Genomic DNA, 70,352 nt, shown 5'->3' with positions numbered 1-70,352 from the left:
GGAGGAGGGAAGGAAAGAAAAGGGGAGGGAGGAAGGAAGGAAGGAAGGAGTTGGTTGGTTGGTTGGTTGATCACTTGTTTGGTTGGTTGGTTGGTTGGTTGGTTGATCACTTGTTTGGTTGGTTGGTTGGTTGGTTGGTTATTTGATTGGTTGGTTGATCACTTGTTTGGTTGGTTGGTTGGTTGGTTGGTTGGTTATTTGTTGGTTGGTTGGTTGGTTATTTGGTTGGTTGGTTGGTTGATCACTTGTTTGGTTGGTTGGTTGGTTGATCACTTGTTTGGTTGGTTGGTTGGTTGGTTGGTTGGTTGGTTGATCACTTGTTTGGTTGGTTGGTTGGTTGGTTGATCACTTGTTTGGTTGGTTGGTTGGTTGGTTGGTTGGTTGGTTGATCACTTGTTTGGTTGGTTGGTTGGTTGGTTGGTTGGTTGATCACTTGTTTGGTTGGTTGGTTGGTTGGTTATTTGGTTGGTTGGTTGATCACTTGTTTGGTTGGTTGGTTGGTTGGTTGGTTATTTGTTGGTTGGTTGGTTGGTTATTTGGTTGGTTGGTTGGTTGATCACTTGTTTGGTTGGTTGGTTGGTTGATCACTTGTTTGGTTGGTTGGTTGGTTGGTTGGTTGGTTGGTTGATCACTTGTTTGGTTGGTTGGTTGGTTGGTTGATCACTTGTTTGGTTGGTTGGTTGGTTGGTTGGTTGGTTGGTTGATCACTTGTTTGGTTGGTTGGTTGGTTGGTTGGTTGGTTGATCACTTGTTTGGTTGGTTGGTTGGTTGGTTATTTGGTTGGTTGGTTGATCACTTGTTTGGTTGGTTGGTTGGTTGGTTGGTTATTTGTTGGTTGGTTGGTTGGTTATTTGGTTGGTTGGTTGGTGGTTGGTGCATCAGTCAGTAACTTAGCGAATGATGAGCTTGCAGCCTGGTCCACCTGGCACCTGGATGAAGATGAGTCCCTACCTGGGGTCCCACCTCCAACATCCCCCTTCAGCCTCATCCTCCCCCAGGCCAGGTTGAACACAGTACTTTCCCGCTCGAAACCTTCACCGACCTCCAGCGTCCACAGAACAGAATCAAAGGGCCTCCTTTGACAGTCAGAGCTTCCTGCAGTCGAACCCCTTGCCCACCATCCCCCCATCACAGCCCAGCTCCAGCCATCCCGGAGGATCTCCCTCTGCTGGGCCTTTGCTCACCCAGCCCCTCAACCCGAGCGTGCGTCCTTCCCTTCCTGAGTCCTGCTCACAGGACGAAATGCATCCGTCACGAGTCACGTTTCCAGGAGGAGGTCAGGGTAATGGGGACACGGCCATCTTGCCACTTTTCCTGGAAAAAAAGCAGCATATTGAGCTGAACACGCAGTTTGGTCTAAATTTTTTGTTCCTTTTTCAAGTCTGTACATGCAAGGAAGATGGAAGAAGCGACGACCGTGTGTTAAAAAGGGGTGATTCTCCTAGAGGTTGACAGACTGGCTTCACTCAGCAATTCATTCCTTCATAACCAGACATTCATTCATTCACAAATTCTGACTGCCTCCTGGGTGAGCCTTCTGGCAGCAGTAAGGTCCATGGCTCGCACCCCGGGGGCAGCTCTGGGACCAGACCCGCTTGGAGCCACAGAGCCGGACGATGGGAGCCTGGTCCTGGTTCCTCCCGTCTCTCTAGGGCCAGGGCCAAGCCACCCTTTCACCCACCCAGGGGCAGAGGCTACGAGCCCACCGGGGGTCGAGTTCTGTAGCCATGATTCTGTGCCCGTCTCTCTGAGCCTCAGTTTCCCCATCCGTGAAAGGGTAACAGTGGCTCCTCTCTCCCAGGGTGGCTGTGAGGGGTAGAGAAGGCGGAGCCCGCAGCTCTCCGGGCAGAAGGGATGGGAGGGTGGACCCACTCTGCGCAAAGAGGAAAATCTACGAATTGAAAACATCCACCTGTTTCCTTCAAAAATGACCTCCCGTCCTGCAGATGGTGGACGCCGTACGAGTGTCCTGGGGCTGCTGTAAGAAATGGCCAAGCACTCAGTGGCTTCAAACAGTAGAAATTTATTCTCTGACAGTCTGGAGGCCAGAAGTCTGAGCTCAAGGTGTCGCAGGGCCGCGCTCCCTCCAGAGGCTCCAGGAGAGGGTCCTTCCTGCCTCCTCCAGCTTCTGGGGGCTTCGGGCGTCCTTAGGCTTGTGGCCGCATCACCCCAGCCTCTGGTCCGTCTTCACAGGGCTGCCGTTCTGTGTGTCGCTGGTGTCTTCTCCTCTCCTGTCTTTTACAAGGACCCACCCTGATCCAGGAGGATCTCATCCCCGAGATCCTGACTTTAATTACATCTGCAAAGACCCTGCTTCCAAATAAGGTCACAGCCTAAGCTATGAATTTTGGGGAGACCCAATTTAACCCAGTACACACACCAAGGCAGGATGGGAAGGAGCCCGCTCTGTGTGTCATGGAGCCAGGGAGGGACCCCCGCTTTCCCCTGCTGGCCCACCGGGGCCGATGCCTCCAGCTCCACAGCTCCCTGTAGCATGCAGAATGCACCATGCCCGTCACTGCCTTTTACCCCAGACGTTTCTCTAAGGAGTCAGACAGACACAGAGTGAGGACGCACGCGAGAGAGCCAGAGCGGTACCCGCTGGAAACCACAGGAGGGGGCAAGTGCCGGATACCCACCCATCATCAAGTCGGGGCATGGTCTGCTGCCACGCATCAAGGATGGGAAACCAAGGCAGGTGTCACAGTGTCGGGGAGCCTTGGGGACAATCCTTAGGGAAGAGCAGGGTCCCTCCAGGTGGCCTGGCGGGTGAGGGTCACCCCGGTGCAGAGCCATCTGGGCAATGTGCCCAGGGCTGGGGTGGTGGATGCAGAGCATCCATCAGGGAGAGGATGGGAGACGGTGACCAGGCTGCTGGCAGAGGATTTGGAATGGGTCCTGGAAAAAAGCTCCGAGCCTTATGCACCATGCCTCGCCAGCCACGATTTGGGCAGCGGATGGGGACAGTGCAGGGAGACAGGTCAGGAGGCCGCGCCCGCGTGCGCCGGTCCAGGTTGCTCTGGCCCTCTCCCGTGTCCAGAGGGCAGGCGAGGCGGGACGATCCCCTTGGGGGACCAGTGTCATCTGCAGCCGGCGTGGGGGCCCTCGAGCCTCTGGGCAGAAGGTGGGCACATGGATCATCTCCAGGAGACAGGCCCTGGCTCAGAGACACGGACCCCAGTCACACGCGGAGCACAGCCACGACAAATATTTCACCGGGAGCCTTCCTCGGGGGGGCAGAAATGCCCAAAGGTCCCTTTGTCTTAAAACATTAATGTCCAATTTTAAATTGGGTCGGGGGACAGAGGAGGGGAAGAGAGGAAGGCGGGGGTGGGAGCCATCACTGGGCATCATTCATAAGCCACACACTGGGCCCTTCATCGGGCCCAAAACTCACCCTCGTGTCTACGCAAAGATTTATTGAAGCCCCAGCGTGGGCTCATTTATTTTCTTCCAAACCGATTTGAAAAGACCGTTTGCATCTGCCCTGGAGGGAAAAAAACCAAAATGTGCTTGTTTGGCAAACTTTGTTTGAAAAATCTGCTTGTCCCCAAAGAAGTGGATGCGTGCTTGGTCGGGGCCAGGGGCTGTGTGCTGGGGAGGGGACGGCTGTGGCTCGGTCCTTCCCTCTCATCTGCTGGCCAGAGAACACGAACGCAGACATCCTTTCTCGCACATGGGGACCCACAAAGGCTGGCACACTGGGGCCCTTTGCTCCAAGATCAAGCTCTTCTTGGGGCTTTATCCAGCTCCATCAGGGGCGTCTGTGCTCAGACAGCTGCAAAAGGCAAAGAAAAGTGTAAAGCTCACAGTGGGGAAATGGACAATAAGAATTTCAAACATCAGCTAACTCTGAGGAAGAGGGGAAAGTTCTGTTTGCCCTCTCCAGAAAACAGAGATGTCATCCATGAATAAACTCTGACCCTCTTCAGATCCGTAATATACAAAGAGTTTTTATAAATCAATAAGAAAGGAAAGGGCGATAATAGCAAAATGGGCCAAAGCTACAATTGGGTAACTCCTAAAAGGAAATTGTTATGGTCAGTAAACACAAGTAACAAAATGTTTAATTTTACCAATAATCAAAGAAATGCAACTTAAAGCGTAGTCAACTAAAATATTCTTTGGCACCCACCACACTGGCAAAGATGCAACAGAATGGTCATAGCAGGTTCGTGAGATTTGGAGGGCTGAGGGACAGCTGCCAGAAGCCCCTTTGTCACTTTTGGTGACGTGTGTCCCCAGCCCAGACTAAGGCCCAGCTCTGACCCAGAAATGCCACTTTTAGGAATTACTCAGAGGCTTGGCTCGGAGCGGCCCGGCCACCAGCCTTATCGAAACCCCCAGCAGGAGGAGAATGGCTCCTCCCCGTGGTCTCCGGGCACGCGCAGCCCTGTCCCACGAGGCCGTGCACTCCAGGAAGTGGGGACATGTGCCTCCCCAGGATGGAGCGTGCGCTCCTGGTCCGGCGGCTGCAGACGCACGTGTTAGAAAGAGTAGGTGGAAACCACAGGGAGCCAACTTGAGCTTAAGGTCAGGAAGCAAGTCCAACAGCCAGGCCCTGCCCCCCGAGTCGGGAGCCGCCTCACGGCGGGTAGACCAGCAGAACGAAGGGGGCCTGGGTTTCCTTCAAACGCCACGACTGCTCCTGCGCACAGCCTCTCCTGGACAAACTCGTTCCCCGGGGACCGTGGCAGCTCCGTCCAGCCAAGCCCGAGTGGTCCCACCCCTGGAACAAGGAACGCAGAGCATCGGTGCTGGAAAGTCCCACGGGAATGCCCTGCTTGACAGATGGGGAAACTGAGGCCAGCAGCTCTCCCAAGGTCACCCCAGCTGGAGCCAGAGCTGAGGCCTGAGAGCCCCAGACCCTCACCGTGCCTTCCAAATCAGGTCACCAGAGCCTCACACCCCGCCGTTAAGAGGCAAGTGTCAGGGCGTACATGAATGCAGACACACCAGCGGGCCGTCCCCTGCAGGCAACGAAGGAAGGCCCTCGCCCCCTGACCCCAGCCTTGGAGAAGGTCAAGGAGGGTCCAGGCCCAGGTCAGGGGGTGGAAGTCAGACCCAAAGGCCAGGCTGCTGGTACCAGCTCCAAGTGTTAGTGCTGGTGTATACAGAAGGCACTCAATACTTGCCTGTCCAATGAAGAAGCATAGTGGGTGCACCCGCCCTTCTTCCCAACTAAGGGACAACAGTCCACTCACCTCTGAACCCCCACCCAGTGCCTAGCACAGGGTCTGTATACAGGAGGCGCCAATGCTACCCCTGACCACTGAAGGCAACTGCGCCCAGCCAGAGCCTCTGAGCCCACAGGACCTCCAGGGACTCAGGAAGAGGCCCAGTTCTCGGCATGTGCAGGGGAGGTCGGCTCCCTCCCGCGGCTCCGCCAGGGGTTCCAGCTCTGTGAACCCAGGCTCCTGTCTGTGGAAGAGCGTGATTATTTTTTTTTAATGGCTCTGTCATCAACAGATGAACAGATAAGGAAAATGTGGTCTCCCCGTTCAACAGAATATTATTCAGCCTTAAAAAGGAAGGAAATCCTGGGGCCACCCCGGTGGCAGAGCAGTTAAGTTCACATGCTCTGGTTTGGTGGCCCAGGGTTCGTGGGTTCAGATCCAGGATGGGGACCAATCATCGAGCCATGGCATTCCACATACAAACTAGAGGGAGAGTGGCATGGGTGTTAGCTCAGGGCCAATCTTCCTCACCAAAAAAGGAAAAAAAAAAAAAGGAAGGAAATCCTGACATGTGCTACACCATGGATGGACCTTGAGGACATCATGCTAAGTGAAAGAAGCCAGACACAGAAGGACAAACACTGCGTGATTCCACTTATAGGAGGCTCCTAGAGGAGTCAAATTCGTAGAGACAGAAGGTAGAATGGTGATGCCAGGGCCTGGGGTGAGTTATTGCTTATGGGGAACAGAGCTCTTGTTGGGGATGATGAAAAAGTTCCAGACATAGTGACGATGGTTACATGACATTACGAACGTATTTAAGGGCACTCAGTTGTACACTTACGAATGGTCGAAGTGATAACTATTCAGTCATGTTATATTTTACCACAATTTTAAAAAAACGAGTGGCCAGCCTGGTGGCGTGGTGGTTAAATTCATGCATTCCGCTTCCGTGGCTCAGGATTCACAGGTTCGGGTCCCGGATGCAGACCTCCACACAGCCTGCCAAGCCATGCTGTGGCAGCGAACCATATACAAAAAATAGAGGAAGATTGGAACCAATGTTAGCTCAGGGACAATCTTCCTCACCAAAAAAAAAAAAAAAAAAAAAGGAGAAAAAATATGAGCTCTGACCTCAAACAGGCCTCCAGCAGGTCTGAGCTGTGTGGCTGTGGGCAAGTTACTCCACCTCTCTGTTTCCTGTGTGTGGCATGAACATCGCTGCAGGGCCTTGCTCACAGGGCTCCCGCGGGTGCTGCCTGAGCAGGTGCGCGTTGTGTCCACACGTGCCGCCTCGTCTGATGACCTTGTTGGACCTTGACTGCAGCCAGGAAGCATGGGGTGAACCATCCCCTAGATTGGGGCTCCCGGGGCCAAGGCTCTGTCCTGACCGCGCCTCTGTCACTCCGTGCCTCTGAGCCTCAGTTTCCCTGTCTGTCAAATGGGAGGCTTAGCGTCTGTGGGCCCCCCAACCCAGGGGAGGCAGGAGGTGCAGCCAGCTGCCTGCGAGAAGAAGCTCCCAGCCCCTGGCTTGCAGTTGGCGCTTCATAAATGTCTGCTGCATGACCAGTACCTGCCCCTGGGCTCAGAACCGCCAGGAGGTTCAGATGGAAGCCCGAAAGCGGGTCCCTCCTCTCGACCGGGATGGCAGGCCGAGAAGGGACACAAAGACAACGTTCCCGGTGGCCCCTTGCCACAAGACGGGCCACGAGGACCGGCGCTCTCTGGTCCCTGCTGTTCCAGATGCTCCCGCGGCCGGTGCTCCCCGTGCCTCCTCCTCCTCTGTTCCCCCTCCGCGCAGAGAAAGGACTCTTTCAAAGAGCGTGACCCAAAAAAAGAAAAGAAAGAGAGGGAGAGAAAGAGGGAGAGAGTTAAAGAAACCAGAATGAGCTGGACGGCCCTCCCACCAACATGTGTTTCCCTGTGTTATTAAAACACGTTGTCTTTACAACTCAGAAAATTAAAAAAACGCCAGCAGACCCGGGCCGTCCGCATCAGTATTCATGACATCTGTCTTTTCCTATAAAACGCCCTGAATGAAGCCCGCCGCCCAGCAGAAAATGACTCTCTCGCCCCTGCCCGCGCTCGCCTCCCTTCAAAGCAGATTGTGGGACAGATGACTGCATTGTCTGGGCGCATTTCCATCTGAAAACTCCCTCCGTGTTGGCCACTGGGCGCCCCTATTAAGGCCCGGGCACCACAGGGCCACGTGGGGTGGCAGAGCCGCCCGCTCCCTGGGGCCTTTCCATCGGAAGAGGAAAAAGAAGCAGCAGACAAAGGTACAGGACATAAATTAAGCCCCGGCTTTTTAAGTTCAAACTGAATTTTCTTTATTTTTCCACAGCTGTCAGAGGAACAGGGTAGAAATCCAGTAATGCATGTTTAATGTATTAAAAAAAGGAGGGAAAAAAACCCCACAGACCGTCCACTCCGAATGTTCCGTCCGCCGACTTGCATTGGGGACATTATTTCGGGCCAGTGAACTCTGAGCAAGTCAAGTGTGGGGACATGGACCGGGGCCAGCGACCCCCCACCGGTGGCTGTCATATCTACTGAAAGCCCACTTGTCATCGGCGGGCGGGGGTGGGAGGGGATGAACGTCTCGCAGAGCCGGGAACCGCCGCCAAATCGGCCCGCTCCTCCGAGGCTGGCGGGCTGGCGCTGGCCCGGCGGGGACAGACTGCAAGGCGTGTGGACCCGCCGCCCAGACCCAGACCCGCGGCGGTCTGCCACCCCATTCCAGACTCTTCCTCGGGCCCGTGGGTGGCCAGCGCTCCGGCACCCGGCCCATTGAAGCCACGGTGCAGGCCCGGCTTACAAGAGCCGCAGGTTGCCGGGTGTCGGTCACATCAAGGCTGCTGGTTAGCAACGGGGAAACTGAGTCAGGAGGGCCAGAGGCTTCCAGCCGGCCAGGGTCCTTGTCACCGTGCCTCATGACAGCCAAGCTTGAGGAAGTGGCTTCCCTCCCTGATGACGGGGACGTCCCCAGCCAGCGGGTCCTCACCAAACACAGCCCGTTGGGCTCCAAATTCAAACACCCTCCCCACCCCTCCGTCATGCAGGAGAGAAAGCCATAGGGAAAAACCAGTGCCACTTTAATCACCTGTGCTCACCTCCCCTCCTTAACACCGTGGATTCAATGACCCATCCTGCCTCCAACATCACTGTGCAGAAAAGGAGCTCTCTCCTGCCACGTTCAAGACAGTTTTCCTGACGCAGACTGGCCCAGCGTCCCCAGCACCATAGTCAAATGATTTTCCTGAGGAGAAGAGCCGACACCTGGTGTGTGCCAGCACAGCGTGCAAAGCTTTTCCAGCACGAACTCACTCACAGAAAGTTTTCTTATTACCCACATCTTTCAGATGGGGAAAGTGCGGCTTGGGGGAGCTAAGTGACTGACTCATGGAGCTGGGACGGGACTCTGAGACCTGAGTCCCGTGAGTGTCTGTGCCATCGGAAGGCAGTCAGTCCACCCGCCGTCAGCCAGCAAGTGCCTTAGGGTCCAGCTCCCCCAGGGCCCTCAGGCAGCTGCGGGCTCAGGCAGCAGGTCTGCAGCCGCTGATGCAGGCAGCAAGGGAGGGGGCTGACCACCGAGGCTGCCCGGAAACTGAGGATTGGCAGCCAGAGTCGGGGGCTCCATGGGCCCAGCAAGAGAGCCGTGCCCCGCTCCCAAACACCCCACAACCTCAGGTTGTCGACCTGCCGAAATGCCCCCAGGGCAGTCAGATTAAACGGTGCCCCCCACAATGCCCACGACTCTGCAGAGGGGCCCCCCAGTGCCCCTGCCACGCACAAAGCCGGCAGAACAGAGCTCCTATTCCAAGCCCGGGCAGCCGTGGGTCCCGCCTCCCCCAACTCGGCGGGTGCTCCCCTCCCCAGCACCAGCCTCCCACCCCAGACCCATTCAGGCCCACCAGCCACCCAGCCGGCCCAGGCCTCAGAGACCCTGAGCCCAGTCTGTCCCTGATGAATGTGCCGCCGTGAGCAAGTCCCACTTCTGGACCTCACTTTCCCCATCTGCAAAATGGCTAAATGTCCACTGTGCCGCCCACCCCATAGGGTCATCACGATTCGAAATGAGCAACGTAGAAGTCTCTAGAAAGCTGTCAAGTGTTATGCAAGTGCAAGGTAGTGCTGGCTCCCACGCCGACCTGGAGCACCAGAGAGCAGAGGCCTGGGCGCCCCCGGGCCAGGCATCCACACCCATGCTCCCGGCACAGCTTGGCCCCGACCCCCGAGTGACCCCGACAAGCCATTTCTCTCTGGGCCTCCATGTCTGTGCAGAGGAGTCACTTCTAACGATTCTTCCAGCTCTAAGATTCTATTTTCCTGTGTCCAAACCCACGGGAAGCCCAAAGCGGCCGCTTGCTGCCAACTGGGGTCAGTGCCCACAGGATTTGGGGTCACAGCGGGTTCCACCCCAGTTTGTTCTATGAGGGAGCCCTGTCGTGGCTCATACCCTCGTGTTGGTCACCCTCAAAATGCCCATTGGTCTTAGCCTGGGGCTTGGGGCAGCAACCCAAAATGGGGAGAGGGTGTCTCAAGCCAAGCGTCAGAGGTGTGTGAGGGCGTGCACACTCGGAGCCGTCCGAGGGAGCTGTCCACCGTCACAGCTCCTGGTCACAGGTGCTGACTCCAGGGCCTGCCTGACGTGGTCCACCCTAACCATTATGCAACCCCACCGCATGCGGTTGCATGGCCAGGAGTTTGGTCAAGAGGTTTCAGTTCCTCATCTGGAACGCCGGATAATGGTGTCTGTTCCCAGCAGGTCCTTGGAAAGATCATCTGAATAAAGGTCGGCAAAAATCCCCAGCATCCATCGCGATGGGGATACAGAATGACCAGCATGAGGAGCTCTTCCCCCTCCCCCCTCCCCCCTCCGCTCTGGTCGACACCACTTGTTTTCCATCTCCGTGATTTTGTCATCCAGAATGTTACGTAAACGGAATCCCACAGTACGTGGCCTTTTGAGATGGGTTCACTCACTCAGCCTGTGCCTTTGAGATCTGACACGGGCTGAATTGTGTCCCTGAGGTTATATGTTGGAGTACCAACCCCTAGTACCTGGGAATATGACTGAGTTTGGAGGCAGGCCCTTTAAGCAGGTGATGGAGTTAAAATGAGGCCGTTGGGTGGGCCCTGGTCCAGTCTGAATAGCATCCTTATAAGAGAAGGAAATTGGACACACACAGAGACAGCAAGGATGCACTAGCACAGGGCAGGGACCGTGTGGGGACCTGATGAGAGGGCGGCCATCTGAGAGCTAAAGACAGAGGTCTCAGCACACTTTGACGCCTTGATCTTGGACTTCCAGGCTGCAGAGCTGGGAGAAGCTGAATTTCTGCTGTTGGAGCCACCCTGCCTGGGGTACATCGTTACGGCAGCCGGAGCGAAGTCATGTAAGATGGACCCAAGTATAGATCGCGCATTGCTTTTTATTGCCGAGTCGTATTTTCATGGTACGCGTGTATCGCACTTTGTTTAACCATCACCTCTAGAGGGACTTTGGTTGTTTCCAGTCTGGGCTGTTATAAATAAAGCTGCTGTGAATAATCGTGGAAAAAATTCCCCCGCACAGACTAAGTGAGCACACACGCACACACGCCCTGGCTGTGGCTCCTCGCTCGGATGGAGGACCCGATGATGGGCTCGTCCGTGGCTGTCAGCTTAGGCTGTGGTTTTTCTCCCAAGATAAGTCTTAGAGCAGAGAAAGAACACTCCAGACTTGCCCTCATCCCCCCCAAGCTGACGGTCCTCCGGAAAATTCCACGTGCGCCCCCAACTCCAGAAAGAATGTCACGTGGAAGTCGGGCACTTCCTCCGGCAGGTCTGCTCGTAAAATCTGACGCTCAAAATCCTGGTGCCTTTTGAGGCCGGTCAACGTTAATTGCTTTTCTGAATGACATTTTTAGAGGCCAAGGGCAGGGCAGGGCCGGGCTGTCAGGGCTGAGTGGGGCCAGCAAGATCCACTCCTTGGGTCTTCCCTGGAGAAGAAGAGGGCCTCCAGCTCCACGCCTCTCCTGCCGCCGAGCGGGGACACCCCCGAGGAAGGCTCCAGGGCCCCGAGACAATAGGAGCACCTGCCAGGCCAGGCTCTCTCCGGGGAGCCCCCGGCCCGTGCCGGAGGCCGGGCGCCTGGCATGAGGCCCCCATTGTCTGCCTCCCGCCCTCTCCGGGGCCCCTCCACGGAGTGACAGGGCAGCCCCAGAGGTCACCTCCGGGGCGCTCACAGGGGGCTCCTGGGCATCTGTCTCAGGCCCTGGGCAGCAGGAGAGGGGCTGGCCCAGGCCTATTGTTTGGAGCCTCGCAGCCCACCCAACAGGAGAGGGGCCCATTGTCCCAGGGCAATCTGCCACACTCCTGCCTCCCCATGTTCTCCCAGAAAAGGGGAGACTGCACGGAACGCGGACAGGAGACCTCGGGCAGACGTAACGACCAGCAGCCTTGTTTCTCCGGGTACACAGCTCTCCTTGGTCCCTCCCACTCTGCGTCCAGTTTTAAAATTTGAAAACTAAAATCCAGGCGTTCTGAGCCCTTCACAGTCCCTGCTGACAGTGTTCCAGCTTCCGAGCGGGCATTTACTAACCTGAGGACATCTGAACAGAGACATGGCCAAGAGTCACCTACTTATTCCCACATGACATAACGTGACATATCGCTCCCCTGCCTTCCTGCCTCAACAGATCACCCCTCTGGAAGCGGCTCCTTGTGACTCCTCTTGTCAGCTCAAAAGGCCCCATGATGGGAACAGCAAAGGCTCTTTTCTTGTAAGTCTTAAAAATCCCATTGCAACCAAAAAAAAAAAAAAAAACCTTCGTTTTTCACAAATGTTGCTCACAAGGAGATTAGCTAATCAAGCACATAATTCAGCCTCGATAATCCTCAAAGGATATCAGCCTAAACGGTCCTGGGCAAGGCTTGAGGCTGTGACCACAGATCTACGCTGGGGTTTCAGAATCATCCGAAAAGTCTGCCAGCAAGAAAAGCCGAGGTGGGTTATTTCTACTCGCATCTCAGGTGAGCTTCCCTGGCCCGTGTCATCACACGCAAGAGGAGCAAAGCTTCGAGACAAAGGCCAGCTGTGCCTAGATGCTTGCATTCCTCCAAATCTGGCTTGTTTGTGTCTTAATTAAACACAGCAAGTGGAGGCACGAAAGTTAGTTGATCGACTGCAGGATTTTGTTGGGGGGTTGCCAAGTGAGGGGAAATCTCCACTCCCTGGATCTTAAGAACTACAAGGCAACTCTCCACCTGGGGCTTTACGTAGTCGTTACAGGGAAAGCCCTCAGGGGGACCGCACCTCCGAGCCCTCACTGTGAGGGGCTCTCAGGGGGTCCTCGGGACAGGGCCTAGCTCCTCCCCTCCTCCCCAGGTCCCAGCACAGGTCCCGACAGAGCAAGCGCTCTGTTGTTACTTGGAAGAAGGGATGGAGAAGTGGGGGAACGCAGGGATGGAGAGATGGAAGGATGCAGGGATGCAGAGATAGAAGGATGCAGGGATGGAGAGATAGAAGGATGCAGGGATGGAGAGATAGAAGGATGCAGGGATGGAGAGATAGAAGGATGCAGGGATGCAGAGATAGAAGGATGCAGGGATGCAGAGATAGAAGGATGCAGGGATGCAGAGATAGAAGGATGCAGGGATGCAGAGATAGAAGGATGCAGGGATGGAGAGGTAGAAGGATGCAGGGAGGCAGGGATGGAAGGATGGAGGGATGGAGAGATAGAAGGATGCAGGGATGCAGAGATAGAAGGATGCAGGGATGCAGAGATAGAAGGATGCAGGGATGGAGAGGTAGAAGGATGCAGGGAGGCAGGGATGGAAGGATGGAGGGTTGGATCAATAGAGAGATGGATGGATAGAAAGATGGAGGAATGGAGAGATGAAGGGACGGAGAGGAGGAGGGATTCAGGGATGGAAGGATGCAGGGATGGAGTGATGGAGACGTAGAGGGATAGAGAGATGGCAGGATGGAGGGATGCAGGGATGGAGAGATGGAAGGATGCAGGAATGGATGGATGCAAGGATGCAGATATGGGGCGATAGAGAGGTGGAGGGATGGAAGGATGAAGGGATAAGGGGACGGAGAGATGGAAGGATGGAGGGTTGGATAGATGGAGGGATGAAGGGTTGAAGGGATGGATGGCGGGATGGAAAGATGGAAGGATGGGTGGATCCAGGGCTGGAGGCATGAAGGATTGAAGGGGAAGAAGGCTGGAGGGATGGATGGCAAGCATGCAAAGCCTACGCCTTGCTCATTTGTGCTTCCTCCTTTGAGGAACATCCAAAAGAGAAGGCCGGTCCCATCTGAAGCTCAGCTGGAGGAAGGACCCACCTAAGTCAGTTGGCCACGGCGGTGACCCATTTCCCTGATGGCCTCCTCCTGCCCAGGTCCTCTGTGTACGGAGAATCCCCTGCAATCCCACTGCACTTGGCGTTCTCACCATCATCCAGCAAACTATGCTGGCTGCCTGCCCACAGGTACCCCGTCCCTTCCTTGCCAGGAGAGCCCCGATTTTGTCCATGTGTTGGCTGCTCCGTGCTTCAAGGCCCCTCTTCAGCCCAGAGGCCAATTGGTCTTAATCCCATTGTGGCATTAGACAAAGGGAAGGCTGGAATGTCATGGGGAGGAGCCCCTTCCCCGCTACACATCACCACAGCGACATGATGCTAGAAAAGGCCGCTGCCATTTGCAACCGGATGGGGCAACCAGATCCCCAGCATCATGGAGCGCCTGGATTAGCGGACCCTGGAGCCATCTTCCTCCAGAATCCTATGGATTCCCCTCTGGCTGGGTCTCTGACACCTGTAGCCATCAACCCCATGAAGATGGCACCGACCGTCATGTCCACGGAAGCGTGGTCACTGAGATTGGGAGAGGCTCCTGGTCCTGCCTCACTCTGCTTTTGAGCGAGCTCAGCTGCCCCAGGGTCCCCATGGCCAGGCCGGCTCTGTCTTCCCTGAAGCCACCCAACCTACAAAGGTGCAAACCGTGTGCCTGTAAACACGGCTGGACGGGGAAGGCGTGACGCAAAGCGAAAGGAGCCGGACGCAAAGGACTGGGCATCGCACGATTCTTCTGACATGACATTCTGGAAAAGGCAAAAGTATGGTGACAGAAAACAGATCCATGGGAGCAGGGACTGGGGAGGGCGGGAACTTCTGGGGTGATGGAAGCATTCTTTGGTGATTACGGTGATGGCTACAGGACTATGCACATTTGTCAGAATGCATTGAACTGTACACCGGGAAAGAGAGAATTGTGCTGCATATAAATAATGCCGCCGTTAACGCACCTTCAAAACAGAAGCGGGTAAACCCTCTGCGTGGTGGGGGGCTCTGGAGCAAGAAGGGAGCACTTCCGGGGAGAGCCAGGCCCCTCCTCCCACTCAGGAAGGAATAACTCTGAGCTCAGCCAACTGTTTTTGATCAGTGAATCTCTTCCTCGAAATGAACTATGAGCAGAAACCCAAAGTATAAAAGAGAACAAAGCAAAGGTCCCCCCGAGGAATCTTGGGGGCCCCCGGAACTTGCGTGCTGGGGCTGAGCTGCTGAAAGGCTCTCCACGCAGCCCACAGAGCTGGTCACAGACACTACCTGCTGGAAGAGGCGAACCTGGGGGCACTGGGGGCCCCCCTCACCTGGCCACGGGAAGAGGACGGCATCACGGAGACCCCCATCACATAGGGACCACAACGCGAGAGTGAGGCGAACCGCTGAGCTGGGCGCACAGCTACAAGATAGCCTTGGGCCCATCAGCAGCTTCCCAGCCGTGGTCCAGAGAGGCGTGGGCCTGCGGGACTCAGATTCCACTCTTCCCGCCCCGGCTGGGCCACCCTGGGCAGGTCACTCTGCTGCCCTGTGCCTAGGTTCCCTCAGTGTGAAATGACGATGACACCCACCTCACTTGACTTGGGCGACTATTAAATGGAGTAACCAATCTAACAAACCCAGGACTTTTGGAAAGCCCCCTGCACATCCAGGTGGCGGCCGCTGTCCTTAATGGTACCGGGCGCTAGCACTGAGGATGCCCATGGGGGTTAGCAAGGGGCCACGTGGGCACTACCCTCCCCCTTCAGCCCGAGCAGTTCCATCTGGTTTATATCGGGGGCTACGTGTGATTGGATGTGAAAGGAAAGCTCTGATGCTCAATGAAGTTTGAAAGCCCGGGTCCCCCAGGCCCTCCCGCCGTTGGCCTGGGACTCTGACCGCCACTTGCCTCGGGCCTGGAAACAGGCCCAGCGCTCTCCAGGCGTGCAGAATCAAAGCTTCTCTGTGGAGCGCACATTTTCCAAGCGCTCGGAGGGTCTGGGAGGTCCTGGGAGGTGGCGAGCACGGGAGGTTATAATTGGCCCTCCCCTGGGCCAAGATCACCTCTTGAGAAGGGGCTCGAATTCCCCACCCGGGGAAGGCATGCGTTTAATTAAGATCCATAAAAACATAGCCGGCAAAGCGAGAACGCTATTTCATCTTTCACAGTCAATCTGGGTGTGTGTCTTACCTGGAAAGAGTGGTTTATGCAGAAAGAATTTCCCAAATGGGTTCCATATGCCCGCTTTCCCCCCAAGCGGGGCCTTCCACAGGGCTGGGGCAGGGGGCTGGGACGCAAGCCCCCTCCTCCTGGACACGCAGCCTCAGCGCACACCCTCCACCGGCTGCCGCTGTTTAAACAGAAGACGTCATGGCGAATGATATACGATGGATTCCGAAGATTGTTTCTTCCAGGGGAAATTGCTCCTGGAGCCAGCTCCGTCTCAGGTAAGCCGCAGAGAGCTGCTGGGAAGTGAACTGTTCGACCCTTCCGAGGGGCCTGACCCGGAGAGGGCCCCTCATGCCGACCGTTTTTGCCAATTACTCCATGGCGGATCGAGGCCGTGAGCACCAGCTCGGGATGCTGGGATCCCAGAGATGGAAGGCACCGAGGGGGTGTCTGGCTGCACCCCACACATACACACATTGTACAGATGGGACGGCCAACTCCCACGGAGGGGAAACAGGTCCAAGACCACAGATGTAGCAAGTGACAAAGACTGCCGTAGATTCAGGCTCCCGGCTAAAGGTCAAAATGCAGCCAGAATGGGCATAGAGGGGAAAGAGGGAGAGGGGCTGTCCTCAACACCCATGTCTCCCACTGCATCCATATGTCACCTCCTCCAAGAGGTCTTCCGGGGCGCCCCACCCATCACGTGGTTCTCTAGCTCTTCCTTCTGTGACGGGACTTTATATATTTATCAGTTTACTTATTCACTGGCTTTACCCTCAGTAGGACTGATTCCCAGAAGAGCAGGGACCACATTTGTCTCGCTCACTGTGGTATCCCCGTCTGGGACAGACCTTAGCATATAACAAGTGTTCAGTTCATCGTCATCAGCATCGTCATCATCACCTCCATCACCACTGTCATTATCACTACCATCACCATCACCATCATCATCATCGTCATCACCATCATCAACATCATCATCGCCACCATGACCACATCACCATCATCATCATTACCACCATCACCACCATCATTATCATAATCACCACCATCATCATCATCACCTCCATCACCACTGTCATTATCACCACCACCATCATCACCATCATCATCATCATTGTCATCACCATCATCAACATCATGATTGCCTCCATGACCACATCACCATCAGCATCATTACCACCATCACCACCATCATTATCATTATCACCACCACCATCATCACCATCACTAGCATCATCATCACCATCATTATCATCGTTATCATCCTTATCATCAGCAGCATCATCATCATCACCACCATCATCACCATCATTAACATCATCATTATCACCACCACCATCATCATCATCATCACCACCACCATCATCATCGCCACCATCACCATCACCATCATCATTACCGCCATCATAATACCAGTAGCAATTAACCTCCAACCAGGCACTGTTCCAGGGCTCTACGTGGATTAACCCTTAGCATCCCCCAGCCCTGTGAAGTAGGACTATTACGATTCCATCTCACAGGTGAGGACACTGAGGCACAGCGCTTTAGAAACTTTACCAGGGTCCAACAGCTCACGAAGGCCAGAGCTAGGATGCCCCCAAATTGGCAGAAATGGCCCATGAGTTGATGCACCTGCCTCTCTGAGTGGCGTGGGGGCAGCCCTCTGCCCTCACGCCTCATTTTGTCTCACGGCTCCTGACAAAGTGGCCATGGTCATTACCATTCTACAGAAGAAGAAGCCACAGCTGGTGGAGGTCCAGCCACTTGCTCACGTCACCGGGTTGGTGACTTCCATGGAGCACACAATCCGTGATGACAAGATTCCAGCTACTGTGGTCTCCGTGGAGAGCAGAGTCAGCTGAGCGTCTGGGGGCTCAGGGCCTGGACCTGCTAACCAACCGCCTCTGCTCGCCCCTCTGCACCCCCGCTCTTCCCTTGTCCTCAGCGTCTCTTGCACGCATGTGGCCCTGACTCTACGTTCCATGGTCTAACTCCAGCCCTGACGGACCCTGATTTCTCTCTGAAGGGAGAGGCCCTCCCTGATTGGCAGGTCAATCTGCAGGGCCCCCAGGAGCAAGTTCCCCCATCACCCGCCCATTCCTCCATTCACTCGCCATTCCACTGTCTGCTGGCTTATACCCACGTCCTGTAGACTCAGGAGTCACCCAGCAGGACCAAAGTGCTGGGAAGAATGCTAGACGACGTCCTGAAGGAAGCTGTGACTTCAGAATTTCGGGGAGAGGATGTAAGACAAGCATGTGGTGTGGTCTTCACAGAGAGGACCTCAATTAACCTCTGGAGACCTGAACTGCACTGAGCTGAGTTCTCTCTCCACCTCTGGACTGCCTCGGTTTCCCCATCTATACAAAGTGGTCGGGTTCTATCAACACACAGCCCTCCTCCCCAGGGCCTGGGTCCTGCATTGCCCGTCTTCGGCCGGCTGCTTTTAATTCTCAAATGGTCCCAAGAACCCCTTCCAGTATTTGAAACAGAAATATACGGTGAAGGTGTGTGGCGAGGTTTTAAAAACAGGTCCACTCCGGGGCCTTTCTTCAGGATTTCCGGGCAGACCGCCAGCTTCTCTTTCAATTAAACGCCCCATTTGGCCGGCTGGTGGGCCCCCGGGCTGGCAGAGAGGGCCGCCTGCTACCGCCGTTGTCTGGATGTAATTTGGGGAACGGGAGATCCATAAGCGGGGGAAGGGAGATATCCGAGATGCGATCACAGCTGAAGCATCTCCCCGCCAGTTCCCCGGAAAGGAAGAGACTCCACGTGCCCGGCCCCCAGCGCAGGGTCTCACAGAAGGACACGCACCCCGTGGATAGCTGGGGTTTGGGAGCTGGGGGAGGGAAGTGATGAGGAGGATCCATGAGAGCATCGCAGCTGGAGGATCAAGGAGGGTGTGGACCCTCCAGCTCCAAGGCACCTCTGGCAACACCTGCCTTGGGGGATGTTGGGAACTACAATCCAGGAGCGGAAATAATAATGCAACGGTCGGAACAAACAACCTACGCAGAGCGGGCTGTAAGCAGAACTCCCGCTAAATGCTTCACGAGGCTGCAGGACTCCCAGCAGGAGACGCTGTCGTGCAGACGGGAAACTGAGCCTCGGGGGAACTGAATAACTAAGGGCACAGGTGGGCAGGAGGGGAGGCCGGATCTGAACGGGAAATGGAAGCCCGGGCCTGCCTTCAACACGCGACCCTCTGGCCTCAACCCAGCGGAGGAGCCCAGGAGCGTCTGGAAGCAGCCAGTCGGCAGCGGAGCATATGTGTGCACACGTGTGTGCAAGTGTTGTGGACATCCGTGCACACACGTACAAGTTGGGGAGAGCGTTTGAAGAAACCACAGTAATGACATGACTGTGAGCAAAGCCAGGTGCCGGGAAAGGAAGCAGAGGGAAGATGAAAGGAGGGGGAGGGGCGGGCTGCCCCCCCCCACCTCCTTCCAGAAGCTTCCACGGGGGCGGGAGGCCTCCTGATGGCTCCCATTTGCGGGGACCGGGCTGCTGGGGCTGGCGCGACACTGGGGCCGCGTGGCGGAGGGGACCTGTGGAGTGGGGGGCCGGTGACCTGGAGGCGGCTATCTCAGCTGGCGATCTGATCAGCAGATGGGCCGTCTCCTGCTCCCTAAAAACCAGGAAATCCATCTGAAAGGGAAGACAAATCGCTTCCCTGCCCTCGGCCATTCTGCTGGGACATGTGACCATGTCAGCCGGCCTCAGCACTCTGATTGATTCTGGGTACTGACGGCCGAGGGTCTGTTATCAGCTGGGCTGTCCAGGGCTTCGCCGACCGGGCTGACCCCACCGCCTCTTTCAACATGCCCCTCCTTTGAGACCCCCTGAGCCTTTAATTCAAGGTGACAGCAACACTATTTCATGTCAGGCCCAGAGAGACCACTTCCTGTTTTGCAAAAGACTGGTGCCTGATTTCAAGGCAAATTAAAGACGACTCAGAAATGTTGCCCCTCCCATAGGCAGGCTGGCCAGAGGGCACACCTCCTGCTCCGCTCTCGGCCCGGGATGTCATCAGAAGCTGTTGGGAAGGCTGACCCATCACCACCAGGGAGACAGCACAGGACTGAGAAACAGGATGCCCATTCTTGGCCCATTCTTGGCCTCTAAAGCACTGTGTGATGCTTGCTAAGTCACTTCCCCTCTCTGTTTCTCGTTTTCTTCAGCTGCACATTTAAAATTTAAAACCCCAACAACACTTTTCTCACTCACCCTGCACCTCCATTGCCCTGACTGCCTCTCTGGTCTCAGAACCAGGCCCACACGTTGCCTGGGTGTCCACAGGGCTGCGCTCCCTCCACAGGCTCCAGGGGAGGGTCCTTCCTGCCTCTTCCAGCTTCTGGGGGCTCCAGGCGTCCCTGGGCTGTGGCCACATCCCTCCAGCCTCTGCCTCTGTCATCGTGTGGCCAGCTCCCCTCTTCTGATAAGGACACTAGTCCCTGGATTCAGGGCCCACCCATCCAGGACAATCTCATCTCAGGATCCTTCCTTAATGACACCTGCAAAGACCCTTTTCCCCAGTGAAGTCACGTCCGCAGATACTTGGTCATATCTTTAGGACTCAGATGTGCCTTGTGCAGGGGGCCCAACCTGATAAGGCCCCGTATTTTCCCTGCCAGGGTTCCGAACCGCTTAAGAAAGATTTCAATGAGTCCTGCAGGCAACGAACTGAAATGTCGCCTTTGTCACTGAAAAAGCCGACTTCAGCTCATTGAACAGCTCATACGTATGCGGGAACGTGGCTTCTTAACCCGTAACCCCAGAGGTGAGCAGGCCCACTCTCTTAGTCAAGGTCACCCTGGGAAACCGGCCCAGCCGCCCACGGGACAAAGCCCACCCAACCCACGGCAGATTCCAAAGGCAGAGGCGTTGGTCCCACCCCGCCAACTCTCCATCGGTTAAGCCCAACCTCCTCCCCTGGGGAGGAGCCAGCAAGGGGACCAAGAGAGGCCAGGTACGTGAGTCTTACAGCCATCCCTCCACACAGACATTTCCTCTTGGTTGTGAATTCCATCTGTTCTGATGATTCTGTTTGCAGAGCACACTGCCCCAAGACCGGGTGGCTCAAAACAATAAGCACATTTATTATCTGCCATGGTGTCTGTGGGTCAGGGATTCAGACAGGCACCACGGGGACCGTCGGCCTCTGCTCCGTCTCGTCGGGGGCCTCAGCTGGGCAGCTTGAAAGCTGGGGGCAGAGTCATCTGAAGGTGGTCCCACTCGTGTCCGCTGGTTGAGGCTGCCAGCAGCTTGCGGGACTGTCAGCCGGAATCACACGTGGCCTCTCCGGGGGCTTGGGCTTCCCCACAACATGGAGGATGGGCTCCCAGGACCAGCCCAAGAGGGAGAGCCGAGAGGAAGCCGTGTTGCCGTGTGGGACCCAGGCTGGGGAGTCACACGGCCGCACTTCTTCCGTGTAGGGTGCAGGAGGGACCCAGATCTGCCCAGGTTCCTCCTTAACTCAGGGAGAGTGTCCACTCCCACGGGAAGAAGGGCAGGCGGGACTGGTGCCAGCCTCTTCCGGAAACGCCATCTTCCCCAGCATCTCAGACTGAACCCAGACCGGGCCGAACTCGAGTTTTTCCCCAGCCTGGCCCTCTCCTGCGCGTCCTCATGGTACTTCAGGGCAAAACCTTCAGCACGGTCCAGCAGGTCGGACGCGGGGAGGGAAGCGGGATCTCCCGGTGGGAAGCCGCCCCGGCCGCAGGGATCTGGGCAAGCGGGCAGGAACAGCAGCCCTGCAGACCGACTGGGAGACTTCTCTGCCCGATTGCCTCATCTCCCAACGGGCTTTGATAAATGGAGAGATAAGCCCGCTAATTCTTGGGGAGGGAGGCCCCGTCACCGACGAAATGGGCCCAGACCCCTTATCGTGCGGTCACTCCGCAAATCACCAAAGACAGGCTTACGTCAGCCCCTCGCAGGGGCTCCAGGGGGCCCACGGGGCCTAATGGACTTGCCCAGGAGGAGATAAAGAAGTTTCTCGCTCCTCCCGTGTAGTAGTAATTCGTTTTACAAGTGGAGTCCAGGGAAGCGGCTGGGGGGAGGCGCGGCTCAGCCACAGAAAGCATCGGTTTTCCCAGGAGACAGCATCCTGAAATGGTCCCCACCGGGAGGCTGACAGCTCTGTTCCAGGGAGGCCCGGGTCCGGTCCAGCTGCTTAGCCCCTCCTACCCGGTCCAGACACATCACTTGCGGGGCCCAGCGCAAAATGAAAATCACGAACCCCTGGTTCAAAAATTACGGAGACTTTCATGACGGCGACAGAGCATCAAGCCAAGCGTGGGCCCTTCCGAGCGCTGGGTCCTGTGCTCCTGCACACACGGCACAGGTGACACGCGCTGAGGCCAGCTCTGCCCCCAGTCACGGCGACTAGCAAAGGCTCGAGCCGTTAGTAACCTGGTGTGCTCAGGAAGGCCAGAGTTGATGCTGGTGGCCCCAGAGGTTGGCTTCCATGGCCCAGAGGTAGCCTGGGGCCACTAGAAAGGAACCACGGGTCTGAGATCAAAACCCAGCTCTCCCTACCTCCCAGCTGTGCCGCCTTGAGTGTATCACTGGGCCACTCCGAGCCTCAATTTCCTCACCTGTAAAGTGGGCTGATAATTGCATCCACCTTCCAGCGTGGCTGTGAGACAGAAATGTGGCCCACGACAAGGCACAGAAGAGAGGATGAACAAACGGTGCCCGTTCCTGTTGATGGGATTACTGCCATCCTTCGTGACAAAGTGGGGAGAATACCATAGCACGGGGCTGCCGATGGGGGCTCCGGAGCCCAAGCCCTGGGTTCGAAACCCAGCTCCACCATTTACCGGCAGGGAAGCTTAGGCAAGTGGCTTCTGAGTTTCTGCCTCGAATTCCTCACCTGTGAGCTGGGGTGGCGGCCATCGCACCCAGCTCTTCCTGTGGGGACTAAATGAGGGGACACATGTGAAGGGTGACGCCCAGTACTTGAAGGATGGGCGTGGGGGGGGGGGCAGATCTGTTTTGGGTGGACACAGAGGAAAGAGGAGGTCCAGTCACAGAGAGGGCCACCCCGTCCCGTGGGAAGAAGAGGGAACACCCCGCGTGGGATCGGCCCCCAGTCTAGTAAAGCAGACCCCTGGGTGGGCGTGAAGAGAAACAGGAGGTGAAGCCAGATGCCAAGGCGTCTGGAGGTGAAATAGTTGGGGGGAGGGCTCTTTAAGAAAATTAATACAAAGTTGCAAGTACAAAACTAGATACAAACGTGAATGTTTATTAGCATGAGCAAAGAAATCACAATTCAGGTGTTACAAAGCTCACAAAGCTTGCAAACACCACAAAACCTAGAAAAGCATCAATGTTTCTATTTCTTAACCTCCTGACCGTTTGTGTAATACCGTTTTTCTGTATTTTGTACTGTTTTCTCACCTCTTAACATGACGATATTTTTGTCCTTGTGTTTTTTTTCTATAAAGAGACTGGAAAGGGAACGTAATCTCGCTCTGTCGTGGGTAATTGGAGATTTGTGTATTCTTGGTGAGTTAGGACAATTTCTTTCACGATTTTGACTATCGGAGTCTTGGTTTCGATGGTGACCTAAGAAGAGGGGTTTTGAAATTTCGAAGATTCTGCCCGCCTCCTTCCCTTCGATTACTCTGAAAATAGATGCAGAAGAGGTGTGATATTTAAGCAACGCAAAAAGCAATTCAAGTAAATTTCTTTCTTTATGATTCTTTTATTGAGGTAAAGCATACACAATGGAAAGTCTACCGCTTTAACCAGGCACGCAGTCACTGGTGTTAAATCCATTCCCACGGTTGTGCAACCATCACCCCAATCATCTCCAGAACCCTTTTCTTCTTGTAAAACTGACACTCTGTCCCCATTAAACGCTGACTTGCCTTCCCCCTCCCACACCTCTGGCACCCACCGTTCTCCTTTCTGTCCCTATGAATTTTATCGCTTTAGACATCTCCCGTAAGTGGAAACACACAGTATTTGCCCTTTTGTGTCTGGCCAATTTCACTCAGCGTGACGTCCTCAAGGTTCATCGTGGTGGAGCGTGTGTCAGAGTTTCTTTCCTTTTTAAGGCTGAATGATATTCCATGGTGTGGATAGAGCACCTCTGGCTTACCCATCCATCCGTTGCTCCCACGTTTTAGCTGTTGTGAATAACTCTGCTATCATCGTGGTGCACAAATATCTCTTCCAAACTCTGCTTTCGATCCTTCTGGGGATACACCCAGAGGCGGAATGCTGGATCATGTGATGATTCTGTTTAATCTTCTGAGGACCCTCCATACTGTTTTCCACAGCGGCTGCCCCCTTTTACCTTCCCACCAACATGGGTTCCAGTCTCTCCACGTCCTTGTTGACACTTGTTAATTTGGTTTTTGGGAGTAGTCGTCCTAATGGGTATGAGACAGATTCTCACTGTGATTTTCATTTGCGTTTTCCTGATGATTCGAATGCCTTTCTCAACTTGCTGCTACGTTGTACTGAGATGCAGAGATCTGGAACCGAGTTACTCTTCTGCACAGCACGGGAGGCTGTTGACAACTGTGTGTGTAGCTGCTCTGTCCTCGTGTCTTCAGCCCATCGTGCCGTCCTGGGGCACTTTCCTCTTCCCCATCGTCTGGAACCGCCAGATTTTGTCAGCATCTCACACTCTAAGAAGTGAGGTGGTACCTTGAGATGCATAGAACGTGTTCTCTTCGCACAGAGATGTTCTGACTATCTGTATGCCGCGCTTTGCACGCCCAGGAATCTTGCTAAGTTTTACTTTGCCATGATTCCCATCAAAAAACGGACAAAATGTATATATGGTAGTATGGACTATTTGTAATCATACACCTGCATTATCAGGTAAATTCCCAAAAGGTGAGACCTTTCATTTTGACTAGATTTGCTAAGAACTGGACCCCCCTCTCATGTGACACACACAGCGGCTGGGTGAATTTCCCACAGAGGAGCTTCTGGCTCCGTGAACGTCAGACCTCATTTCTCCTGTCCAAGCTCACACCAGAGGCCATAAGATGGGCTCACCCCACAGCACGACCTCAGTCCCACTCTCCTAGGAGATGACGCCAAGGGGTCACCCCAGTGGGCACAGGTGTGTCCCTGGAAGCCAACCTGTGCCTGGGGCCAGCGACAACTTGACCCTCTAGTGGAGTGACCGGAAACACACCAACACGTCCCACCAAACCCCTCATCCCTCACCGGGGCCCCGGCGATGCCAGCAGCCTCTCCAGCTGTTCCCCAAAGCGAGCACAGGTCAGAGAGGGAAGGGACCAGAGCTTTTCCTACTGCCTTGAAGTATGTCACTCCTGCAAATGTAAAGAAGGATGCCCTGCTGGCTGTGTGAGCACATCGCGGGCCCTCCCGGTGGGGCCCCGGGGCTCGAGCTATCTGAGAACCTACCTTGTGAGCAGGACCTCCATGCTCTGGGGGGGTCAGGCTGCTTGAATTCCAGGGTCCCTTCTGGCGAACCAAGTCTGTGCTGCCAAGAGGCCAGGAGATCCCCAAGTGGCTGCAGGTCCTATGCCAGACCACCTGAGGGGTCAGCCAAGGTGGGGAGAAACATGTGCCCCCCCCAACGCCCACTCAACCTGGTGCCAAAAACTGGGATCACCCACAGACTGTGGAGCTGCCCAAAAAGGCTTTGCCAGTCTCGGCTCAGAGGCCCTCTTGCCCTCGGGCCATCTCAAGGCCTTTAGCAGCTTGAGCCAGAAAGGCTGCCGTGGGGACCATTCAGACTTTTCCATGGCAACCCACCGCCTCGTGGAAGTCCCGGCCCTTCATGACCGGAGCCCGGCCGCTCACCCCGTCACCTGTCTGGCCTCACCCCGCACGCCTCCGCCTCACTTCCTCAAACTCCCAGCCCACCAGCTCGGAGGAGATGGGGACCCGAGCCGCGCTGTCCGCCCCCACCGTTTCCCAGAGGAAACTCCTTCCCTCCCACTCCCCGAAATTGTCGGAAACACGATAAAGCCGTCAAACCCGCTTTATATCAGCCCTGTAAATTACAAAACTCAGGTCAGGGTTCCCATCGCTCCTCGGCAGTGTGAAAACAGCCGATTCTTCGTGAGAGAGAAACAGAAAGGAAAGGAAAGTGGGTGAAACTCAGCCGACAATGACCCCCCAGTGATCCTGGCTCAATCCCCCATGTCTTCACCTCCTGTCCCCAAAAATACTCCAAGTTTCCCCGCAAGGTCCAGCCCGGCCCAGGAACCAACTGCAGAACAGCTGAAGGTTTCTTTATCATCAATAATTAATCGGGGTACATCTGGGGTCAACACAGATTCAGAGAATGATACCATTTTCGGTTAGAATCCGGCACACGGTTCGAAATTTGAGAAAATAAGTGGTGGACTGTGGCCACCAACATTGACCCTGCGAGGGCAAAAAGTTCAAGGCAGGTCACGGCACTGGACAGATTTTTCTTTCAAGTTTCTGACGGCTGGAATACGACTTTCTCGAGAAAGGACCCTCCTTCCTCGCGTCCCTGAGCCTCATCATCCCAGGAACCAAAATCCAGTTATCGAGAAGAGTCGCCCGCAACCCACGGAACTTCCCATGACAGAAGAAGCTCTGGAAACGATCAGAAAACATTAAAGAAGCAAAATGCATTTGGCACGGCCGCAATTTCGGAGCAAGCATCCACTTTGTCGTGGGCCGTTGGAGATAAAGCATCTGCTCATTCAATTAGGCCGAGGAAAATGGAAAATAGCTGAAATTCATAGTTGAAAATATTTCATTTCTTAGCGAACACTGTTTACTGTTAAAAGGGGGAAATGGCCTGCTTTGTCCGTGAATAAAGGCAATTTGGGGAGATCCTGGATACCGGAGGGAAAGATAAAAGGGAGGCCATGCTTCGTCGGATGAGTTCACCAGCTGATTCCTGCAGAAATGCAGAGATTCGAAATGAAATCAGGGAACTAACAAAGATTGAAATGTTGCAGGACACGGTGAATGACATGACGCGTCCCCGGCTTCGGCGGTAATCCGTAATGAGCCTTCAGATAATGCAATCGGAGACCAGCTGTCCGTCTGGGTGGGAGAGACCCACGGAAGACGTCTGTCTCCCTAGCCGAACCCCAGCTCCCTCAGGTCTCCTTAATGCTGCAGAGACGACGGGACCTGCTTGTTAAGGGTTTAAAGAAAAAGTACCTGCAGCAAACTAGGAGCCACATGGCTTGAAGTTTGAGATCTCAGTGGGGCAAAGGGAGCTCTCATACTGATAACCGAGCCGCAAAACAGAATGAAAAGTAGTGGCATTTTCCTAAAGTTTAAAAAACGCAAGCTGAGAGCTTCGGCTGTGCTCTATTGACACCTACGTCTCCCGGGTGTATCTGTGATGGAGTCTCTTGAAGAAATGGGAAGGACCCCAAAATGCTTTATATAATGACATGTGTCTCTGTGCACAGCTGGGCCACTTGCCCCAGCACAGTGAGGGGAGCAAAGACTCACACTGCAGGCTGCCTGGAGGTTTATCAGAAACTCTTTGAACCGTGCATCAGGATGCAGGAGAAACCCAGGCTCCCCCATGATGGAGAAGGAAGGGCATTGGCCAGGCTTGGCAGCGGTGGCGGAGCGGAGGGAGAAGGAAATAGAAGCAGAGTGGCAGCAAGGGTCCTGAGTCCTGGGGGGAGCTATGACATGGATGAGGAGCATGGCGCAGTCAAGCCCAGTGTCACCAGACCACCCAGGGCCTGCCCTGCTGAAGGGGCGACCACACTTTGGGAAAAGTTCACACACGTTCCTGGCATCCAGAAGAGCTTGGCCCCGTGATCCTCGTGGATTCTGGAATTCAAGCTGCTGTCACATCCTCTCCATCTGGTCAGAGTTTCCTGGGCATGTCCCCACCCCAAGGGTCACCCTCCCTCTGCCGCCCACTACAGATTACCCGCAAATTCAGTCAACAGCTCAGCTCTGGCTCTGGCGGAACCACTCCCCGAGCCCGTGTGGCATGATGTGGCCCTTTTCTCGTTTGGGCACAGGGCGGAAGTTCTTTGGGTTTAACTGTATATTCTGGAATAATTTCAAACTCACAGAAAAGTTGTGTCAGTGATATAAATAACGCCCGTCGACCCTCCCCCGAGATTGACCAACCGTCAACGTTCATTCTGCCAATTTGATTTCTCTCCCTCTCGATTGTCTTTATATACCTTACATCCTTCTTTCCTGACCTGTATGTAGTAAGCAGCAGACGATGTGCCCTTCCACCCCTGTCTCGGTCTGCTCGGGCTGCCATCATAAAATATCGTAGACAGGGTGGCTTAAATGACAGGAATTTATTCCTCACAGTTCCGGAGGCTGAAAGTACAGGATCAGGGCACCGGGCGGTTGGGTTTTTGGTGAGAACCTGCCTCCCGGCTGGCAGACAGCCGCCTTACTGCTGTGTCCTCACACGACCCAGAGAGCGAGCTCTGGTGTCTCTCCGTCATTTCTTATAAGGGCACTAATTCCATCGGATCAGGGCCCACCCTCATGACCCCACCTTACCTTAATTACTTCCTTACTCCAAGTCCAGCCACCCTGGGCCTTAGGGCTTCAGGAGGTGAATTTGGGGAAGGATACAATTGAGGCCCCAGGAGTCCTTAAATATCCCAGCGTGTCTCTTTTAATAACAAGGACACTTTCTTACAAAACCACAGCACCATTATATTCTTTGAAGAACGAATAGGATTTTTAATGAGATTGACCACCATGCGATTATTAAATGCAGACAATTTACCACTGAAATAATATTATCTAAGGCACGGTTCCTACTAGGATTTTTCCAATTGTCCCCATAACGTTCTTCACAGCATTTTCTTTCAAAATAAAATCAATCGTTGCGTTTAGCATCGCGTCTTTTCAAGCTTCCTTTATTCTGGATGCTTCTTCCGTTCTTTCCTTGTCTCCGTGATGCTAAGCTTTTGAAGAGGATGGTTGAGTTTCTCCGCAGGCTGCTCCCTGATTTGTGTCTGTCGCCGTTTCCTTGTGATTGGATTTTGGCGGGGCTGACACGGAACTGAAGCTGTGTCCTTCTGGGTGCATGTCATCAGGAGGCACGGGATGTCCCTGGGTCCCAATCTTGGCAATGCTGACTTTGCTTGGTTAGGATAGTGTTCTCTTTGTCCCTTTGGAAGATAATGTCATCTGTAGAAAGATACCTTTGAGACAATGTCAATAACCTGTTCCTTATTAGATTTTCACCCAACAGTTTTCTCATCCACCCATGAGTCTGATACTGGCCTAAATCACCTATTACTCTCATGGCTGCACAATTAGTTTTCTAAGCCTGTCATTCCACCTACCTTCGTTAGCTGGTACTCCACCTCGAGAGCTCTCTCTTCCCCACTGTTTATGTATCTCTCCGTCTACTAGTTCATTATCAGTGTGGACTCATGGATTCCTGTTTTGGTCATTGGATTATAATCCATTATGGGCGTTGTACGTCACAATGCTCAAATTCCCAGCCCTGTCCAATGGGAGCCCTTCATGGCTCCTGTCTTCTGATGTGTCCCTAGACTGGGGTTCTTCATGTCTCATATATTAATGATCTTCAGGGAGCATACGAGCTGCTTGAAGTCATACCCAAAAGATTGCACATCTCCGTGCTTTGTTGGGGGGGGTGGGGGGCGGTGAAAGTTCAATGGCTTCCATCGGATTTTCAAAAGTACTGTGGTCTCCCGAAAAAGACAGAGATTCTACATCAGAGACTTGGGTGAACCTGTCCATCTTATCCCAGCCACCTCTGAGTCGCAGATGAGGACAAATCCTGCATACGACAGAGGTGGTGGCATGGCTTAATCCTCCCAGTAATCGGGCCTTCCTTCCTCAGCTTCACATAAAACCGACAAGTTGCAGAATGTGGCTCTGTCGGGTCCCAGGGGAGGTTTCCCTCTGGGGGACAAGGAATGTGAGGTGCTGACGGCCCTCACCCCTCTGGGGCCAGCCTGTTTTCAAGGCTTGAGTGTGTCTAGGAAGCGTGCTATGACGTTCAGACACAGCACACGAGGACTCGCAAGGGGACCCTTGGTTCCGGAGCCACCGAGAGGTAGAAACGTCTTCAGCCGTGTGGGCTCTCCTTGCCCATATTGAAGAGCAAGGCCAGGGCCCCCAGTCCTCCGGGTGCTAACGTCCAGAGGACTTCACTGCTACGTACGCACCTCCTGCAGAGACCTCTTGTGACACTTGCAGTGGCTGCCGTGTGGCTGCTCTGTTTTTGGGCACATCCTTCTCGCTCAGTTCCCACCACAAGCTTGGACGTGGACTAATGTCACCCCCCATCTTACACACAAGGAAACGGGGGCTCAGACAAGCTTTGCCCAGGGTCCTGCATCTTATAAGTGACCAGTGCCTTGAGGTCACTCGTGTGGGAGCCTGCTGCTCCCAGGAAGCACTGACACGTGGACCACGTCCTGGCCCAGAGCCAAGCCCAACGGGTCAGCCAAACCCCGACCAGTCCACAGACCCGCCCCTCAGGACAGAGCCACCGCAGCCGGCCAGACACCCAAGCAAGAAAGCGATGCTGATGGGTGTTGTGCCCCTGGATTTGAGAGGGGTTTGTTACATGGCCCCACTGGGGCGATAGCTGACGGATACAGGGACTGTGCCGGGGAGAACGGACCTCCTGGTTTCACCCTCACTTCTCAAATCAGTGCAACGACGACACTAGAAATCTATCTTCCTCTTCTTCTGATCATGTATGTGTTTGTGCCTCTGACCGTGAAACTCCGTGGTGTCTCACACGTGAGCCAGGGGTGGAGGGGAGAGTGTGGGGGAAAGAGCTCAGGGAAAATCGCATCAGTGGAAGAGCATGTGCTCCCTATCAGGGGATCACATGGATCTGTCTCAGAGCCTGAGGATGGGTTTTCACAGCCACTAGTCGGGGGTCCAGGCAGGGAGGGCACAAACGCGGGGCCCTTGTGAATGCATCCTCTGCGGCAGAGCCAGCCCCGAGCCAAGACTTAGAGCTACGACCCCGGTAACAGTTGCAGCCGCGGGAGCGCGCCGGCACTGGCAGGCTGAGACTCTGCTTGGAGGCATGGCAGGAAGGTGCAGACCTATCACAGGATGGCATTGAGATGACAGCAGGATGGAAACTTCTGGAATCCTTCTGCCTCTCCTGCTTCCCGAGGAAAGGAGTCTTCGCACAGGTCTGGACGCGGAGGGAGGAAGCCAGGACCACGGCACCGGGAAGACCCAGCTCCACGCGCTCCAGACTCCTGGAGCTTGGCAAGCCCTCCACAGTCAGCCTGGAGGTTCCCACTTGCACAATGCGGGTGAGGATGCTGACACCGCTGTCCTGGAGAAGGCGGGTGAGGTGGTCCGCGGTGCTTACTACGTTAGCAACCCCCTTCTCGTTTTCCAGGAGGGAGGGTGGGTTCCCACAGAATCGGTTTCTAACAACCCTACATGCAAGTGGGGGTGGCAGGTGTGGGCCTTCTTGGGGCGCCATGCCCCCTGCAACCTTCTTCCTCCGTGCACGTGCGCACTGCTTCCTTCCTTCAAAGCATGCGCGGTAATGAGGAGGGGTCGTGGGCTCAGAATGAGGAGTCCCACCCAGGTTGCCCTCATCATGGGGACACCGTGGGGTTGGGCACCCTTGTTGGCCTCCTTGGTCTCCATGTGGCCGTCTTTCAACGGAGGCATCAGCGGGAACCGTCACAAGCGTCCATCTCTGAGCCCTGGGTGGGGTGAATGGTCAGCCCCCAATAAGGGGAGCCCGAATCATTTACCCAGCATCACTCTGAGCATCCCCCACACACACATACACCCCACACCCCCTGGCCCTCAGCTACACAGACTCCAGCGATTCAGGACAAGACGGTTCAGGCTGAGTTCACCAACACTCCCCAATCAGGGCCTTCAGAGAAGACTCTTTCCTGGAAATCCTGCAAAGAGCAGTGGCCGTGGGTTTGGATGAGCGGGGAGCTGGGGCCAAGGGGTGTTCTGGGGAAGCGGGAAGCCCTGGCCTGCAGAGATGGCCCTGAGAGGCAGGGAGCCGTGACCCGGCCTGTCAGAGTCTCCTGAGCGGAGCCCAGCGGGAATTGCCGGCCCATTGTCTGGAGAATTCTTATCAGCAAAGACAGACGGCCCTTTTCACAGACATCTGGCAGCCCTTGTCCCAGTCTGGATCTTGGGTTTCCACCGGGAGGCGGAGGCCAGTGTCGGAAGATGGGGCCACCCCAGAGGGGGCAGGCTCTGTTTACACACAGCGGTGCTGGGCGCCAGCTCCCATGGGATCGTGTGTCTCTGTGCACAGGTGGCTGAGACTGCCCTCCTCTGCTCACTCAGTGCCCTCCTGGCCACCTCCTTCCCTCCCTTCTTCCCTCCCTCTCTCCTTCCTTCCTTCCTTTCTTCCTTCCTTCCTTCCCCCTTCACCCACTCCCTCCCTCCATCCTTCCTTTCTTTTAACAGATGTCTGGGCGCCTTTTCCACCCCAGCCCTGTGCTACACAAAAGGATTGTAACTGTTAATAAGACTCCATTCCAGTCCACAGGTAGCTCATGGGCCAGAGGAAGACTCCAGCAGACAATCGCAATACGCAACAACAGGCCATGACCGGCCGTGGGAGCCCATGGCGGGTCATCTACCCAGGCCGGGGCCAGGGGGTCTTGGAACAGTTGCCTGTGGGGCCCAAATAGGATCCTTGTCCCTCTCTTCTAGTGATAGAAGGAAGCCAGGAATCACTGGGACCCACCCTGGCCTGGTGGCCCCAGGTCTTTGAATGTGCCTAAGACCTCAGGATGGACTGCAGTTACCCTCGTAAATCTCAAAACATCCCAAACGTATCTGACCCCAGAACACCTTTCTTTCTTGGCCAACATTTCATGGGACAGACTTTTGGAAAGAAAAGTCTCCTTTGTTATTTGCTATGAAAATTATCCTCGTGAGGACGAGCTAATGAAACCGGAAAATAACGTTAAATGGGAAAAAGTGAAGCAGGCTCCTGAGGGCAGCGACGGATGGTTGTTGTCTAATTCTTCTCCTTGCCAGCGCCTGGTCAAAGCCGCGGTAAGGGGATTTTAAAGACACAAATCCACAAGGATGCAGAGGATGGAAAGGCAACCACAGGAACCAATTTAGAAGGTGGACAGAAGATGAGTGAGTGAAAACTCTGACCGAGAACGCTGGGTCCCCTTAGTGGCCACTGGGAAAGTCGGGGGTGGGGAAAGAGCTTATTCACACAACAGAGTCTTCCAAAAATCATCTCTGGAACTGGGGAAAGAGGTGAAGAAGACTCAGTGAAAGATTTTGAGATGCAGTTGGAGCCCAGACCCCCCTTCCCAAGCCCCACCCCCAGGAGGACACCTCCCCATCTTGGAAGAAGGATAGAAGTTTATTTTCTGGACCTCGTCATACAGAGGGTTTGTGGACTGGGAGATCCCAGCCCAGTTGAAGGCCTGAGTGCCTTTCCCAAACCAGGGTGACAAGTTAAGTGACCCTTTGCATCCTTCCCTCTTCTCTAGCTCAGCCCCCAGAACACCAACAGTCAGACCTTGCCCTCCTCTGAGACCTGATCCAGCCCAAGAGGAAAAGTCTAAGGGTATTGACACCAGGGGATCCTCAAAAAAACAGCCCAGATCCTTCCGCAAAGAAGCCTCTGGTGGTCAAGCTCCACTCCTGAACTTCTAATGAGCTCGATGGCTCCCCACTCCGTCGTGAGCTGACAGCCTGCGGCTACCAGACACCTGTGACAGCCTCTAACACGGAAAGTAAAGACCAAAACAACAACAGAAAAATGCAACTCAGAGGAAACAGAGACTGTTCAAGGAAAAGAAAGCTCTGACAACTCTGTCAACAACAGGCAGCTGTGACCCAGACCCTCAGAGATATGACGTCACATCCAAGAACAAGAAGAGGGTGCTATCAAAAAGGAGCATTGGGAAGACAAAGAAGAAAGAGCGCCTAAACTTAAAAGCAAAAACCACAGCCGTGATGATAAAACTCAATAGAAGAGTTAGAAAATCAACTTGAGAAAATATCCCAGAAAGTAAAAGGAAAAGAGAGAGAAGAAGGAAAGGATGATGATAAAGAAGATCCAACATCCAAAAAACGGGCGCTACAGATGTGTGAGGGAGAAACGGAGGGGAGGAAGTCACCGATGAAATAATTCAAGGCCGGTTCCCGGCTGCCAGGCTTGGGTTTCCAGACTGAAGAGGCCCGTGAAATATCCAGCAGAGTAAAGAAATAGAGACACACCCCCCACCACCACCATGGCATCTCACTGTGACATTTTAGTACACTCGGGACAAAGAGAAGATTCTACAAGCTTCCAGAGAGGAAAGCTAGGTCACATACAGAGAGTCAGTTCTCAGAGTGGCTTCGTAATTCTCAAGAGCAGAATTGGAAGCAAGAATCCAATGGAACAACACCTCCAAACTTCTAAAGGAAAACTATTTCCTATTAAAAATCCTATGGCCAGCCAAAGGATCAGTCAAGTGTCGAGCGGAGTAGTGGCCGTTTCAAATATGCAAGGTCTCAAAAAACAGTTGTCTACCAGTCACACTTTCTCAAGAAGCTGCTGAAGGACATGCCACCCCAAAGCGAGAAAATAAACCAAGGAGGAGGCTGGAGATGCAGGGAGGCGTTCCTCACCACGGGTGAGCGGGGAAGGAAGTCCCCACAAAGGCTATGAAGGGGCATCAACATCAAGGCTTTGAAGGGGCTTCAACTTTGACCTGTTCCTGAGAGGCGGAAGTTGACCATGGTGGGCACAGGAGGAGATGACACAAAACAATCCACTCTCGGTGGCCATCCTTCCACCACCATCCCCAGTGCTCCCAGCTGTAATGAGCCCTGGGCTCCCCAGGACTCACTCACGTCCTTGCCCACTGGCAAGGTCAGAAAGAGTTTTGGCCAACTCGGGGCAGAAGCCAGGCTCTGACCCAGAATTCCCTTCGACTTTCCTTTCCACTTTATATTTCCCTGGGAGTCTTCAACTCTTGGTGACAATATCCCCTTTTCCTTCCCCCATTTGCTTTGTGCTTCCCGCTCCATTTTTGAGAATGAAACAATGGATCATTGAGAGGTTGTGGCAGACGCTGGCCAGATGGTCACCAAACCTTCTTCCTCTGGCTCCTGGGCACCCAGCTAGACACACTGTTGGTTTCAAAGTCGTGTCTGCACAGGCGCATGGCTGGAGGGGAACGTGAAAAAGTCTGGTTGGCTTGTTAGGGGAGGCGGGGTGGGGGTGATGTTTTTTCCTGTCAGTCTTAGGATAAGGTTCTTTTGCAACAAACATGTAGGGAATGTGGAGCCAGCCTCTCCACATTATATACGGCGTGCGTAAAAACATCGTCGCACACAGCTCTCCGGACAGATGTTTCTTTGCAAGCAAGAGCTCATTTGTCCTCAAAGCAGGCAGGATCCGGCAACCCGGCTCTCCAAACCCATCCTGCCCTGTTTCCCATCCCACACCGGCCCTCAGCCTGCCTCCCCTGGGAGAGCCCCCTCCCCTCTGAACATCCTCCACCGCCTTCAGGGCTGACTCCAGATGTCGCCAGGCCTGAATTCCTCGCCCCTCTGGTGTCCCCCTGGGGCTTTGGCTCTCTGCAGTGATGGTTGCCCACTCTGCCTCTCAGGGCCCAGGGGACAGCACACCCGGAGGTAAGGGGCTCAGGCCCACCACAGTCAGACCACCTGTGTCCACAGCCCAGATGCCCACTTGCCAGCTGAGGGGTGGCCCAAGTTGCTTTGAGGCCCCGGGACGATAACAGCGCCTACCGTAGGAGGTTTGTGAAGAGTAAATGAAAGAATGCATGGAATGTTCTTAGGGAGGTGACCGGCCCATGTGGGTCGTTCAATAAGCCTGGGCTCTGAGGTAGAGGTTGCACCTGCGTCCGGCTCTTGCAACGCCCCGTTAACCCCTCAAGGGCGGTTCCCACACCCTCCTCACCCGTCAACGACCTAGAGCCTGGCACAGTGCACTGCATGTGGGACAGACCTGTGAACCTGACCAGCAACCAAGGAGCCCAGACGAGGCCATGTCCACCGACAGAAGCTGCATGGCTATAGGGATGAGAGGCAGGATGTCCTGCCACCCTGGGACAGTCCCCACCATCGGTCCAGCCTTGCCCGGAGAGCTGGACTGGGAGAAGCTGGCCAGCACAAAGACCAGACAAAACCCAAGTCCCAGGGGATGGCTGGGAACTGGGGACATGGAGCCGGAGAAGAGAAGACTCAGGAGAAAGTCGATCAACCCAGGAAGTGGCGATAACCACCTTCTATGCGCCAGCCATTGTTCTCCAAGGAACAGGTTGGATGAACCCTCTGCCCTGCTGGGCTTGCATCCAGACAATCCAGTAAGGCAAGAGGAGAACCAAAAATGCAATGAGCAACAGTGTAAAGCCACATGGGCTGGTGCTAAGTCCTGTGACGGACAGGTTAGCGCGGGGAGGAGGTGCCGAGGCAGGCCGGAGGGTGGGGATGAGGAGCACTTTTGTGCCGGGGAAGGCTTTTCTCAGCATGGGACACTCAGCGGACACTTGTGAAATGAGCAAGCCACCATCTGGGTATCTCAGTGTTTTGCTCTCAGATCCTATGGCAGGCCCTGCCCATGTGCCACGCCAAGGGAACTACATTTCCCAGAGTGCTTTGCTCTCAGGCTCCTGGGCAGATTCAGCCAATGGGAGGCCCCAGTGGAGAGTGGAAGGCGGGAGGAGAGAGAAGTGGAGGTATTTCCCTCCCCTCTTCTGCCTCCATGATCCCAGCTCGCACCACATGCACCCTGATACGGTTTGGTTTCTACTGGATGGCTAGACTTCTGTACTCTGGTGACATGGCCTCCTCTCTGTGTCCCTCCAGCCCTGGGGACACTGGCTCACTTCTGGAGGTGACGGGAGAGTGTATCGAGCTGAGATGAGGCTGGAAAAACACCATAACGCAAGTGCCCTCGGATGAAGCAAGGTACCATGTCTCCTTGGCTGTTTCTTCTCTTCCCTCCTTCCCGAATTTCGGTGGTTTTTCCCTCATCCCCGTTCTCCCTGGCTCTCTTTGCTCCTCCAAGTGTGAAGCAGCTCGCTGGCTGATCGGAGAAGCTGAAGTTTTTCCATCAGCATTTGCCCGAGGCTGTGTCCCTGAAGTCACTCTTACCAACAGGTCCTTATGCATCTGACATCTTCATTTTCTTCTTTCCCAAATCTGACCCCCTGCTAAAAATAAATAAATAAGTGGTGATGCCACGTGGCTGTGTGGTCAACAGTCTGGCTGGAGGATCCCAGATCTCGGACTTCATCTGCAGTTTGGCTCTCCCTGGTTCTGCTCCACTGGAACATCGGGTCTCCCGGGTCTCCAGCCTGCCAGCCTACCCTGGAAATTTTGGACATGGCAGCCTCCATAATCGTGAGAGCCAGTACCTTAAAATAAATCTCTTTCTCTCTATATATATGCACGTCCTACCAGTTCTGTTTTTCTGGAGAACCCTGGCTGACACAGTCACCGTATCTCCCAATGATTTTGGGATGAAGCCCCTTGTGCAAATTCCTTTTACAAATAAGTGCTAGAGAGACATACACTCTCCCTGAGGAGCCAGTATATTCTCCCCAAGGGTCATTCCTTCTTTCCCTGCTCCCTTTGGCCGCCAGGAATTCCCAGCTCGGCCACAGCAACCGTGGAGGCTGGTTATCACAAGCAGTATGTCTGCATCCGACCCTCAGCTCAGCCAGGACTCATCTTCCCTGTTGCGTGTCTGCTCTCCTTTGATCCTGACTTCTCAGTTCCAGGTGTGCGTCACTCTGCTATTGCAGGTGCCTCCTGCAGAGTGCTCTGAGCTGAAGATGGACAGCCAGGCCAGGCGCCACACATCTGGAGGGGTTTCTTTCCCTTTCCTCTGGCCCCTGGCCAGTCCGCTGGGCAGGAGTGGGCACATGCTTAGTGGTGAGCAAAACCACCGTCAGACAGCTGTCCACACCGCCATGGTGAGCACTCACCAGAGAGCTTGGGGAGCCCGGGATGATAGCCAGGAAGGATGGCTTCCACGGTCATCTTCAGGAACCTCCCGTTGGCAGTGTTAGGATCATGCGTGTGCCTGCCCATCACCAGGAGCTGGAGCAGCCGGAGACAGCTCACTGGGGACCAGGACCTCAGGCCACCAGGGAAAAGTCTCGCTTGCGCCAGCCGGCACCCATTCCAGGAACGAATGAGCCAGCCCACCTCGCCTTGCTTCAAACTCCTGGAAGCACAAGGGCAATTCCAGAACACCTCGCCCCCCATGAGGATGCCCCACATACACACCAAATAGCAGCCCCCCTGCATGTCCTTCTGCCGAGCCCACCACCCCACCACGCTGCTATCAATTGTGAGAAGAGAGAGTGGGTGGGACAGGGGGGCCGTTTCTCTCTGATTTTCCTGCTAATTTCCATCCCTCTGAGGACACAACAAGCGCAGTAAAGGGCAGGCGGGTTTGTTTTCCTGACGAGTAGCAATTGTCCTCAGGACACTGCAAATGGGGCACCGTGTTAGGGCCGAGTCATGGGTCCTGGGCTCAGAAGGCTGGCAGGTGGAGAGGAGGGGCAAGCAAGGGCAGCCGGGGCCCATTTTATGGACACAGAGGTTGGATGAAGTGGGTTTATGGATGAAGTGTACCAGTTAGGATATGGGCAAAGCTGTGTAACAAAGAGCCCAAGACAGACAATGGGTGGGACGATGCTTTCCTCCGTTCACGGCTTTCATCCAAGCTCAGTGGGGTCTCCCTTCACCATCCCTTTCTGATGGGTTAGGAATGAGCCTCAGAGCTTCTCAGTCATTTTCTCATATAAGAACGGATTCATTTTGTAATTAAGACTCATTTTCAGGTGTCAACGAGTCCAGTCAGGTCCACATCAACACTGGATTTTTCACGTCTAACTCAACACTCTTTCTCTCTGTCTCCGCCCAGGTTCAGCCCTGCCCCGTGACTCAGGCAGCGGGAAGGGACCTCAGTCTGTCCCTTTTCTCTCCTCCCCCTGTACCCCGACCCCCGTCTAGGATGTCAGGACGTGGGAGGAGGGATGGGGAAGGGGGTGAACATCACATACCTGGCTGGGGCTGTGATAATCCAGCCCATGTGGCAAGAGCCAGATGCTGGCCCTCCTCTGGGTCACCTTTGTGGGTTCTTTGGGGACCTGAGTGAGCACTGTCCAGCCGGTTTCTTGTGAGCCTCCAGGCCTCCTCAGTTCCTGCCCACAGACTCCGGCTGCCGGGGGGCCTGTCACCCTTAGGGGGCTACATGCTCACAGCTTCTACCCACCACCTTCCTCCGTTTCCCTCGGCCCACACGGCAGTCGCTCACCCCTGCCGTCTCGGTCAGCACACAGGTAAAGCTGCTGTGACAAAGATACAATGGCGCACACAACACAGAAGCTCACCTGTCTCTTTCATGACCGCCTGCAGTTTGCGGGTGGACCAGGGTGGCTCAGGAGCTCCACGCCCTGAGGCTGCGGAAGGAGCTGGTTCCTCCTATCGCGTTGTTCCTCCCCGTCCAAGGGCGTCCGCCTCATCTCCATCGTTCCCACTGGCTGGTGGTCCAGCCCCAGAGAGAGGAGGAGAGAGCGCCGGGAACGGCTGCCTTTTCAAGGCTGTGGCCAGAGGTTGCACCCGTCCCTTCCTCTCACATCCCATTGACCGCAACTCGATGCCGTGTCCACTCCTGCCACAAAGAGAGCTGGGAATGGCCTCTAGCTGGACGGCCCAGTGCTCAGCTGAGCCTCAGGAGATGCTCTTACCAAGAGGACGATGGAGGCAATGCCTCGACCCTACAGGGAAATTAGGAGTCCCTAAGGGGGCAGTGCGGGCAGACCCTGCCCTCTCTCTTCATTCTGCCCTGGGCACTCCGGCCAGCCTCAGCACCCCAAATTCACAAGGAGAGGAGCAGGTTATTATGTTCCTGCGTGACCCCCAGGTCCGGGGGATCCCAGCCGAGCTCCCCATTCCTCTCCCGCCCCACCACACTCTGAGCCTGTACAGCCCTGGTCCACGATTCCATGTCACAGTCAGCATCACTCCTTCCTCCCTGCGGGCACCCTAGTCTCTGAGTAGTTTTATTGGGAACACCCCACCGCCCTTGGCTTGGCCAGGAGAGAGAGAACCACCTGCAACGCCGTGGACCCCCCGCTGCTGCCATGCTGACCACACTCAGGCCCCCATCCATCCAGGCTGGAGGTGGCTGGCAGGGTTGACTGCTGGGGACAGCTCTGCTCTTTCCGTCAGACAGGATCCCAGGGTGTCGCACCTCTCAAAATGCAAGGCTCTCACCACTTGTCCTTCTCAGCTTTGTGGCTCCTGCCACATTCTTGGGACAAGCAGAAAAGTCCCATCTGTGTATCAGCCGACAACACGCATCCCCAGGGAAGCTTCTGGGCCTTGCTGCAGCTTGGCCTTGTGCACAGGCCCTGCTCCAGGGGCCTTACAGAAGATGGGTGACCGGTCCCCGTCTTGCAGATAAGAACTTGGTTCCTGGTGAGGTTAGAATATGTGCCCTGGTCACTGGGGAGAAGGAGAGGATTCGACCCCAGGTGACCGCTGGCTCAGAACGTGTGCCTGGAATGCAGCCTCCCCATGGGCGACGGCACAGAATCCGCACCCCCTTGCATCTTCCCGGCCCCTCCACGCACGCCCTGCTGCATCCCCCCAGGACTCCCCTGAACACCCCTCGTGCCTCCCGCCTCTCTCTTTGCCCCGGCCACTGGGCGTCTCCAGGAACCCTCCAGCCTGAGGCTTCTGTGGCCCAACTCCTGGGCCCCCCGCTTCCTCCTCCCTTTCCTGTGGCTTCTCTGTCTCCTTGATGACAAGCCCATAATCCCCCATGCTTTGTTCACACTCCGCACACGCTTCCCTGGTGACCATCACCGGGCTCTCCCCTGAACCCCAGGAGGGAGAGAGGCCCAAGTCCTGTCCCTGGGACATCTCTCAGACCCCAGCCCTTCCTCTCACATCGCTTCTCTGCTCCAGGCCCTCTGACCTCTGCCCGGGCTTCTGACCAGCCTCCCCACCCCCAGGACCCCCACCTCATCATTCCATCACCTGCATTGCTCCCAGGGACCATTCTCAATCAAGCACAGATCCAGGAGCATCACTCCTTTGAAAGCTCCCTCCTGCCTGTATGCTAAAGTCCAAACTCCTAGGCAACCGTCAGAGCCCTCACAATTTGGACCCAACTTGCCTTGCCGTTGTGCCCCTTCACTCCCTCCTCTATACAGTCAGCACCCAGACCAGTGGATCTCGAACTTTGGGGAGCATAAGACTCACCTGGGGGAGCTTGTCAATCCTATGCCTGAGCCTCACTCTCAGAGATTCAAATCCAGCTGGTGAGGGCTGGGGACGGGAATCTGCCTGTGTAACGGGGTGATCTGAGAAGCCCTACCGAAGATCCTGAACTCGCTGTGAGCCATCCAGCCTCCGGGCCCTTGTTCATGCTGTTCCTTCTGCCGGGAACACCGTTCCTCCCCCATCTGCCTATCAGAATCTCCCAAACTCTGTCTTCAGCAGCACCTCCTCCAGGAAGCCTTCCCCAGACCCTGAAAGAGAATTAATGCCTTTCCCCTGTGCGTCTCTCCCTGGCACCCTGCCCCTCTCTTATAGCCCTTAGGACCATCTGCCCAATGTGGGCGTTATTTACACACGATCCATTTTCCCCTCTAAACCAGAGCCGGTGGAGGCAGAGAACATCTCATCCAGCCATCCCCAACTCCCCCCCGAGTGCGGAGCCTGCACAGGTGCCAATACGAGGGGTGGGTGTGAGCAAGGGGAAAGATAGCGCCCCCGCGGCCTGCCCCGCCCGCGGCCCCCCGACCTTGTTGAGGGCTCCTGGCCCTCCCTGCCACCGCCCCAAACTGCTGGGGATCCCTCCGCAGACACATCTGGCTTAAAAAGGAAATGCGCTGTTTCATGACTTAACTCTTTTTATTTTTAGACGCGGTGACTAATCTCCACCGCGGGAGCTCTGCAGGCTGCTCTCCGGGGAGCTCGCCCAGCCGGGCGCCTGTTCTCGGGCCAAGCAAGGGTGGGAGGGTGGCACGGGGGCGATGCCCAGCTGAGAAGGGAGGCAGCCCCTCCCCATCCACCTGTACCTCCAAAATACCTCGTCCCGGGATGCCCAGGACACCCCCACTGAAGGGACCGATGCACAGAGAGTGGCTTCTGCCATGTCCCATTGGGGGGGCAATGGAGATGGGGCCCAGGAAGTTATATTTCCAAGTCTCGGCTCCCTGTCCTGCCACCGACACACACAGACTGGCCTCGGGGCGGAGGTGGGGCCAGGTGGCTGCCAGCTGCTCCTGCACCAGCCTGGCTGTGTCCTCCTCACTAACCCTCCTCCGGGAGGACAAGTCGGGTGCAAGTCTGTGGGGCCGGAAGAACAAGCTGCTTCGCAGGCTGCGTGGCCCCTTGGGTGGGCAGTGGGGAGAGTGTTTCTAGCCATGAGACTGGGCAGGGACCGAGGCACCACCCCCCACCCCGATTTGCCCGGTCCCCCCCACCCCCCGGCCCCAGGTACCCCTTCTCTACTCACCCTGCACAACTCAGAGCGCAAGGAAACCGTCGCTGCCTAAGCCCCGCAGACCCTCATGTCAAGGGGCCTCGCTTGTGACACTTTTCACTTGTTCCCTTATTTCTTTCTTTAAGAATGCATGCTTATTATAGAAAGAAGAGAAAATCCGTGAAAACCGATATGGAGCAGTAAGAAGAAGATGAGGGACATGCTACCGACTACGGGGAAAGAGAGGGCGGTGGGAGAAGACGTTTGTATGTGCTCAAAATAGCTCCACATGCAGGGCTGGGCTGGTGGCGCAGCAGTTAAGTGTGCATGTTCCACTTCGGCAGCCCGGGGTTCGCCAGTTCGGATCCCGGATGCGGACATGGCACCACTTGGCAAGCTATGCTGTGGTAGGCGTCCCACGTATAAAGTAGAGGAAGATGGGCACGATGTTAGCTCAGGGCCAGTCTTCCTCAGCAAAAAAAAAAAAAAAAAAATTTCTCCAGATGAGAGAGGAGAGGCTGGTACCACAGGCTGCACTGGGGCGAGGGGGAGTTTTAGATGACTGCGGGGCCAGACTCACTTTTCACGGGATGCACTTCTGCCGTTTTCAAGGAGGAAGGGGAGGAGAGGAAGGAGAAAAATTCAGGAAGGGTCTGGAAGACCACCCTCCGTTCTGACTCCAGTTGTAAGTTCGGGGGTCCCCCGGTTCACCCCCGGTTTCAATCATTCGTTAGAAGAACTCGAAACTCACGGAAAGCTGTTAAACTCACATTTACAGTTTATTACAAGGATACAGGTGGAAATCAGCCAAGGGCAGAGACGCACGGGCAGAGCCTGGGGAAGTTCCACGCATGGAGCTCTGCTCATCCTCTCCCAGGGGGTCACGGGCGATGTCAGCTCCTCCTGGCAACACACTAGGAGTATCGCCAACCTGGGGGGCCCCCCCGAGCCCCGGCAGGTGGAGTTTTCATCAGGCTCCATCTCCTAGACACGGCTGACTGTCCACGTGTCTGGCCATCGGTCCCCGGTGCTTCCCGAGGTAGAGCGGACACCACATGTCCCAAAGCCCCCATCACAAGTCACCTTGTTAGACTGTCTGATGTGGCCGAAGTTCCCAGGTAAACAAGGACACTTTTATAAGGCAGGACATTCCAAGGACCTAGAGATCCCCTCCCAGGAGCCGAGGGCAGAGACAAGAGCTTTCTTAGGGTAAGTTAATTCTCTACGACCCAGGTCATATAAATAGGATGACCCCCCATCCCAGCTTGCCCAGGACCCGCCTGATTTTAGCACAGAAAATCCCGCGTCCCAGGGAAGAACCCCCCTAGTCCCAAGCAGATCCCTGAGCCCCAAAACAATTAGCCACCCTACATAGAAGCACCCCTTCACCCTTCCCCCAAAACGGGGTGGCTGTGTCCTGTGGGGTTTGGGCTAGGCTGCAGCGACATTTCCCAGAGCACACGGTCCACAGGCAGCTCTGGAGGAGCGGTGAGCATCAGGCTCCGTGGTGGTCCCCGGCTTCTCTGAGCCCCAGGTCATGCAGCTACGTGGCAAAGGCGCCAGCTTCTCCTGCAGGGCATCAGGCATCAAGGTAGGAAGCGAGAGAGACCGACATGGGGGGGTTTGTCCTTGAGGGTCGGGTTTGACCCTCCTCTGCCCCGGCCCCTTCTCCACCAGCTCCCACACGGCCAGGATTTCATGCCTGCAATAGAGCTCGTCTACAGAACCCAAGGTGATGGGAAAACAGACAAAAGGAAGTAACCGGACCACCCACAGTGGGTAACCACAGGTCCCATTAAATTTGCTCCTAATGGTTCTTTATGTGGCTCTCATAAATGGGGTCTCTGATGCCATCATAGATCGCCGTGTGTGTGGTTTCCACAGATCGATTTGGACCCATCCGCTTCATTGAACTCTATGATCACTTGCAATTGCGTTAAGAGGTTTTCTAACATTCAGCCATCCTTGCATTTCTGGAGCCCACTCCACTTGATCGTCACGTTTTATCCCTCTAACACACCGCTGAGTTTCCTGGTTCCCTATTTTTGCATCAACATTCCTAAGCAACACTGGTATGCCTTTTTCTCTTTCCGAGATACCCTTGGTGGATTTGGGTGTCGACGTATGCTTGCTACATAAAGGGAATTGGGAATTTCTCTTCTTTTACGTGCTCGAGCAGTTTCAGTAGTGTTTAATCGTCTTGACCTACGTGACGCGGCAGGGGACCTCCTTTGAAATATTCTGGACCTTTATGCCTTCTTTTTTGAAAGGGTAGTATACTTGCACAACTTCCTATTTATCCTAGGGTAATCCATTTGTGTAGATTTTATATCTCTTTTGGAATAATTTTTTAGAAATTATGTTTTCTATGTTTTCAAATTCTCAAAATCCTTTACAACCACCAGAACCCATTTTCTGAGAATTTGACCTTTCTGTGTCTCCGTAGTTGGTTTCCCCACAGGATTTTAATTTTGTATATGGTTTCTTCTCCTTTTTTCTTGATTGGGATGGTTAATCGTGTCCCTTTTATTGTTAGGGGCTTCTTTTCCCCTCAAAATACCACAGAACTGTACAGTTAAAAATGGTTACGATGGTAAAGTTTGCATCACGTGTACTTGAACCCAATAAAAAAGGAAAAAGAAGAAGAAAAGGAGTGCAGAAGAAATGTTTTTTTTTTAAAAAAAAAAGAAATCCAGGGCTTTGATACATTTGTTAATTCTATCTCTTGTTAATACACTAATTTCCTCTCTTATCTTTATTTCTGCCTTTTGTGTTTCCTAGCTTTGTTCAATTGTTCTTTTTCAAATTTGAACCATATGCTTAATTCATCAATTTTCATTCTTTCCTGTTTATTAACATAAGTTTTCAAGGCTATGACTTTTCCTTCAAGAATTGCTTTGGCTGCATCTCCTAGGTTCTGGTGAGCACTTATCTACATTGCCACTTAAGACCCCTCCTCCAGGAAGCCCCCCTCTGTGTTCCTATCACTCCTGGTGCACTCACTCATGACAGCACTTTCACTATATTATGAAGGCCTAGTGCAGTGCTGTGCAACATAGAAATAATGTGAGCCACTTGCGTACTTTCAAATTTTTTAGTAGCAACATTAAAACACTTTAAAAGAAACAGGTGAAATTCATTTTAATATCTTATTTAACCCAATGTCTCCAAAATGTTGTCATTTCAATGCACGATCAATATAAAACCATTATTAACGAGATTTTGCATTATTTTCCTGTACCTAGGCTTCAAAATCTGGCATGTATTTTACACTTACAGCATATCTCAAGCGATCACTGATGGCTTTTTTAGTGCTTAATAGCCATGCGTGCCTAGTGCAGGTCTAAGATTTGTTTCCAGTTCTCTCTGCCTGCTTCTTACCTCCCAGACAGCAAGCCGCCTGAGGGCAGGCACTTTGTTATTCCACATTGTATCCATGGTGCCTCCCCCGTTGTGAGCGCTCAGGGATGCTGGCTGAGTTAATGACTCCATCTGCCCCTCCACTCATCCGTCTGCTGCCCAACATCTTATTCACTTCTCCAGCAGCTACGCATCGTCCACCTCCCACGTGCTACAGTCTGTGCCTGTCGTCACACTGCGAGTCAAGGAGCGTCTCCACGCATCCCTAAGAAGGAATGTGTCTGTTTCAGCCTTCGACTTCCCCCTGGGAACAAGGAGCCCCAAGAAGCTATGGGCAGCTCCACGCTCCAACTCCAGGCTGGAGCTGCCAAGGACAGCTGAGCACAGCTGCTCTTCCTCAGGGGCAGATGAGGGCAAAGCTAGCATACAAGGGTGCCATAAAATACACCCAAATACCCCCAAATAGTGTCCAAGATAAAGATCACAATTACAAGGAATGGCCAAGAGGCCAGTGGCAGGGACCACCAGTTGCCTACCCAACATCCATTTTGCCTTCCTTTATGATAGAAACCTGACATTATTTAGGGTGGCAACAAGCCCAGCTAATGCCCTTTGGCAGCCTCCTCTGCATCTAAGGATGCCATGTGACATAGTTCTGGTTTATGTTGTGTGAAACTAAGGAAGCTTTGCTTCCTTGATGTATCACCCGTTCCTTTCTCTTCCCACCTGGAACTCACTCAAGATGTTTGGAGTCGCAGCAGCCTTATTGTAGCCATGAATACAAAAGTTACACACATGCTGTGGATGGCAGAGCAGAAACGTGGAAGAGTCTAAGTCCTTACTAATATCATGGAGCTGCCATACCACAGCCTGGAAATGCCAAAGGCCAGACTTCTTTCTACATTAAAAATGAAAAAAATAAAAGCCTCTTTTGTTTTAGTCACTATTTATCTACTTGCCTGTTACTTGCAGCTGACTGCAATTGCTGCCCACTACAGGGCCAGGGCACGTCCTCTCGTTCGCTGAGCTGCCATGGCCGGAGTGCCTGTTCTGAGCCAGGCACTGTGCCATGAGGCTGTAGCTGGTTGATACAGGGATGCAGAGGGCCTGTGCTTGTCACCTGTCGGAATTTTGTCAGTTGCAAGTAACAGAAACCACTGTAAACTGACTTAAGAAAAAGAAGAGCAACAGCCTCAGGATTCTGGCTCGCTGGACCCAATGGTGAACTGCAAATGTGTGCGGAGGTGTCATTCCACCCGGCCACGGGGACATGCAGGCGACACGCAGGTTAGACGGTCAGCGACTGGCGAGACCAGCATGTCATGTGAACTTGTGACTTTTCCCTCCACTGGGGAGGTCCGGTTTGCCCAGGATAGAGGCGTTTCCCAGGCTGTGGGACTTTCGGTTTTAAGAGCAGGGTGGTCCCAGGAAAGCCAGAATGGCCAGCCGCCCTCCGTCCATCGGTACCAGCTCATGACAACGAACATACTTCCTCTTCCTGAGAGAGATCAACAAAACCACGTGCGATCACTTTAAAGAAAATTGGACAATGTTGTCCTTAAAGAGCAATGAGGACACCCCCTCCTCGAACCCTACGATCAGATATGCCCTCAGCCACCCTGTAGCCAATTGTCCTTGACACAGTGGGGACACGAGTTCTGCTGGGCCACTGGCTAGGACAACCACCCAGAGGACAGCCACCCACAAGCCCTGGATGAATCGACTGGTGCATGGTAACCCCACCCCTGTGCAGACTCTCCAGACTCATCGAAAAGAAGGGACCCTCATCGGGGCCGGCTCTGTGGCCTTGTGGTTAAGTTCGATGTGTTCTGCTTCAGCAGCCCAGGTTCGGTTCCCGGGCACAGACCTACACCACTTGTCAGCAGCCATGCACATAAAATAGAGGAAGATTGGCACAGACGTTAGTTCAGGGCGAATCTTCCTCAAGCGAAAAGAGGAAGATTGACAACAGATGTTAGGTTAGGTTAGGGCTAATCTTCCTCAGCAAAAAAAAAAAAAAAAAGAAGAAGAAGAAGAGGAAGAAGTGACCCTCATCTAGAGCATCTTCAAATCGTCTCTCAGACACCCCTACCATTGAAACTCTAGCTGGTTGGTCAGTGTCACCCTGAGAAGGTCACTTTTCGGCTGGCCGGCTCCCCAGTCCCTGTACTCCTCTTGAGCACAGCCAGGAGCAAAACAAGGTCTTCTTGACACAGGTGAGTGGATCAGGTCTCTCAGAAACATCAGTAACCGCGTCCCCGGCTCACCCCTGTGGTCCTTTCTGCCTGGACCCTGCCAGGTGGGCAACTCCCGGCTAAGGGTCCCCAAGAGTCCATTCGCCCAGATCGGTGACTCCAGGCCCCCAACAGCCACCTAAGACTCTGCGCAGACGGACACCCCCAAGTCCTTTTGGAATTCACAGTGTCACCAGGCCCCAGCCTGCCAGGAATGTCTGGTCTCGGCCGATGCTTCTCGATCTGGCGTGGAGCTTGGCCACTGGCATTTGCTAAAATCTCCCAGGTGATTCAAAGCTGCCACCACGTTGAGAACCAGCGAGTGGCCACGTGCTGCTCCAGAAGTCGAGTGTGTACACAGCTGATGTGACCGGGGGTGGGCTGCAGGGGGACGCTGGATTCTCAGGCTCTAGTCAAGTCTTCCTGCCTGCCTGCCCGGCTTCTCGGACGTGACTCGGCCGCACACTTAAAGACACACAGAGGAGCAGAGGCCGCTGAGTCCAGAGGCTTCTCCCCTACATTGTCCTCCACGTGTCCCGCAGTTTGCAGACTGTGGGGGCTTGCCCACTCCGCCCCCCCCCCAGTCTGCCCCTCCTGGTAACCTTCTGAGGGAGGGAGGCAGGATTTATTGCACCCAATTTACAGATGGGCAAAGAGAGTTTGCCCGTGGTCAACCAGAGCTGGACGGGAACTGGGGTGTCACAGGTCTGCCTTGAGATGCCCTGGGGGTCTGCTCTGGGAAAACCAGGGCAGCTGTCTGCACTGACTCTTATCCTTGCAGGAGGCAGGAGGAGGCTGAGACGGGGGGGGGGGCGGGGGGGGCTTTTGGTGGCAGGGCTGGCTCGTGATGCAGCCACATCGGTCCTTATGGCCCCCCAACCCAACCCCTCCGGCTCACCCCCACCTCTTCCTGGAAACATATTTATAAAGAATTGGAAGCAGAGACGGTCTTAAAGTAAGACCCACCCCCAGGATTACTCACTCCAACAGGGGACCCCAGAACCTGGTGGACAGACAGGCAGTGGCCACTCGGTCCCCCGACGTGGGATGTGAGTGTGACCAGGATGGCCCTGGTCAGCCTGAGTGGGTCGTGGTCCATCTCTGGCCTCCCTGAGCCTCTGGACCCCTGCACTGACCGCCAGGTCCAGCCCCGGGGGTGGGACACAGAGGTCATCTGCCTGCCCTGCTCACCCCCCCCAGCCCACCCTCAACCTCAGGACAGGACATCTGTGGGACAGACTCCTTCTAGAGGGGAAGGTCATTGGGTGCCTGCTGTGCAGAGGCTGCCGGCCAGCAAGGCCCTAGTCTTCCTTGGGTTTGCGAGGCTGCTGCCGGGCCAGCCTGTAGTCGATGTAGGTCCCGAGGCAGGACCAGAGAAGGAAGCGCGTTAGCAGGATGACAACCAGCAGGACCACGAGCGGGTCAGGGCCCGTGCTCCCCCACAACCAGGAGGCCATGCTGAAGGGGGCCGACCCCACAGAGCCACCACAGCCCTGGGCCCAGTTCTGCTGAGTGCCTGCTGTGCATGTGGCCAAGGGCCCCAGTCGGGCGGGGAGCTCGGTGCAGCCGGGGGTCTAAGGGACGGCCCCCGTCCCTCCGCAGCCCCGAGCAGGCGGCGCTCCAGCCCAGGGGGTGGCCTTCGAGAGGACAGATCGGCCGGCTAGCGGCCTCCTTGGTCAAGAGGCCCGTGCGCCATTCATCCAGAATGAGCCACTCGCGGCGACAATGGGCGCATTGTCGGGAGGCTGGGGGCGCCCCTCCCCACCCGCCCGCGGTGACGTAACCGGCAACCGGCGCTGGCAGCTGCGGGCCGAAGCGGCCACCTCGCGCTCCCCGCGCCCACGCCCGCGCTTCCGGCCGCAGACAATCGGGCTCTTTCTCCGCCCAATTAGCTCGGCCGACCGGCCGGCCAGCGGGCTTTGCAGCAGCGGCAGCCGGCGGGCGGGGCGGGGAGGGCCAGCCGGGGAGCCCTGCAGAAGAAAAGGCGGGCGGGGAAGACAGCACAGTCAGCTCGGAGCCCCGAGGCCACCCCAGACGGCCCTATTAGCGCAGGGGCCGCGCCAGCATCTCAGAGGCCCACTGCCGCCTGCCACAGCGCGGGGGGCAGCGCGGGCTGCGACGGGTCTGCCCAGAAAGGGGCCGGGCGGGGAAGCTGCATAATCACCAAGGAAGGGGCTGGGGCACCCCCTCCCAGCTCGCCCCACCACCAGCCAAGCAACAGGCCATGGCCCCGAGCTAGACAGGACAGGACAGTCCTGTTGGAGTCCCCTCACATCCCTCACAGGGATGCTGGGCCTCAAGCCAGGTCCCAAGGTGGACTCCCTGAGTGACCTTGAGCGAACTGCTCAACCGCTCCGGGACACAGGCTCCTTATCAGAACGTGAGACAAGTGAAGGACGGCTGCTTTGAAGGCCCTGGGGAGGACGAAGGGAGAGCGTTTATACGGGACCGGCGTGGTACCAGGCATGAACCGCCCCCACCACCATCCTCTCGTCTCCAGGCCACTTCTGCCACAACACCACCAGCCCAGCTTTCTCTGCCTGCCCCCACACGCTGCGAGCACACATGGATACACACATACACACATGCACTCACAAGTACACAGGCACTCTGCGACACACCCGCACACGCACCAGGCCACACACACCTCTACAGATTCCACTCACCTCCCGAGTCCATCTCTGACTTGTCACAGCCCAGTTTTCTGTGGGTCAGGGGACAGCCTGGGCCTCTCAAGGGCCCAAGCTGGAGCTCAGAGGGCCCCGCAGGAGGAGCGAGGTCTCCGGGCGCCGGGTCTTGGGAATCCAACCACTTTCTCCCCAGGAAATGGTTCCCACAGTCCCTGAGCCAGAGAGAAAGTTTAGGGGTCTCCCAGCTGCGGGGCCCCTGAAGCCAGTGCCTGAATTTCTTCTCTGTCCACAAAATGAGAATGTGCTCCCGGCCAGCCTTTCTGGAAGCTTCTGTCTAAGGCATCAATGCAAAGGCTTTGACAGGCAGCACACCTTAAGACGGGTGGTGGAGCGGGATGACGGTGCTCACCTGTGGTTTTCATGACAATAATCCCAGAGAACGTGTGTTGGGCATCATGGGGAGCCAGACCCACGCCAGGCTCCCCACCTGCACCCCGCCCTCGGCCCCTCACGCCAGGAAGCTCAGACGTCACCCCGACTGACAGAGGCCCTCAGAAGTGTGCCGTGTCCCCCTTTAATCTCTGGGTGGAAAATGCCTTTTGCTGCCTCCGTCCACCAAGAGGGCCGCCAGCCTGGGGACCCGGCCAAGGGACCCAGCATACCTGCAAATACGCAAAGATGTGGCTGCTTGATAAGAGCTTCCAGAAAGTTGCAGAAAGTCTTCGGTGGTGGCCCCGAGTCGCCTTCCTGGAGAAAATCATCTGCCCACGGAGGGAAGGTCCCCGGAGGACAGCAGCCCGAACCCGGGGAGGACAAAGAGGCTGACTCCTCGTGGGCGTTTCGCTTCCCTGAGAGGCCGGCGTCTCCGGGTGGGAGTACCCCGGGGGAGCCGGAGGCACCGGCACACAATGGGCACAGCCCAGTCCTCAGCCTCCCACCGCACAGCTCTCGACCCGGCAGGTGGGAACAAGGTGGCCTCGGATAAATCTGTTTGCCAAGCACACAATCGGACACGCAAAGTCAACAACGCTGGTCACGTGGCGTCCACGCACGGAGACTCTTTGAGGTCGCAGAGCCCCCCCCCGCCCCTTCCCGCTCAGACGGCCCCAGGCCCCAGAGGTCGGAGAAGCCAAGGTCAGCGTGCCCTTGAGAAGAGGGAGCGAACGGCCCGCTCCCCTGCACAGGGTGGCGGCTGCTCCCAGGGGTGACATCTCCTGAGAAAGGGCCACTGATATAGGTGCAGGCACCTTAGATGGACAATGTGGTTATCACCCCCAGGAAGAAATAATTAGGTGACAATAAAAACGTATGAGGTAGACCGGCACTTTGCAGGCATTGCTCACTCAGAGAGGAAACACTCAAGTCAGCCCACTGCTGGCAGTGATGTGAGTCTGGGGGCACGGTCAGGGCTCCGCCCCCACCCTTGGGACCATTTCACCCATCTCTGCTCTCCCCACCTCTGGCTTCAACGCCCCTTTGTTCCAACACGACTCCTCCAGGGGATGTTGTCACTGCAGTAGCTCCCCCCGCACCAGGGGCATCCATCCTCCAGGCAGCCCTTCGCCGAGGGCTGACTGTAGGGCGATAAAAGCCAGTCCCCCTGCCACACGGCCCGGGACAAGCTTGAAGGACAAACCAAGCCCCAGAGCTCCCCTTCAAGATCGCGGTGAACTTGGGGCTGTGCCTGAAGTCGCCTCTCCTTGGCTTTTTTCCTCCTCCCTCCTGCCCTCCCCATGCCTCGCTCCTGTTCCTCCCGGGCACGCCACCTTTTAAAGACCCACCTGGGGGGGCCAGCCTCGTGGCACAGCAGTTAAGTTCGCCTGTTCCGCTCCTCTGTGACCCAGAGTTCACTGGTTCGGATCCCAGGTGCGGACATGGCACCGCTTGGCAAGCCATGCTGTGGTAGGCGTCCCACATATAAAGTAGAGGAAGATGGGCACGGATGTGAGCTCAGGGCCCGTCTTCCTCAGCAAAAAGAGGAGTATTGGCAGTAGTTAGCTCAGGGCTAATCTTCCTCACAATAAGACGTGCCTGAGAAGGCAGGATGGACATGGATGGGTGTCCTGTCCAGGGGAGCTGGACTTTTCCAGGACTCATAACGGAGCAGGGGGAGGCGCCAGCCCTGGATCAATGAGCCGGACTGGGGACCCGGCTGATCTTTAGGGGTGCAAAGAGCCCACATGCAAATGTCCAAATGTTGAAGCAGCAACTGGCAGGTCCTGCCTCATTGTCCCCTCATGGCCCAGCAGAGGAACCCTTCCCACAGCTGAGGCTCATGAGGAGGCCCTGGGGTGGAGGCACAACCTGGGTGCCAGCCGGGACCAGCTCTCTCTGGGGCCGAGGGCACCAGAACGTGCCCCAAGGGCCCCATTCGAGTTACTTGCCCTGCCCAAGCTGGGTCGCCATCACAGTGTCCTTGCAGTGTTCTGGGCCTCAACTTCCTCATCCAGAAAAGGGGACCACAGCCCCTCCTCCAAGTTCTGCAAGCGAGGCCGGGCATCAGAACGCTTTGCAGGGGGAAAAGCAGCGCTCAGCGCCCTAAGGACCCAGCAGGCTTAAGGACTCGCATGCAGGACCGGGGCGCGAAGCTGAGGCCTCACACCAAGCACTGCCTGGCGCGTCCCCCTGGGTGTGGGTGGCTTGGCTGGGTTTGCAGTTTACTTCCATCACAGCACTGACATCCTCTGAAATCGTTCATATGTGTCTAGACTGTGAGCTCTCACCCAGTCCCCCGGGGCTTGGCACAGTTCCTGGCACCCCGCAGGCCCTCAGTAGGAACGGGTGGCGTGGATGGCGTCAAGAGGCCAATAAAGGAGGCCCATGTCTCCATTAGACCAAATTCAGCCAAAATTATAAAATCACCAGCTACAACGGTGCAAAGAGTGAGATTCTCAGAAGTGCCGGAGTCTTATCGAAAACCATCACTTTTTTATTTTTGCACAAGCAAGACGCGTTTGCTATTACAAAAAAAAAAAAAAAAAGCCAATATTGCAGAAATGTGTGAGTTAGGAGAGAGTGCATGTCAACTCGTGTTTCCACCAAGACGGAGCACAGGATGCTGGAAAAATAGGACCGACGGCACCCTGGGGGCAAGCACCCCGCAGGCCCTCAGTAGGAACGGGTGGCGTGGATGGCGTCAAGAGGCCAATAAAGGAGGCCCGTGTCTCCATTAGACCAAATTCAGCCAAAATTATAAAATCACCAGCTACAACGGTGCAAAGAGTGAGATTCTCAGAAGTGCCGGAGTCTTATCGAAAACCATCACTTTTTTATTTTTGCACAAGCAAGACGCGTTTGCTATTACAAAAAAAAAAAAAAAAGCCAATATTGCAGAAATGTGTGAGTTAGGAGAGAGTGCATGTCAACTCGTGTTTCCACCAAGACGGAGCACAGGATGCTGGAAAAATAGGACCGACGGCACCCTGGGGGCAAGCACCCTGGGAAGGCCCGTGGCCGATTACCTCTCACTCTGAGAATATCGCATCTCCAAACCCAGCTGGCGCCCGCCGCCGCCGGCGGAGTCAACAGAAGAGCATTTCAAACCGGGCTTCCACCGAAATGCGCCCTCCTCACAGACGGGCGAAAATTAATTTTCTTTCTTCCCGCGCCACAAAAGCAGATTAAAATCCCAAACCGGGGGATGAGTGGGAAGAAGTGGAAAGCTTCCTCATTGAGGGGGCACCACCGTGCAGTCCCGGGTTCTCTCCCAAACAAGGGATGGCCCCAGCCGTTGGAAACGTGCCCCCCCCCCCGCCCCGGCAAACATAAAGCCAGGCCAGGGAGAATGCACTTGAGAAAAATTACACTGCTGTCATTCCAGCCGTTGAAAGCTGGTATGTAACTTTGCACGGGGTGATCAAACAGCTAGTCAAGGATGCTGTCAGGAGCAGAATGAAATTCCAAATAAATTAGCCATGTCGGAGAAGCCAATACAACACCGGATTAAGGCTCACAAAGAAAACACAATTTATTCAGCCTACCTTGTCAGAATTCTTAATAACCCCGCTCCGTGTTTCTCACCTCGGCTGGGAGTTGAGTCTCCAGACGAGACGACGCAAGTGAGCCCCCACTCGGAACGTGGAGCTCCGGATACGTGCACACACCGTGCGTGCTCACGGGCTAGGGTAGCGTCCCGTGTTTATATAAAATGATGCTTTTACGAACGTTTCAGCAGAAACCAGCGTGCCACACAGAGGAGGCAAGCTGTCGCCGAGCCCGGGAAGCACATGCGGCCGGCTCCCGGCTGAATGACAGAGTTCATACATTAGAATACGGGACTTGGGGGCCAAAGAGAGGAATATTAATCATGGTGGCTTAACTCTTTTGGGCTTTGGGGAAGAGAAGCATCTTGCCCGCTGGCCTCGTAAATGACGTGTGTTCTGGCGGCGGGTGTCTGTCCCAGAACATCATTTCATCTTTTTAAGGCAACAGGGTGTGAAAGAGAACCGTCACCCTTTGCAAGTCCTAACTGTCTGTCCTCTGATACAACTCATTAGTACATTCAAGGGCCCTAAAAACAATATCCTTTTTTATCAATGACCCCAGACGGCTTTCACACGCCGACAAACGCTCTTTGAAATAGTTAACAGGCAGAGGCTTCGCGGGGGAGGCACCTTTGAAGGCCCGGGGATGGCTCTGCTTTTGCTTTGCCGAAGGACCTCAGTGAGAGCCTGGGGCCCTTTCTGGTTCACAGAGGGGTGGGGGAGAGACAGACGGAGGGGGAATGCTTTGCAACATGAAGGCTCTTGCGAGAGATAAAACCAGCAGGAATGTTGAGAGGAACTGGAAGAAAGTGATCCGGCCGTTAGTCTGAGACGGAATGTCAAGATGCTTGAGAAATACACAAAATAAAGATTTTCCCAGAAATGAAAAAAGAGAGCGATGACCTAATGGTATTAAATTTTTGTTGAAAGATAAAAGAAATGTGCTGAGTAGATGGGGGCGGGGGGGAATCTCAACTCTTTCCCAAGTGTGGCCCAGCCCAGATTCTCTATCTCAATTTCTAGATAAACAAGGAAGGCAAGCAATGGGGTGGGGATCCAGGAGATACTGTGGGGCCCGCCGGACACACACAAAGTGGGTTTTTGGAAGAAAGTAGGAGTGTCCCTCGGGACGGGCCTTGTGCTGGGGGTCGACAGACGTGAGGACTTGGTGACACTCGCAAGCTCACAAAGTTGGACCAAGCCACAAGAAAGTGCCCCCTTGTCACCATATGTGTGTCACAGGAAGAATAGCCTGCCCCCTCAGAAGCATCATACTCTCTCATCCACCCTGAGGGACTTCTGTTTCATGTGCCTCCTGGAGTCTCCATTGTCACTGGTTGGTCACACGGTTCAGTTGGGACAGGAGGCTGCTCAGGCTAGCTCAGGCATGTCCCCTGGCTGTGGGCTAGCTCAGGCATGTCCCCTTGTTGTGGGCTAGCCCAGGCCTATCACCAGGGTATGGGCTAGCTCAGGCACATCCCCAGCTATGGGCTAGCCTAGGCATATCACCAGGCTATGGGCTAGCCCAGGCATATCATCAAGCTAAGGGCTAGCTCAGGCATATCATCAGGCTATGGGCTAGTTCAGGCATACCATCAGGCTATGGGCTATCTCACGGAAGATGAACTGGAGTCCCACCAGGAAGCACAGAAGCCAGGTCGCCCCTCTCTCTCTGAAGCCACACAACCTCTAAGATGGGGCATCTCTCTGCCCAGCCTCTTCCACCTTCCAGCTCTTTCTCCCTGCTCACTGGCTTCCTCTGCTTTGCTTAAGTCTCGCCCCATGATGGCAGGGGGACAGAGTAAGAGGTATGGTACATGGCCAGAGGGGTTCCAGGAGAAGACCGAATAGGGCAAAGATATCTCTGAAGGGAAAACAGCTGAGAAGTGTTCAGAGCTGATGAAAGACATCAGCCCACAGATTCAGGCATCCCAAAGACTCCAACGTAGGACGCATGAATTAAAATGCACCTGGAATTTGTTTTAATCAGGTACGTGGAGATGACCGACACAGAGACTGCTGCCTTGAAAGAAGAAGTTATTACGTAGTGTTCTCAAAGAGGAGGGGAGGGGAATGTATCGCTCCATGCAGGGCCACGTGGAGCAGCACGAGGGGAGAGCACGGTGGAGAGCCTTCGTTACTATAGTGATGGGAAGTTGTCAAAGGGGACGTCCCCTATTGGGCAGGAAGCAAAACACAGATGCTGGGGTTTGTGGAGGGTTTGTAATATGACCTTCACACACCTGTGGAAACACAGGGAGGATACAGATGTAAACAACTTTGGCCATTAGTTAACTCACGATTTCAAGAATCCAGAACATCCAAAATGATTATTACAGAAGTGAACATCTTAGAAGCAGTGGGAGAGGCAGGGTAGACTTGAAGAGACCACCATGACCCACAGCTGACTTCTCAGCAATAACGGGGCAGCGGGATGGGGTGGGGTCACACCGTCGAGGGGCTGGAGTCAAACAGCTACCTAAAAATGCCTATGCAACCAAACAAGTTTAAATAAAGACAAACGCTAGAGTTTTCTTTGGGGAATGTATCTCTGGACGCATGTGCTTGGTCAGAGGGAACACAGATCTTTAACTTCACGAGAAAAAGACATATTTGTTTTCCAAAGATATGGCACCAAGTTGCACTTCCAACAGCGGTTGTGGGCGTTCTGGTTGCTTGTCTTCCTCACCAGCCCTGGCTTCGCGGTATTTTCCAGTCTGGTGGGTGAGAAATGGCCTCCGGTGGAGTTTTAATTTGCATCTATGTTTTTATTTTTCGTACCGGGTCTCCTCTTCTGTAAAGTTACAGCTCAGTCCTTTGCCTACCTGGGCGCGTTCTTTTTCTTGTTGGTTTTTAGGCATTCCTCATTGTAGTAGCGACATGTTCCACAGTAATGAAAGTAATCTTTCATGTTGCGCATTCTGATGCTTTAATGTCCGGGGCCTTGCTGACCCTGGAGGGACTGCCACTCCCAGGGTTGGCCAATTTCTAGAGAGAGCAAATGACTCATCTGTGAACACACTTCTGAAATACAAACCCGCCGTGCACAGCTTAAACCCTGACCACCTCCTTTATCCATCTCTTGTACTCAGGATCGCTCTCCTCTGCCCCAATGACCCCAGGGCAGGTACCAGATTACTAGGGACAGCCCCTATGCCCCAGAGCCCGTGGAAATCATTCACACCAGCCAATCCTCAGCCTGCTTAACCTGCCTCACACGTTCCTCCCTGTGGAAACCACAATAAAGATTCTTGCCCGTCTTTTCTTCTCGTTCCCTCTCCCTCCTGACCAACGCTGGCACTTCCCCATGTGCCCCCCTCATGGCATAGTGTGCTCTCTTCTCTTGGGACCTGTGAGTAACCAGCTGTCCTTTCAATGGCATCCTCTCCTGATCTGTTGGCCTTGCCATCCTGGATAATAATGAAACCCATATTAGAGCATTCCCTCTCTTCATACCAATTCTTTGTCAGTTCTCCGGGTTCCAATATCTCCTCTTAGTTTACCTTTTGTCCTTTTGTGCTTTTTATGGTGCCTTTTGATGAAAGTAAGTTCTAAATGCAATGCAGTCAAATTTATCAGTTGTATCCAAGGCCCTAACTGGGACAGTAAGGCAAGAAAATGAGTTAAATGCATAAAGATGGGAAAAGAAGACACAATGCCAGCATTATTCCCCAATGCAAGGCAGAGGGAGGATCATATGACGAGTCACAGACAGTTCTTCAAGCTTCTCTGAGGAAGTGACACGCCCCACCTCTGCTCACACACCATTGGCCAAAGCAGGTCACGTGTTCATGCCTAACACATGTGTGTTGGCATAGTCACTCCCATCGTTGGGCCTGTCACAACAGAGGTTCTTGCTGGCTCTGAAGCTGCCGTGTTGTAGGAGGAGGGGCCCCCCCGGCTAGGACCCGATGGCGGCCTCTAGGAGCTGACAGCAAGTGCGACCCCCAGCTGACAGCCAGAGAGAAAACAGGGAAAACTCGGTCCTATGCTTGCAAAGACCTGAATTCTGTCAACAACCATGTGAGAGTAGAAGTGGATTCCTCGCCAGAGTGTCCAGATGAGACCATATCCCTGATCCCTTGTGAGCATCTGAGCAGAGAACCCAGCCCAGCCCACCCAGAACCGTGAGCTATAAATGGGTGTTGCTTTAAGCCACAGCATTTGTGGTCATTTGTTACACAGCACAGATAACTCATACAGACCTCAGGGGACCCTTGCCATCTTACCATGTGCCTGAAATATTTAGACCCCTAAATATTTGGTGGAGAACACTGATGACCGCCACAGACCCCTACCTCACACCTCACACAGAAATTGGTTCCAGGTGGTTTAACAATTCAATGTGAAAGGTAAAACTCTAAAAATTTTAGAGGACAATCTAGAAGAACATTATTTACAGCCTGGGAGCAGGGCTATCTTGACAACACACAGAAAGTACAAACCTAAAAGGAAAGATTGATCAATTTATTTTTAGACAAGCGAAAGTTAAGATATTTGCCGGGAATAGATTGCCAGTCAAGACCATCCCAAGGGATATCTTTCAGGCCAAAGAGAAATCATCGCAGAAGGAAGATGCAAGAAAAAATTGTGAGCAAAGGGCGTGGAGGATATCTGGATAATTCTAAACAAACACTGACTGCATAATGCAAGAAAAATCACGTCTAAATTGAGGAAGTTAAAATTAGAAACGAGATATATGACACAATCGCATGTAAGTCGGAAGAGAGGTGGCGTTTTCTAAGGCCTCGTATCTTGGAAGGAGTATAAAATATTGATTAACTTAGACATTGAAAGTTGACTATGCCTCGTAGAAGTCCCTAGGGTCGCCACAAAAAGAATAGAAATGGAATATTTAAGTTCCAAAGTGACAAAGGAGGAGAGAATAAAGGGGGAGAAAAATAAATAACTAAAGGAAGCTACAAAAAGAGAGAAAAGACCAGCCACGTGACAAGCTCGAAATAAAGGGCAGAGATAAATCCCACAGCCCCGAGGTTATGAGGAATGCGAGTGATTCCTCCGAACTTGACCTTGAGAAGACCCCCCACAGAACCTTATCCAACACTCACGGGCTGTCTCCTCCTCCACCTTCAGGTTTCAGCTTTATTTCCACCTTCTCAGAGGGGTTTCCACTGACCCCACCACCTGGGGTCCATCTCCAAGCTCCCCATTCTTCACCGCTGAGGTCCCATTTGGGAAGCACTGTCCGTCCTCCTTATTGGTGGATTCCATACTTACGAATTCGCCCGCTCTCTAAAATGCCTTTGACGCCCCAAAACCAATCCTCATGGCACTCTCAAAGTCATTCGCAGACATGTTCAGGGCAATGAGGCGCTCCGGTTGCCCGGTGCACACGTTCCCAGCTGAGGGTGAACACGGGGTCACTGTGCCTTCTTGGTTCAGCTCATACTGTAAGCACGTGTCCTTTTCGTGGACTATTCTGTGCCCCGTCTTGGCGTTTTTGCGCTTTCGGTTGGTGATTCTGCTGTTCAAAATGGCCCCCTTCTCGTGCTTAGGAACGTTAGACAGCGCCAAGCCCGCCCACCCCTTATCTGACCTTGATGGAGCCTGACCCAACATCCCAGCTCCTTCCACACCGTTGACCTGAGAGCAGCCGCTCCAGCTGAGCAGCTGCCCATGGAAGAAGCTCTTTCCTTGTCAAGCGGATGGCCTTGGACACCAGACAATCACAATCCTGCGCCCCCCCAGACCTAGAAGGCCCATCTTGACATCTCACGTCCATCCCCTTCCCAGGATGTGTGTGTGACGGCGGGGCGACCCATGGGAAGGCATCATGTCGTGTCAAGGAAGTTGCCGAATTGTACGAACCCTCTGTGAGATGAGAGTTGCCGTTGAAGTTGGGCACTCTGGCCATCATCCATGAGGACACCTGCCAAGACTGTTTCGCCCTCCCTGCTCCCTTCCCAGCCCCGCCTGAGCCCCTCACCTCATTTCCGACACTTCTTACCCGGGTCAGCTGAGATTACACATCGGGGAGGCTAAGCCTGGCTGGTGCGTCTAAGGTTTCCGAGTAAATCGGTGCCCTGATGCGCTTTTCTGTGGCTGTGGGTCAGGGACAATGGGGGCTCCCTGGCCAAGCCACGTTGCATAAGGCCCAAAGGATGGTTTTCCACCCATCAGGAAATGAACCACTTCGGTCACAATGGAAAGTCTATGAAGCCCCGGGTGCTTCCAGCTCCTAAGAGCTCTTTGAGGTTTTTTTTTTTTTTTCGGCTATTTGTTTTGTTTTGTATTTTGAGATTTGTTTCAGGAGCAGGAGGGGGGCTAGGAGGAGAAGCAGAGGAAAGCAGGGATTAAGATAGCCCTCACGAGGGCAGCCCATCTCTCCCACGAGATTTCCTGCTGGGACAACGTCGAGGTCTCACATGGCCCCCGGCGGCTCTTCCCGAAGCTGCGTCAGCCCCAAACCCACCGCAGCTCACGGCCCACCTGGGCGCCAGGACTGAGGAAGGGTGACCGGGAGGTCACAGGGCCAGCTCGAGTCTGGGGGCCTCCGCACCCCCATAGCCAGCAGGAAGAGAGGGAGAAGCCAAGAGCAGGTGGAGAGAGGGTAGGGCAGTGGCCCTCAGTTCCCAGCCACCCCTCAGAGGACATGGACGAGGACAGACGAAGGCGCAGACCTGCAGGTCCCAGCGGAGGGATGGCAGGACAGGGGGCAGTGTTTCCAGATCCACTGAGACTGCCCACACCACACTGAGAGCCACCGACGAAGGACCAGTTCCCTTGTCCTTTGGTGGGCTTGTAGAGAGAAGCCACACCACAAAGCCACACACAGGCACAGAGCTGCTGTCATAGCCACTGCTTTTTAAATGATCACCAAGCACATCCTCGTCTTCTTCCCTCCTAAGACCTTGAAGCCTGGGTGCCCGGCGGGGTGGTCTTCCCCGTCCCATCCTCTTGGCACACCCTTGCCACATGCATCTTCCCAAAACACCATGCACAGGATCCACCACACTCACACCCACTCACACCCACTCACACACTCACATCCTCCACCCTGCAGGAATGACCCCGAGTACCTTCCATTTTATCAGGTGCAGTGCAAACACCTTCCTCGTATGACCTCACAGCGTCTTCCAGACAGCCTCGCCCGGCACTGCTGTCTGCATTCTGCAGAAGAGAAACCTGAGGCTTGGCGTGATGGAGTAACTCCCCAGAGACCCCACAGCTGGCAAGTGGCACCACTTCCCTCATCAGTGAAGCCAGAGGGGAATGCAGGTGTGTCTCCCTCGGGCCCGCAGGATCCAGTCCCACCCTCTTCACCGGGACCTCCAGGTCCCCCCACCATCTGGCCAGTTCTTAATCTCATCCTTTATATGCAACTTCACTCACACAAACTAAGCCCCCTCCCCCTCCTCCGCAGACATACCCCTTTGCTCACTCAGCCCCCGCAACCCTGGGAATGCCTCTCCCGCCATGTAGCCAAAAGGGCCCCCACCATCCTCCCCTCCTGGTATTCACCCCCGGTGTAGCCCCCTCCAATCTCAATAGGCCCGCCCTGTGACCCTATGGAATATTACAGAAATGATGGTGTGTGATTTCCGAGGCTGGGTCCTCACGGACACTGTGGTTGCCTCTGGGATCACTCACCCAGGGGGAAGCCGGCCCCCATCATGAGGACGCTCGGGCAGCCCGTGGGGAGGGCCAGGCAACGAGGAACTGAGACCTCCCGCCAACAGCCAGCGCCGATCCCCCAAACACACAAGGAGCTGCCTTGGAAGGGAATCCTCCAGCTCCGGTCGAGGTTTCAGAGGCGGCAGCCCCAGCCGACGTCTTGACTGCAAGATGAGAGACCCTGAGCCAGAACCACCCAGCTCGGCCCCTCCCAGACTCCTGCGCCACAGAAACAGTGAGATAAGAAATGCGCACTGCTGTCTATGCTGTAATGGTTTAGGGAAAGTGCTGTGCAGTGAGAGAGAAGGAATCCACAGCTCTGTCGTTCTGGGTGTTTCCCTCCCACGTGAGCCGGGGTCAAGCCCATCCTCATCCCCAGTCCTGGGAGGGAAGCCCACCCTGGCATCGGCTGTGGATTTACCCTCCCCTGAACCTCCCCTCAGTAAACCTTGACCTTCTTTGACAGGATGTGCATCCCAGGGCCTCCAGGGCCAGACGGGAGCCCTGAGGATAAGCCCCTGCCTCCTCCCTGGGCCCTGTGCAGGGCCGTCAGTACAGGTATGGGGATGATGCTTACAAGAACAGTGTCTCAACCTTCAGGAGCAATTCCAGAGAGCAGAGTAGCATCCTGATTCACCAGCGGGAGGTGAGGGACCCTGAGCAACTCCTCCATCGGGAGAGAACACGAGTCCGATTGGACCAGGCCCCTGCTGGCTGGAGGCAGGTCCACAGCGCAGACCACTTGCCACAGCTCTCGGCAGAAGTGCCATTGTCATCCCCATGGTGCAAACGAAGAGGCCTCGGATCACAAAGAGGAAGGAACTGCCCGGGTCACGCAGCTCAGACATGTCTGAGCCAGGACGCGGCCAGCCGTCTGGCCCCCTGCCCTCCCAGCTCTGCCTGCCCCTGTCTGCTCCTTGATGCCCCGATGCCCCACGCACACGCTTGACCCGTGCACCGGCCCCACGTTAGGGCTCTGAGGTCACCAGCCCAAAGCCAGGAAAAGACACAAACACCTCAAGACAAGATCACAGAGGCACACATTGGGCACAAGGGTCAGGTCCTCGACTCGGGAACCTAAACCATGGGGTGGAAGCAGGGCAGAGTTGAGAAAGTGACACCCACGCAGGATCTATCTTCTCCCCATGAACTTGTGTGTTCACTCATCATCCGTAGGCACGTGCTCCTGAGCGCCGGGCGCAGCTCAGCCTGCAGGGAATGCCACAAGCTTGCGGGGGCTCACAGGCCTGCTGGGAGAGGCTCTGAGCCCACCTAGCCTCAGCTCTCCCAGCAACTTACCGGGCGCACTTGAGCGAGTCCTTGGCTTCTCTTGAGCCTCAGGTGATCCCCCTCGAAAGTGGGGGTGATCTTGCCCACCAAGGGACATTGCTGATGTGTGGAGACATTTGTGGCTGTCACATCCATTTGGGCGTTGGTAACTGACATCCAGTGGGTGGAGGCCAAGGATCCCGCTCGACATCCTTTACGCACAGGACGGCCCTCATGGAGAATAGTTCACCCCAAATGTCGACAGTGTCACCGTGGAGAAACCCTGACATCGAGGATTTGGTGAGACTGCCCACGGGAGGTCCCAGCACGGAGCCTGGCACATGGACGGCCCGTGACAAGGGTGGGTCGCCTTCTCTTCCCCTTCTTGGGGCTCCTGCTGCAAGCAGGGGTCCTGAGAGCTCCAGGGTCCCCGGTGGTTGGCCCAGCTGATGTGTGCACAGCCTCCGGCCTGTCGCCCAGGTGCCAGGAGACGGGGCACGTTGCCACTGGGGCCGCAACTATTTCATGGAGCAGGAGGGAACCAGGTCGAGCCTCTTCGCACCTCTGCTGGCCCGGGGCCTCTTCTCAGCCAGCTCATGCCAAGGTCAAGTTCAGCCGGCACTTACAGGGCCACCGTCCTCTGTCACTGCCACCCACGCCTCCCCGTCCTTCCCAGCTGACCAGCAGGGTCTTCCCTCGGGAGCTGGGTGGCCCAAGGCCAGTGTCCTCTCTTTCAGGTCACGGATCCCCATACACCGGGAATCATTACAACTCAAGCCTCGACACCGGTGCCTGACGTGTTTGGGGTGGGGAGGGAAGCAGCGAGGACACACGTGAGGACGCCCCAGCTCAAATCCAGCAATGCCCGGCTCCGGTCCTGTGTGTGACCCTAACCCTAGAAAAAGCAAAACTGGGCTGATACCCGGGCTTTTCCGCTGAGAATTCACTGAGAGCTTCCCACACGGCCTCAGCAGGACCCCCGCCCACGGACCGGAGGCCCACAGCCTATCCCGAGCCGAGTCTGCAGCCGGGCCAGCTCCTGCTGGAGGCCCCTGTCACGGCCATAACCTGAGACAGACGGAAGTCTCGGGCCACGCCAGGCCCCGCCCCAGGGTAGTCAGGTCTTCATCGGCAATGACATCTTCCAATTGCACGAGGCCTTGGTCAGGTCCTGAGACAGCCAGCCCGGCTCATCCTGGGCCCCACATTATTTGGGGTAATTTCACCCGGAGCAGAGGGGTCAGCCAGGCTGACCTGGATTCCATGCCCTTATTGTGACCAGCAGGTTCCCAGGTCTCCAGGCCCCACCCGACAGCCTCTCGTCACCTGCCCTCGAGACCCCAGAACCTGGACAGCCCAGGAAACACACCATTCAAGTCTCAAACGGTCCTGGGCACCCAGCCTTGGCCCTGATCCTCGTGGGCTGTTGGGTTTTGTTATAAGTGACCATATCCACTTGGTGGATGACTCCAAGTTCATTTGTTCCCACTGCAAACATTTATTGAGCGCCTACTGTGTACCAACACTGGACACGGAAACGCTGTGATTCCCAAATCGCTTGGGGGCCTGGCGACTCCCTCCATCCCCTCGAGGAGCGTTGTGGGGGCAGATGCGTGTTCAGAGGACGCTGGTGTGGCCCATTCTCACACGCAGGTGCCTCTTTGTGAAGCCTCCTTGGCATGCGAGGCCACGCTCTGTGGGAAGAGGCACAAAACGTGAGAAATCCTTGACCGGGAGGAGCTGACTCTCCGCGGGGCAGAGGGACACCCTAAAATGACTGCGTGTCACTGATCCCTGGAGAAATCATCCCCAGGTTGCGTGAGGATGCAGATCGACACGGCCCGATGTGGAGAGCACTGAGCTGGCAAAGCGACATGGTGTTGTGGGGACCCACACAGTCCTAGCTCAATCCCCACCATTGGTTAGCCTTAGACAGATAACTTATGGCTCCTAAACTCGGTTTCTCCACCTAAGAAATGGGGCCCAGTAGCCTGCTAGGGTGAAAGGAGTTGGTGGACTATGATAAAATGTCTGTTTGGGCCAGGGGGCTGAGCTCACTGCGCTGATGGGAAAGACGCCCCCCCACCCCGAGTTGGACACAGGGAGGAGGTTGGAGATGCTCTGCGGCCCACGGAGGCAGCAGCTCCCCCGAGCTGGAAAGGAAGGCAGAGCCGCCTCCTCTTGTAGCTCAGTCTTCTGAGCAGTAGGCAGGAGTCCAGCCCTGGGGTCCCCTGGTCGAGGCCATCCACCAGACCAGAGGGCAAACAGGCTGGGCAAAGGTTGGCACCAGCACTGCCAGCCCCAAGGTGGCCCCTGGGTTTCACATCTGATGAACCCAGGAGGCCAAGCAGCCTTGGCCGGCAGCCACCCAGGTGGACAAACGTAAGCCCTGCAGGCGAGGTCTGGCCAGCCGGGTGGCCACGTGGGGTGGGCTCTGGGGGTCCCAGGGACCGAGGTCAGCTCGTGCCAAAGTCAACTCAAAATGGATCATAGACTCAATGTAAAACCCACAACAACAAAATGTCTAGAAGAAAACAGAAGAAACTCTGAGACTTTGGGTCTGGCGAAGAGTTTTTAGACGGGACTTTAAAAAGCAAAAACCTAATTAGAAATTATACGTCGGACTCGTCGAAAGGAAAAACCTCTGCTGGGGCCCGCCCCGTGGCCGAGTGGTTAAGTTCGCGTGCTCCGCTGCGGCAGCCCAGGGTTTCGCTGGTTCGGATCCTGGGCGCGGACATGGCACCACTCGTCAGGCCACACTGAGGCGGTGTCCCATATGTCACAACTAGAAGGACCTGCAACTAAGATATACAACCATGTACCAGGGAGGATTTGGGTGATAAAGCAAAAAAAAAAAAAGGAAAAGGAAAACCTCTGCTCCTCAAAAGACGCTGTTCATAAAATGAAGAGACAAGACACAGACTGGGAGAAAATCTTTGCAGGATATGTATCCGATAAAGGTCTTATGTCCAGAATACAGAAAGAACTCTTACAACTCAATAAGAAGACAAAACAGCTCAGTTTTTTAAAGGAGCAAAATTGGAACCAACGCTTCGGTCAAGAAGAAAACTGGGCAGCAGATAGGCGAATGGAAGACAAATGAAACGATGCCCAATGTCATTAGACAGCACAACACACTTCTTAAAATGGGTAAAATGGTAAACTGACAATTCCAAGTGTTGACAAAGATGCGGGGCAACTGGACCTCCCACACATTGCTGGTGGGAATGCCAAGTGGTGCAGACGTGCTAGAAAAAGAGTTTGGAAGTTTCTTATCAAGTTAAATATACATGTAACAGACACTGCAGCAATCTAGTAGATACCAAAAAGACATGAAAACACGCCCGCACTAAGACCTGGACCCAAATGTTCATAGCAGCTTTACACACAGTAGCCACAACTGGAAGCGACTTGAATGTCCCTTATCCAGGGGATGGAAAAGCAAATTGCGATCTATTCACACAACTCCGCATTCCTGCAATATTCGTGTCATACTCAGCAAGAAGGAGCTAACTGCAGACACGCGGGCCACCACAGATCAATCTCAAACGCATGATGCTGAGGAGCAGGAGCCAGACACAAAAGGCTGCAAACTGCGTATTCCACTTACGTGACATTTTGGAAAAGGCAAACCCATGGGGACAGACAACAGTTACCTTGATTGTGGTGTTGGTTGCGTGACTGTATGCCTTTATCAAAAGGCATCACGCTATAAAAAGGGTGACTTTTCTTGTATGTTAATTATAGCTCAATAACCCCCCCCCGCCCCCCAAAATCATCGTCCTCATCACTGGAAGTAATGCAGCTCGAGGAAGAGGACCAGCACGCAGCAGACGCGATGCCGAGCGACTGGCGGGCGTGCAGTGTCCCCCGTGCTCAGCAATCCAGTGGGTCCTGCGTTCTCTCCATTTCACAGACGAGGCAAACTGAGGCCTGGAGCAGGAAGTCACTGGCATCACCAGCAGGGATGGGATGGAGTCTGGACCTCTACGCAGACCTGACTCCAGCACCCACACCCTAGACCACTCAGTCTGTCCTGGGGGAGACCTCAGGGATCCCCAAACCAGCTGCCATCTCCCCCAGCTTTTGTGAGGGAAGGATGAGGCCTCAGGGGAGCTGCCCAAGCTCCCAAGGAGAGACACTGAACTGGGAGGGAACCAGGTATCATTGGTCAACCAACACTCACCCCTGTGCAACAACCTTGAGAACAAAAAAGGCCCCAAGATGGAGCAGGAAGGAGGGCTGGGGGCGGCACCGATGCATGGACCAGCCCCACCCTCGGGGAGCTCACGCTGCATCAACCCAAGGTCACCTCCTAGACCAGGGCACGTGGCTGCCTAGATATGCTCCCACGGTCCCCCTGAGAGCCACCCATCAGTGCCCAGTGCTCCTGTGGAGGCCGGTGCTCCCTACCCCCTGGGGGGCTGGGATTTAGAGGAGGGGGGGGCACTGGGGTCTCAGGCCTGTCCAGGAGGGACCCCAGCCCCGTAGAGAGGGCAGACAGGAGGGGTGCTGTGTTTCCAAGCCGGAGAACCCGCAGTGTGGGGGAGGGGTCTGCGGGAAGGGAGCAGGGGAACCTTGCACCGACTCCAGTTCTGACGGCTGTTCTGGGAGTCAGGAAGTCAAGCACTGGCACTTGGGTCCGTGAAGGTCCCGCTCAGCATTCAAAGCTTCAGGGGCAGCACGTGCAGAAGGCCCCACCTAGAGGCAGGCACGCGCCTTGAGCCCAGCCAGCTCCCCAGCACGGCCGACACCTGGGGGGACGGCGCTGCTGCCCTGTGCTCCCAGAGGGGCCTCCTCCCGGACTTGCCATCCGGGCTCAGACACCCACAGGCAAGTCTGCCAACCACTCTGTGCCTCGGTTTCCTCCTCTGTGAGAGGAGGATTGAAATCCTGTCTACACCCCGATCTCTCGAAGCAGCTTCATGGCGATGACAGATGCAAAGTACGGTGAGGTAGGCCTGGCATGCGGCCCACGCACCTGCGTCCAGTGCCCACGCTCTAGTGGCTGTGGGACGTCTCCTATTGGACTCCGGGCAGCGGTGCCGAGACGCCAAGATATCCCAGTCCGGGGAACCTCTCCGAGCCACCAGTTGGCTGGGGACAGTACTGGAGGCCTTGTCCAGTTCATGCTGTGGGCCCGGCTGGCCTGGACAACCTCTGCCTCCACAGCTTGCACGTCTGGGGCCTCAGACAAGGCCTGACCCAGAAACGCGGCCACCCCTAGGGGAAGGGACGTCTGGGTGGGAGAGGCAGGGGGATGGCCTCCTGGGCCTCCATTTGGGACCAGTGTGGGCTGAGCTGACGGTGAGGACGAGAACCTACAGGGACGGGGACCCCAAGCTGGACAGAAGGCTGGGGAAGGCCATCCATTCAGACTCACGTGGATGGAAGGAGGGCCGGCACTTTTCAAACTCGGATGGAAAGCTCCTGCAGGCAGGAACGTCCTAGTTTACCATGACCCCTGCTCCCCTCCAGCAGCCTTGGAGCGCCGAGCCCGGGGTGCGGGGGTAGGCGGCAGGCACAGCGACAAGGCCCTCGCCACCCCCGAGCTTGAAAGCCGTGCTCCCAGAACGAACACTGCAAGCCGCGTGGATGGGTCGGACGGTGCCTCTCTCGTGGACTCCTTGGGAGCCCTCTCCAAAGTCGGGAGCCCACAGGGAAGGAAACTGAGGCTCAGGGAGGTCACGTCCCCTGTCAAGGTCACACAGCCAGGAAACGGCCGAGCCAGAACCAGAACCCAAGATTCTCGCTGCAGGGCCCCATGTCTTCCCCCCAGCCTCATCCCTGCTCAGACGTCAAGGTCCACTCGCTCAGGAAGCCCCCGTTGCCGCCCAGCGTGGCCCTCAGACCAGGAGGCGAGTTCCTGGATGAAGGGCAAGTCTTGTCACCTTGCATTAAGACTTTCGTGGGCCTCAGGGACATTGGCTTTCAAGGGGTCCTCCTCCCACAAAATAATAATAATTTCTATTTATAACTGCATTGGAATGAGAACGAACTAATGTTATATATTCTGTTAATTTCCTAGAGCTGCCGTAATGAATTCCCACAGACCGGAAACTCATTCTTTCCCGGTTCTGGAGGCCCAAAGTCTGAACTCAATGTGTCACAGGGCCCGCAGGCTCTGGGGGAGGGTCCTTCCTGCCTCTCCCAGCTTCTGGGGCTCCAGGCGTCCCTGGCTTGTGGTCGTATCCCTCCAGCCTCTGCTTCTGGGGTCCTACGGCCTTCTGAACAGGACACCATCACTGGGTGAGGGCCCACCCCACCCCAGCATAACCTCATCTTGACTAATTACCCCTGCGAAAGACCCTGTTCCCAAATAAAGTCACATTTGGAGGTTGCAGGTGGGCATGAATTTTGCAAGAATTTTCGTGGGCCCAGCCCCCCAAAAGAGGTCACCCTCCTCTCTGCTCACCCCCAAGCCCCTGGCACAGTCACCCTGCGCACAGTAGGTCCCAGGAAAGCCCTCCACACGGCCGCCTGGTCTCAGCAGCTGGTGAGGGTCGGGCCCAGCCCCAGGCCCTCTGTCCCCGCTGGTTCGGGGCGTCTCCCTTCTCCCAGGCGCTGGACGGCCTTTGCTGTGATCAGCTCCGTCCCTGGGGCGCCTTCCCACTGGTTGCCCTGTGCAAACAGCCTTGCTCGGGCTGCCACCCGCCCGGCTCCAGGCTCCTGATATGAATGCGGAGGTTAAATTCCCTTGACACCACTTTAATTTTTCAAATAGCAATCCAGTTACCAAGCGCGTTGGCACCTGGGCCCCGTTCCACCACCACTTGGCAGGACCTGCGAGAGCTGCTGGCAGTGATGGATTCGAGGCCCCTTGGCACACCCCGCCCCCCCCGGCCCGCCCGCCCCAATCCGCCCGGCCACCCGCGCCAGCCCGGTGACCGCACACGGCCAGCCCCCAGCAGCTGCGAGGCCTGAGTGCCAAGACGCAGAGCTGGCTGCCCTCGGCGTCGGGACCCGGCTGGGCAGGCTTCCTGGCCCGTCCTTCGGGAGGCCATGGGCAGGGTCTCTCCTCCGACGGGGGCTGGGCTGTGGGATGTGGTTTTCCACCCCCCGGGTCTCCCCTTCCCTCAGCCTCATGGCCAGGACCAAATCCCTTAGAAAATGAAAAGTCAGAAGTAATGCAGACGCTCTCAGAGCTGGAAGGAAT

General features: G+C 55.2%; 1 protein-coding gene and 1 long non-coding RNA gene across 5 annotated transcripts; both read right to left on the bottom strand.

Annotated features, from left to right (window-relative positions):
• Window positions 1–28,327: 28,327 nt before the first annotated feature.
• LOC106844261 (uncharacterized) lies at window positions 28,328–42,306 on the bottom strand. Of its 4 annotated transcripts, none has more exons than XR_006521978.2 (4): window positions 42,119–42,306; window positions 40,858–41,126; window positions 38,979–40,065; window positions 37,590–37,804 (listed from the first exon to the last, which is right to left on the bottom strand). It is a non-coding gene; the product is annotated as an uncharacterized lncRNA (long non-coding RNA). The 4 variants fall into 4 exon arrangements; XR_006521975.2 differs by lacking the exon at window positions 42,119–42,306 and adding an exon at window positions 41,402–41,483; XR_006521974.2 differs by lacking the exons at window positions 37,590–37,804; window positions 42,119–42,306 and adding an exon at window positions 28,328–31,316 and having other exon boundaries at window positions 40,858–41,387.
• Window positions 42,307–48,544: 6,238 nt separating this feature from the next.
• On the bottom strand, window positions 48,545–51,279 carry SMIM38 (small integral membrane protein 38). The gene is made up of 3 exons (XM_044762271.2): window positions 50,972–51,279; window positions 50,346–50,521; window positions 48,545–50,093 (listed from the first exon to the last, which is right to left on the bottom strand). Exon 3 carries the CDS (start codon window positions 49,134–49,136, stop codon window positions 48,981–48,983), a length of 156 nt encoding a protein of 51 aa, XP_044618206.1. The 5' UTR covers window positions 49,137–50,093; window positions 50,346–50,521; window positions 50,972–51,279; the 3' UTR covers window positions 48,545–48,980.
• Between the last annotated feature and the right edge of the window lie 19,073 nt (window positions 51,280–70,352).

Source organism: Equus asinus, chromosome 17 (assembly GCF_041296235.1).
Source record: "Equus asinus isolate D_3611 breed Donkey chromosome 17, EquAss-T2T_v2, whole genome shotgun sequence".
Taxonomy (NCBI): domain Eukaryota; kingdom Metazoa; phylum Chordata; class Mammalia; order Perissodactyla; family Equidae; genus Equus; species Equus asinus.
Note: the sequence above shows the minus strand (reverse complement) of the source record. Positions and strands in the feature narration are given on the sequence as shown.

What these genes read in the sequence shown, in the direction of transcription:
- SMIM38 (XM_044762271.2), bottom strand. Translation starts at nt 49,136, where the DNA reads ATGGCCTCCTGGTTGTGGGGGAGCACGGGCCCTGACCCGCTCGTGGTC.